We start from the raw sequence: 60948 nt of genomic DNA, 5'->3' as shown, positions 1-60948 counted from the left end.
ATATCAGCCAACAACAAGACAAAATAGGAAAATGACAAGCACTAAAAGACAAAACACAATAATCAAAATGATGTTTTTACATGAAAATTGATGTTTTTATGTGAAAAATGACATTTTTTTTATATTTTAAAAATGGCGTTTTCATGTCTCTAAATGCCGCCTCACCGAGCTCGTCAAGAATGCATATGAGGTAAGGAGAATTTCGGTTCGAGTACGTTGATCGGAGTAGTAGGTCGTGACCACCAAACTTTGAGGACGGCGAGTAAGGTACACATCCAAACCTGGAAACGTACAACACAAAACACCTTCCCTTTATTCTCTCACTCACTCGCTCTTTCTCTCTCCATTTTTCATTTCAATTTCAAAATCAAAAACTTCAAAAATAAATATAAATAAAAATAAATCAGATTAAATTACACGCTCCTATCTCTTTTACTCTTTTCTCCATTAATTTTATTTTTTTAAATAATTTTTGTTCTTATTTTCTCTCTCTTCTTCTACTCATTCTCTCTCCTCGCGGCGATAAAATTTGAAATTCCGAAAATTTCGAGGAGTTTTTTCTCATATCTTTCTTGCTCCATTGCTCAAATTCAAATCGAGGTTCTGCAAATTTTGTGCCCTAGCAAAATTATTTAATTTTTTTGGGTAAAAAATGTCGACAGAAGACGAGAAGTTGTTGAAGGAAGCGAAGAAACTTCCATGGGAAGATCGACTAGCTCACAAGAATTGGAAGGTTAGAAATGATGCAAACATCGACCTTGTTGCATTGTTCGACTCCATTTCCGATCCTAAGGACCCTCGTCTTCGCGAATTTGGTATATTTTTAGGGTTTTTGATTATTTTTTGAATTGGTTAGATCTGATGAATAAGGGAGTTTCTTCATGATGCATTTCGAATTTTGGATTTGGATCTTGTTGGCAGTAATGGGGATTTTTGAAAATTTTGTTGGGATTTTTTTGCAGGGCATTATTTTAAGAAAACAGTGTCAGATTCTAATGCGCCGGTGCAAGAGAAGGCACTTGATGCTTTGATTGCTTATTTAAAAGCTGCTGATGCGGATGTTGGAAGGTGGGTGGGTGTTTGGGGAGTGGAATAGTCGTTTTTGTTGTTGTCATTGTTATTTTGGTATTCATGGGTGTTAATCATCTAGGTACGGGAAAGAAGTATGTGATGCAGTGGTTGCGAAATGTCTTACTGGGAGGCCTAAGACAGTGGAGAAGGCACAAATGGTGTTTATGCTTTGGGTGGAGTTGGAGGCAGTTGAAGCTTTCCTGGTAAGAAACTTTCCTTTTTAGTTTCTACAATGCAATTGTTTTTTTGTATTGCATTTGATTGGGATACTGGAAGGAGTGAGTTCGAAGAGGTTTAGCTTATTGCACCATGTCCTTGCAGTTGAAGTTGAATGAAGTGATTCTTCTTAGGAATGGTTTTTATTACAAGTGTTTTTCTGTGTTACTTTTGGAAGGGACATAGAGACAGTTTCTGCCTCCTTTTATCCAGGAGTATTAGATAATGCCACAATGGTTTGAGCTTCTTAGCTAATATTTTCATGGCCAAATTTTCTAGTTAACGTGTGGCTGTTTATTGAAGTAGTGGTAACTTACGGGCTCCATTACTATGTAAAGGACCAAACAGACCTGAAGCCAAAGTTCAGGCTCTCACGGTGTAGTTCTGCTAAAACAATTACTCTATGTAACGTGTGGGGAGAACAAAGTTAGTAGAATATTATGCCGTTGAAGTGTCATGGCATTGAGATTGAAGAGTGGAATGGAGTCTTTCAGTCGCTTTTGTTCTTTCTTTTTTTTGTTATTTTTGAGCAAGTGAGAACTGGTTTGTCTCGTGAAGCTGTGTTAACTCCATTTATTATGATCTCCTTCCGCACATCTTCTCATGTGAGTCTTGGTTTTAATAAATGCCTTTTAGTATCAGTCTCTTTGATAGTGCTACCATTGGCCGTACTATTTACAGATGCAGTTGCTTGCCTACTCAACCATTCATCTAATTTTAGTTTCCCCAATGGTCTCCTCTAGGTTAACTTTGAGGTTATTTTGTTGGTTATCAATAAATGGACTAGTTATTACGGAGTACTTATTTGTAGTCACATGCTCATCTTTTGTTCACCCGAGTCCTCATCAAGTACCAAAGACTAAGATTACAAGCCTATTTTTTATCAAACCAAGTTTTGGTTAATTTATTCTCTCATTTCCCTGTTTATGCCTATAAATAAAGACTTCCATGTTACGGACATGGTCACCTTAATCTCGTGGAACCTAGCATATCTATGCCATTAACGTGAGTTGTATAAGGAGATCATGTGTTCCATAACCCATATAGATTTTTTAAAATTTGATCTCACCATAGAAAAAGTTAGGGTTGTACACAATATTACTAATCGCAAAACTTGAACAGTACTTACTTGATTCAAATTGATAACCAATTTGATAGACTTAGGTGACATAGCTTGTAAATTTTATGTTCGTTTACAAAGAAAACCAGGAAATCGATGTCTTAGCGAAATGTTAAAAGTAAAGATAGTTGGAATTAACTTGGAGAGTATCTTCGAGGAACAAGTTAGGATATGCAATTATGCATGTACCAGTTATTAAGACCTATGTCATTATTATTGCTCAATGAGATGCTTGTGTAAAATTTGGAATATCCATGTTCACAAATGACTTATTACAGTAAAATCGAGGAACTTGAAAATCAACTTCCTAGTTGTGATGTTTTGATGCTAACCTTTAAAGAAAAAATTAAAATCAGAAAGGGAAACAGATGATCTCAGTTATAGGACAAACAATCACTTTGAAGGTCTGAATCAACACAGATCTATCTTCTAAGATTAGGTTTCTTTCTTCAACCAAGTCTGAAATTCTTATGGTTAATGTTAAATGTTTTAGCTCTTTATTTTAATTTTAATTCACCAAAATGATATTTAGTAGTGATCCATGTAGTTGTCATTTTAATTAGTGTATAAGTAATAAATTCTTTTTAAGTCTAGGACAAGTCTTAAAACATCTTTGTAATTGTATTCATAGGGTTTGTGCTTGTCTAACCACCCTAAGCAGGAGCCTTAGTAGATTAAAAACTACTGTGTGTAATTGTGGTAAGGTATGGTTCACTTGTGCTAACTTTAAGAGATGCCCACTACAGATGTTTGGACTTTTGGCCTTAACGTTTACTTAACTTATGGGTACTTTATGTTTGAAATCATTGCTATTGAATGTTGATACACACTGTTTATTTCTGAACACTCGAAGTAGCTGTTGCCATCCTGAAATAAACTACAAGGACAGAAAGGAATATTTTTTGCGGCATCTGATGGAGAAAAACTAGAAAGATTTGTTACAAAGCCACGGCCTTAACGCGTGTGTGGAAACCACTTAGTTTTTCATAGGTCAATTTAGGCCATATTTTTTGTATGAAATTGAATGAAGATATATTGTGAAGTTGCTCTCTTTTTATTGGAAGAGAGGTTATTTTTCGCATATCATAGTCAATGCTCCCTCGATCAGTAAGGATTTATGTAGTCTTAGTGGTGCATTCATACACGAGGTACACTTGTTAATACCAAGGTTAGGATTGGACGTAAATAATTTATCGAGTAACACTTCATATATAATTTATCAAGTAACACTTTAGTGAAATCATCTTGTGCCTCGTCAACTAATAATTTACGCACCTAAGTAATTGGATTATTTAATTTAGTTAAAAAGCTATTGGCACAAAGCCACAAAGTCGAAGGTCAAGTGCTAAGACCTTTGTTTCTATCTCTCTCGCTGTTGCATTTTTTTCCTGTTCTTTTGTGATTGACGACTTGGTAGCTTTGGATAAGAATGAGACATTTTGTTTTCAGTTAGCTGAAGGACCAGATAGATATTTATGGTGGGTAAGAAAGAGAATTCAGAAAATGGGGTTAAAGCAACACTATAATACAATGTATGGAGAAAGGCAGGATATGATAACAAGACATATTTATGAGGTAGTGGAGCGGAATTTTGTGAAACAGATGAAACTTAGGAGTTGTTATTTAAAAAACTAGGATGAAAGAGAGATTCAAAGACAATGGGATTATGGTAGAGATTTCCTTGACAGACAAACAAAAGGACTGGAATACAACTACAAGACCTTGGTATAATTCGGCCCAGGTTTGTAAAATAGCCACATTTAATATATTTTTTTAAAGTAAGGCGTATTCTTTGAAGAAGAAACACTAAAATTCTCAAATTAGATTCAAAGAGGAAGTGTAAAATAATAGGTATTACTAAGGTAAATGAAATTTCATACTAGGTATTTACTACTAATTTGATTTTTTTTTCTAATAAATGGTAACCCAAGTATTCAACCCATAATAAAGAAATAGCGTCATGTGGGGAGTGAGGCCTCCGTGTCTCCAGTGCCTTATGAAAGCTACTCATCTAGTTTCTTAAAGTGATTTCCAACTTTTCTAACACACTGTAATACTGTATGTACGAGATTATGTTAGATATGGTGAAATAGTTTGAGGACACTCTAAATGATTTTAAAAATATATTTTCTGGATAACAAATTGTTACTTTTTGATGTGAATAACAAATTGTGCTTTATCCCATACGTGCACTTTTTAGAACTTCTGTATGGGCCAAACTGCCATCCCAGGTTCCTCTGTTTTGGGTTCTTCTGACTGATATTCACAGGAACTTTCAGCTCTTGTAGTTCTCTGTTTCTTTTGAGGAGACTCTGTCCTTCGATATACTCCCTCAGTTCCTATATGTTCTACAGTGAACTTTGTTTTTAGAAAAGTTGGAGAAGAGTGAGTGGGTGTAAGAAAAAGGTGAAAAAGTTAGGAAGAGAGTGCCAAAGGCGGGTGGGTTTAAGAAAAAGGTGAATAAAGTAAGGGGGAGTGAGTGGAATAGTGCAAGTATTATGGGGAAAGGGGATGTGATGGTAAAAGGTGACTGCTGAAAATAGAATACAGTAGAAGTGAGTAGACTTTATGAAACACTCCAAAGAGGTAAGTGCTATCTTCTCAACCTATGTTTATTACAAAATTCATCTCTTAATAAAAAAGCACAAGAACCATCTTGGGCTTTTGAGGAGCCTGCTTGCGTTAATCATTGTATAAAAATTTCTGTCATGCGGAAAAAGGCTGAGCCGCTGAAGTCTTTTAAACTTTAATTTATTGTGATTTGCGTGGTTTGGTTGATTTGGCTTTTTCTTTTCATGTGCCTATGAATAGGTGTAAACATAAGAGGGAATGGAATAATACTGAGCTTGCTTGACTAATTGTGTGTCATAATTTTTCTCTGGCGTGCTATGTTAAAAAAACAAATTTTGTCACATACATTCTGATGATGGTTGAGATGTTGAAGTCCGCGGACTTTAGTTGTATGATTTGAACTGTTTGGCCTTTTGTATTTCATTTGAATACAAGTTTAGCTAACCATCACTGAGCTTAGTTTCTGAAATGTAGGATGTGTTTAACTTATTTAACAATAACTTATTAAAGACTTATCCAACAATGATGCAGCTTTTGCTTTTCTCTGTCGTCATTTTATTTTTCACTGTATACATGCAGTTGTTGGTTTATGTAAGCAGAAAATTCTTGTAGCTTCGTGCTTCAAAAATAGATGACCTTGAAACTGATGCATGTCTTCTCTCTATTTTATGAATCTTCAACCTTTCGGTGCTAGGATGCTATGGAGAAGGGTATTAAAGCCAAAGTGGCTAAAGCAGTTGTGCCTGCCATTGACGTCATGTTTCAAGCGTTAAGGTTTGTTATACCCCGCTTGTGTTGATTTGTGTGTGTGGCGATGTTAATATTATGGACTTCCTATGTTGTTTACTTAGTTATATGTTTTCTCTTTTGTTTTCCTTTGTCTTTTCTTTGGGGTGTTAAATAGTGAATTTGGGGCCAAAGTTGTACCTCCGAAAAGAATTCTTAAGATGTTACCGGAGCTTTTTGATCATCAAGACCAAAATGTTCGTGCCTGCTCTAAAGGGTTGACCCTAGAATTATGTCGCTGGATTGGAAAGGACCCAGTTAAATCCATCTTGTTGGAGAAGATGAGGGATACAATGGTAACACTATTTTTTTCTTCAATTTTTTGCTGTATACTTTTACCTTCAATATGTTGGAAAAATATGGAATTATGATTTTTACTTATTTATTATTTCTTTGTTTTTAGAAAAAAGAGCTGGAGGCAGAGCTTGTTAATGTTACAGGGACAGCGAAGCCCACACGGAAGATAAGGTAATACCAGTTTGTACTTTGATTTTCCGTATTCTGAAGGTAGCCAGGTGTGTAGTGTCAAAAGTGAGTCATTACTTTTATTATGAAGCTGAGAACATTAAATTAAAGAGTCAAAGATACAAAGTTCAGTTCAGGGAGGCTTATCCTCCATCAATACATCCGAAACAAACCCCATGGGTTGCCCAAAAACAGACAATTCGTAGTTAGCTAATACATTAATTCTACACCTTCCTATTCTATCAGCAACTTTGTTAGTAGTCCGTGGTTTGAACTCAAGCTTAATTCCAGGCATTTTTAAAACTAGCTCCTGCAATGTTTGACACTAACAAAATTAGCATCCTAAACCGAATAGTCTTGCATTATCCTATTAATAGCTTGCTGGGAATCACATTTCCCCATCTTCTCTCGGCAATGATTTTGCAGCCCTTGTAGAATAACTTGTAATTCCCCCATTAGAGCTGATTGCATACATCATTTTTGTTGGAAACCAAGAATCCAATTACCTAAATGATAATGGAAAACCCCTGCTGCAATGCTAGCATCAGCTTCCCTTTTCAATAAAGAAGTATCACGGTTGAGCTTAATCCAATTGCATGGAGAAGGTTTCCATGTGCGAGTGTTAACAGGAGGGTGTTGGGAGGTAGATGAGCCGATGGGATGCAATGTCTGGAAGTATGATGTTCCTAAGCGAGAGCTTGAGCTTCCATAATGCACTTATCCAATGAGGTATGGATTTGGTTAAAGATGAAGTTGTTTCTTCTTTCCCAAATGGACCATATAACCGAAGGGAAGAGTGATTTCCATGGTAGGGTAATTTGATTAGTAGGATGGATGGTTTTGTGAGTGAGGTTTTATTGTAACCAAAACTAACCAGTAGGGATGAAAAAGAATCATCCATTAATCACTTAATTCTTTCCTAGACACTTGTACATCTCCAATAGTTTCTCTAATCAGCAGCAGAAATCTCCTCCGCTCATCCTGCTGTGTATTCTCCTTATGGGGCTAATAGTCGTAGTTTTAAAGATCTTCTAGAGGTGATGCCTTCTTCATCTCAATAGCCTTAGTAGTAGCACTATGCAACAGGTTCGCCTAGAGGAATGGCTTATTTGTCTCTACACCCCAGGCTTGCACTGTTACTATTCAAGGTGGAGATGGGGGGGGGGGGTAAGCCGCTATGTTATTTTTGTTCGTTTGTTAACATTGGCATATGGTTAACTGGAATAAGAGGGAAGACAGATTTTTAGCGATAAGTGGGTTCAATTACTCGGAAATCGTATTTATTTTAGTACTTTTTGAATAAATTTACCTGATATATGCCTAAGGCTTTACATCAAATCAAACCAAATCATTTGGGACTAAACGTCCAGTTTTGTCTTTAAGTTGGCTTTTTTTTAGTTTTTTGCATATCCCACCTTTCTAGATCTATTATCTAACTACATAACCTTTTATACCCCCAGGACTTAACCCAATTGTAAGTAGTATACTTTGTATAGTTATAATTTTGTAGCCAATGATCAAATACTTCGTAAAGCTAATTTTGACGTAAGTTAATTTTTTCATCGAATAAGAAAATGAGTCTCTTTTCCTTATCTTTTACCTAAAAAATTATGAGTTTCTTTTTACTTCACTGTTTTCCTGTTAATAAAGCTACCCACTGTAGCCAGGTATTATTTTTACTCTATCTAATACTTCGACGCCCTAAACTTTTTTCCTACTTCAACTCTTTCCCAAGTGCTCCCAACACAAAGGTACATTCTTGGCTCCTCCAATGATCACCTCCATGCTCCTCATGTTCTAGGATTCTTTGTTTCTGATCTCTCAGCGCCTTGCTTTTTCAAAACTTAAGTCAGCCTTATTGAGGGGGGATTAGTATATGCAATGATTTACCATTGTCAGGAACTTGATTGCTCGCTTGTTCATGAAGTGCCATGTGTCAAGGCACATTTATCTAGTGTTATTGAAAATTGTGATTAGGTTACTAATATTTTCATACATATTTGTGTTAAACCTTATTTTTTCTTCTGCTGAAGTTATTGCTTGAGGTTGGTATTGGATATTCCTCCCCCAGATTGAGCTGCATGTTTTTTTACCGCGAATATCCTGAACATGAATGTATCTTTTCCTGATGTCCTAAGGGGTGAGAATTTTTCAAGCAAGATCCATATGCTTTTCTTTGGGTCTTCTTTGTTCTGGAGTTTGTTTTAGCGTTAAAAATATTATTTTTCCGTCACGAGCTTCCTCCCCATTGCTCCTTTGACATTTTCCCTTTTAGTTTGTATCAGAATTTGAATCTGGGCCATCAAAACATTTGTGCTCGTATTGGAATTTGGTAGCTTATTTGACTTATAAAGTTTTGGGATGTCCTGTGGTCCTACACAGCTAGTTGTGTTTGCATCTTGTTTCCATAGAATGTTTTGTTTGGGAGATGAGTATTGGATTCACAGCTTTCAGTATAAATATTCCGTCACAAGTATTTTGCAGTTACCTGACCACCCGTGGATTTAGTACGAGTATAAGTTTTGAGTCCAGAAGATATTATTCTTCCGTTGAAAGTCAGATTAATCACCCTTGAATCCATCACGAATATGAATTATGTGTTCGTTGAATATTTCTTGCCCAACTAAAATGGCAATCCATATTAGTTTTGAAACATCCATTTTTTATTTATTTATTCAGATCTGAACAAGACAAAGAGCCAGAACCAGAGGTTGTTGCTGAAGTGGAAAACACTGGGCCTTCAGAAGAATCTACTTCTGATGGTATGCAATTTATCTTTGTTGACTCTTACTGTCCTTTATCATACGGAGTATACAATATCCTAATTTAATAATGTGGAGTCGATGTTATGAGCGAAAAAGGACACAAAGCATGGGTGCTGACGGGTGGATGATATTGTCTCCTGTACTTCCATTTGGTGCTAAACTTCGGCTAATAGTCTTGGAAACCTGGAAATTTTTCCGGAAAGATAATTGAAATGTATGTCATGTACCTTTTTATATTTTTATGTTGGAATTGATTGCGGTACTTTGGTTGCAGCTCCACAGGAAATAGATGAATATGAGCTAGTTGATCCAGTGGACATATTAACGCCACTAGAGAAGTCAGGATTTTGGGATGGAGTGGTCAGTTCTCTTATACCAGATTGTTTGCTTTGAAATTGTTGATTTTATATTCTATAATTTTAGGGTTATATTGTCAGTGGTTAATTGACACTAGAATTTATTTTTGTTAAAATGTTTGTTTCATTATTGGCATGGCCCCGTTTTCTTTGGGATGGACGTGGGAGACTCATTGTCACTTCTGTTTGGTATGATAGAAAGCTACCAAGTGGTCAGAGCGAAAGGAGGCTGTTGGGGAACTGACAAAACTTGCTTCCACAAAGAGGATTGCACCAGGTGATTTCACTGAAGTCTGCAGAACGCTCAAAAAGGTAGTTTAAACACTGCTTTCTTTCCCTTTTCTAGTTCTTTTTTTATTATTTTTTTATTGTGCCATACTTTTTTTTGCTGCTTAACATGTTTGAGTATCAAATGTCTCCGCAGTTAGTCACAGATGTTAACATAGCTGTCGCAGCTGAAGTCATACAGGCCATTGGAAACCTTGCAAGAGGCTTAAGAGCACACTTTGCTGGGAGCTCCCGCTTTTTGCTTCCTGTTTTACTTGTAAGATACCATAATTCTCTAGGGAAAGTTAATGTTTGTGTGGCTTCTTTCTTTGTTTATTTTTGGTGCTACATTTGCTTCCCGTCTGAGTTTGGCATTGTTATAATGGACCTACATTCTCATCCATGTTGACATAACATAGGTTTCTAAGTTGTATACATGTTCATCACTACTTTACCTGGTGTTCCTTTTTTCATTTATGTGTACTGTTTTCTTCTATTTGCAAGTTGCAACCTCGTGTAATGTGACTGGCTTTAGGACTTAACTTTGTCTTGTCTGACAGGAAAAACTGAAGGAGAAAAAGCCTACTATTACAGATGCTTTAACTCAAACATTACAAGCCATTTACAAGTCTGGGTGTCTAAATCTTGTCGATATAGTTGAAGGTATACTTGCATTTCTTACTTTTTACTGTTACCCTACAAGTGTACAGGTGAATATGGAATTCAGTAGACTACATGTACAGTTTCATGTATTGAGATACTTCGGACCAGCAAAATTGATGCATTACGTTGTCCATGGCATTTAAGCAAACAAATTATTTTCGTTTAAGGCCAATTGCACTGTGAGCAGTGCACAAAATTCAACATAATGATTAAGCTGTAGTATTAATTGTTGTCCAACTGTTCCTTGTGAATAATTTCGGTAGGTTTTCTTTATTGACTGTTACCAAAACATTGATATATAGGATTTCGGAGTTAAACACAAGGATGTAAGCAATGATAATGAGTTTAGCTAAGTGGCTTTTGATTTGCTTCTTGGAAAGAAAAGAATCTAGAAAGGGAAAGTAATATAGATTTGTTTTTCTTTCTCCTCCATGTTTGGAATTGCTTTTGATTATTTTGGGCGGTCGAAGGGGTCCGCGTTGATGGTGGAAAGAATACATATTTCTATGCTGTTTATGGTATGACCATATTGGAAATCAGAGATGTAGTCGGTAGGGGATTTAGTGGATTTAAATGGGGAAAGGGTTGGTAACTACAAAAGTGGTGGTGTAGGTGGTGAAGGGCATGACCGTGGATTCTTGGATATGGGCAGTGATGATGTGATTATGGTGATTGGTGGCCGTTGTCGTGGTAGTGACAATGGATTGTGTCATGTTGGTGTGTCCCCAAAATCCATTGTGAGGCAATTGATATATGCCCGGCCTTGGGTGTTTTGGGGTTGATGATAATAAGGAAGTTTGTGAATAGGAAAAGATAATTAAATAGCAATAAACACAAAGTGGAGGCCCTGGCATCCTCTTTTCCTTTACTTTCTTCACAAACCAAGTGCAAATAGTCTCAAATCCCTTTGCTAGTGATGGGCTATCTCCATTTCTACTTTCTATGTGTACTTCCGTCAAGGGGTAGCTTACTTGTTTGTCTTTGAACTTATGCCAGCAGGTATCAGTAATAGATGCATACGAAGTTTTTAGTCTGAGATTAGCTAGGTTACATGCGGACTGTAAAAGTGTTTTCGCCATACTTATTACCAACATGCTTAGTTTTAAAAAGTGCGAAGCGCAAAAGGGCCTGGAGCTTAAGCGCAGAGCGAAAGCGCACGCTTTTCGTAGGCGAAGCGCACTCGGAAGAAATAACAAATTTCAAAGGTTCAGAAAATATGGAGAAAATATGGAAAGAAAAGATGAAAAAAAAAGAGAAATCAAAACGATGAAAGAAAAATTCAGAATCTGACGGGAGAAATCCGGCGACGAGAGAAAATTGCACTAGGGTTTTCAAAAACTTCCCAAATATTCGCTTTTCAAAAGAAAGAAATCACGTGTTACTTTGAAAAAGAAGATTAGAGTCACGTGGCTTTATTTTTTATAATAAAGAAGAGTCTGATGTGTCCAGACTACAAGAAGCGCAAAAGCGCTGGGATTCGCAGAAGCGCTAGGAAGCGCGCGCTTCTTGTATGTAGCTAGGCTTCGGCTGGCGGAAGCGTTTTGCTGTGCTGTGAGTGTGAGCTTCTGAGCTTCCAAGCTTTAAGCGCAATAAAGCGCGCTTTTTAAAACTAAGCCAACATGGCAACTTGATCTTATAAAAAACCAACACGGTCTATTCTAAAAGGTCATGTATGCACCATATTAGGAGAGGGGCATTTTAGGGAGTTGCATTACTTTTCTGTTTTTAGTGGCTTGAAGAATAAGCTAACTAATTAGCTCTACAAATAGAGAGCATATTGGAGAGAGAGAGTCATGTTGGGAATTGGGAAAAGTAGTCAGTTAGTTATAATTGGGAGCGTGTGATTCCTCTCAAAAGATTGGCTTAGTCTGTACTTGGTGCATCTTACCTTGATTAACATTAATGCAGTCATATAGTTACTTGTTCTTCCCTAGTTCTTTTTCTTCCCTTAATCTCTATTTTCTTCCATCAATTTTACTGTTTTAGTTTACTAAGCTATTCACAGTAGTTACACTCTTGTGTTAGTACAACGGACTTGATTGATGTCGTGTTCTTTTCCATGGACCATCATCTTTTTTCTTTTGAGTGGATTCTTGCATTTGTGGAACACAATTCTACAATTCTTAGTCTCTCTCCTCCCCTTTTCCCCCGTCTCTTCCCATCTTACTAAGGCAACTTGCGCTAACTGATTCTATCCCGATTTTTAAAGTTTTTGAGAACACTTCCAAATTTTCATTCTGTAGATAGCCTAAATGGAAGCCAAATTTCTTTTAGTCGTATGTAAAACCATTTATGGACCGCAAATCTAATGTTGATTGGGTGAAAGGTAAAGTAGTTGTGAGAGTTGAATGCTGTTTCCTATTCACCCTTAACATGACAAATGTTTGAATGGAGGAAGTATGGTTTTTCTTCGTGACATAATTTTTTTTGTTTGTGAAGTCCCCACTCCCCAGCAAGTGTTTTTTTTTGCGACAGTAGATACTGTCTAGCAGTCATTATCCCTTGTGTGCTTGTTTCTGATTTCTGAAATATTTCTTCAGATGTTAAAACGGCGGTGAAAAATAAAGTGCCTCTTGTCAGATCGCTGACTCTAAATTGGCTCACATTTTGCATCGAGACAAGTAACAAGACTGTCATTCAAAAAGCTCACAAGGATTATGTCCCAATTTGTATGGAGGTCAGTGATTTGTATTTGACAAGTATTTTAGTTGCTTGTTTTGTAAATTGTTCGAGTATCTGCTCAAAGTTTTCTTCATCATACCACATGCTTAAATTCGGAGATGCTATAAATATTTTATTAATTCTAACCTAGTGAGGATTTGATTGTGCCATGTGCAGTGCCTTAATGATGGTACTCCAGATGTAAGAGATGCAGCCTTTTCTGTTTTGACGGCCATAGCCAAGGTAAGTATCTAAATCTCTTAAGTCTGCTGGTTAACTGGTTGCGAAGTAGAAACTGAAATGTTAACCTACTTTTCATGTTTTAGTCGGTAGGTATGAGACCTTTGGAAAGGTCACTAGAGAAGCTCGACGATGTCAGGAGAAAAAAACTTAATGAAATGATTGGTGGTATGGGAAGTGGCCCACCTGCTGGTGGAAGCTCAGGTTGGTCTTTCATCTTAAATATGTATTCCTTTGATATTAGATGTCCATGCCTATTAACCTCAGATTTTGATAATCACATTTCAGTTAACGTGCAAACCTCAAGTGGAGTTGCATCAGAGGTGCGTATTGTTATCTTTTGCTGTCCATCTCTGTTGTATTAGTTTGTGCCATAAAACCACAGTAGTACCCTGCCGCGCAAATTCTCTGTAATTCTCTTCCAAAGCGGTTTGTGTATCTTATCTTTGATGGTTGAATACATGATTCTTTTTTGTTGTTAGCTGTCTCATATTACAATTTGCAGTACATGTTTCTTTATTCCATTGCATTTTTTAGGTGCTACCTAATATTTTTTCTCTTTATATTTGGTATTATTCTGATGTATCTTTTCTGCAAAGATTTTTTTAGCCTTCTTTCAATTTCTTGAAGCATTGAAAGCATGAATTTCGCTGTGTGACGGATTTGATTTGAGGATCCCCTTTTCTCTGTATTTTGGGCTCATCATATACGTTTTTCTTCATAAAATTGTGTGATTACCTTTTAGAGTGGCAGTAGTTGATAATAGTGACATTGCCTTCTTGTATATTCTTTCTTCTGTACTATAAACTCTTTACTAAAGTGATTTTGGATGATCAATGTTGTATTTCATCGTCTCTTTGGGGGTATATTACTTGTTAATGCACAAGATTTCCCCCCCTTTCGGTGACTATTTATGGTGAGGTTAAGCAATAGATGTGTAGTCAATTTCATCTGGTTTCTTGTCTGGGTAGCGGTGATTGAGGAAATTCTAAAAATTGGTATTTTCTTTTTGTATACAAGACCATGCTAGACACTCATCCCTCGTGTAGATTTCTGAAACTAAATAATATTTTTTGCATAAACAATTAACTTTATTCTCAGTTTACTTTTTTTTAATTGGCGTGTCTGTAACAATTTTACTCTGTTTCTGTTGTCGATAGGCCTCAGGGAGCTCATTTGTAAAGAAGTCAGCAGCGAGTATGTTGAGTGGTAAAAGGCCTGTTCAGGCTGCTGTGAGTACCTTTTTTTTCAAAAATTAATTAGTAGTTTAAGTGATATTTATGTGGCTTATATCTGCTCTGGGTTTGACCTAAACTCATCTTGCTTGCATGTATTTTCTGTTAGCCTGGCGGTAAGAAAGTTGCTTCATCGAAATCAGCTGCTGGTAAAAAAGCCGAAGCAGGGGGCCAGCAGAAAACCGTGAAAGCTGTTGAACCGGAAGATGTTGAGGTAATTTGGACCTTTCTCTTGATTAAATTGCCTGGCACTTTGTCTCAAAAAGGTTGTTTACCTGTGGTTATCGTGGTGAACAGCCATCCGAGATGAGTCTTGAGGAAATTGAGAGCAGACTTGGCTCCCTTATACAAGCGGAAACTATTTCTCAATTGAAGAGTACTGTATGGAAAGAACGACTTGAAGGTTCTAATTGACTTTAACCTTTTTTCCGCTGTCATTTGTTAGTTCGGCATCAAGCGGTCTTTGACTTTCTTTCTTGTTGCCTTTTATTTTCATCTGTTCCATGTTTTATCTGTTTTCAGTTCCTCTACTCGAATATTTTGTTTTTCTGTTTCTTTGTCATTGATGATATTAATTTTTCACCAAAAAATGTCTTACGCGAACCCTATGTCCAATACACGAGGTAACTTTTACTCAGTTTTTTGGTAACTTTTAACATGTTTTGATTAACTTTTTATATTATGTAGTAATTTTTTTATGGATAAACTTTCTTACCTTTATACATTATGAATTTATGAGGGATTTTGAAGGGATACTTTCTATTATAACTACAATTATATCACTAAAAGATAAATTAACCTTTTCATTATATCAGGGTAACTTTACATCCGTGTTACAATATTTATTGTACACCTGGTGTAGTTAAGAGTTTGTTATTTGGCACTGCTATTTAGCTGGAACAGATGGTCATTTTCTCATTTATTTTGGACATTTTCATGCAGCAATTACCTCTTTGAAAGAGCAAGTGGAGGGTGTTCAGGAACTTGATCCGTCAGTGGAAATTTTGATACGTTTGTTAAGTGCTGTCCCTGGATGGAGTGAGAAAAATGTTCAGGTACATAAACACTTTCTCGTATTAAATAGCTACCTGGTAGGTTGTGTTCCAAACGTATTTTTGTACTGAAATCGAATTTGTTTGCTCTCTCCAACCCAGCTTTTCTAAAAAAAAATAATTATAAAAGAAGTTTTTATTAACAAGAGATGCAAAATACATGAACTCACCCGTTGGTCCTGTTTAGATAGAATCATTGTTTTCTGGCCACAAAATACGCTGATTTCTAAAACGACCTCATCCTCTGATCCTTTCCAGATCTAAGGTAATTTCCTGCAAGGGCAATAGAAATATAACTCTCTAAATCTGCTTGACTTCCATGAATAATGACATTAAATTTTGGAAATCAGTAAATACCTCAAACCATAAATGGACACCTCAACTTACCAATGTGCAGACACTAAGCACATGCTCCGGTGACACTCTGGTTGTCATTAGTGTTGAGCTTTTGTAAACACGCTATCTTTTGGGCCTTGTATTCTGTGTACAAGTTGCTAATGGAAAGGGACATGAATCATGATTACGTAGTGTTATTGTGTATAGGCTAGGTGAATTTCCCATTTATACCGTTTTTTGGCAAATACAGTCGTTCAGATACCTGCATTTCTCCGGGATCCCCAACAAGCTAATCAACCTGCTTAGTTTTTATACTTTAGAGAATGTATCCTCAAATTTGAGATTTTGACAACAGTAAGGGAGAAAAGTGGTTAAGAATTGATTCAATTAAAGAATTTTTTGATAAATGGGTTTTATTCTGGAGCATCCTCTCAATTATTATTAATTTTTTTTAATAAAAGTTTTACATCATCAGGGCAAAGAAAGGCGAAGATCATTGAGAGACAATTTCCATTGACTGAATATGTCTCCAGAATCCTTGAGTGCGTCTTAATCATTGGCTAACTCCATTACCTGCTCCTCCTAAACTCTTCCATAAGTTATTAGGATTTAGAGGGAACTCCAATCATTGCTTCTCCTTCAGGGAGATTTTATTTTCAAGTCAATCTCCCAAGAAATTAGTGTCTCCTATTTCGCAGAACTCCTTTGGAGATGCTTAAGAGGTAATACTGTATGGGGGTATGTTCTATAAACAAGGATTTCAATTTCTTGCCATGTCCTGTAGATTATTGGTTGAACACTGGATCTAAATCAAGGGATTGCTTTTTGGAGTACCTCCTAATGGATTTCTGAGACTAAGCTAGGGAGTGGTTACAAACCCAACAAGAGAGATGAAGCCAAGGAAGTATTCTCTCACCCTAGGCATCCCAAGTTAGTCTACAACATAGAGTAGAGCAACCTGAAGTTGGGAAGTTAAAGTTATGCAAGTTGTTATTAAGTACAATAAAATAGTATCATTAGCAATCTACAAATGGGCAACCAAGACATCATTACCCCCATCATAGTACCTTCAACAAGGGCCCAAGGAGACTGTGATAACTAGAAGACAGCTCGACAGCAACAGCCAAAATGAGGAGTCAACTCCTAGAATTTGTGTTTGCCAGAAGCTGCCGTCACCTATAATTTCTTAGTATTTAGAGTTGTTATTGTTTATTGAAATAGACATTTTAATAAATTAATCTGGCAATGCCACTTTTTTTCTTCCTGAAATTGATGAATCAAGATGAGTTGAGAGTTTTAAGGATATTCGCTGATGAGAGGGTATGCCTTTGATGAAATGATTTATGATATTCAATTAACTTTTTTCTCTAAGATCCCTTTGCGTTAATTTATTAAGCATGTTAATGAATTTTACTAGTTTTTAGCCCGTGCCATGCACGGATCTCTCTTACTTTAAAAAAGGTCATATTTGTCTATGTAATTAAGGAGAGGAGGAATGTGAAACGAAAATTGAAACAATGGTTCATGATAAGTATGGAGTTTAATGCAAATTGTTCAATTGAAATTGTAATGTGAAACTAGTAAAACCAAGAATGAAAAGACATGATGGTTTTATAAAAATGAAAATACAAGGTGAGAGGAAAGGGTATGATGGTTAAATGTTAATTATAAGGGGAGGGGGAACGTGGCATCATTTATGCAAAATTTTCTGTTTTAAAATATTAGAAGATTTAGAATAGATGACTAATGAAGTCGCTGTTTTGGAGTTCAGTGTTTTGGTATCCGTTGTTACTCGCACCACTGTAATTTCCAGTGACCATTCTTTTGAATATTACAGGTCCAGCAGCAAACTATTGAAGTTATTTCTTACGTGGCATCAACTGCAACTAGATTTCCCAAAAAGTGTGTTGTTCTGTGTCTCCATGGTAGGTTTCTTGTTTGATTTCTTTGGCTTGCGTATTTAGCAACACATTTCTACACTAGTTAGACAACACAAGGTTTTTTTTCTTCTTTTTCCTGTGTTTGTTTTTCATTGATTTTCTATTTCACAGGCCTAAGTGAAAGGGTGGCTGATATTAAGACCAGAGGCCAAGCAATGAAATGCCTGACTACATTTTCAGAAGCAGTTGGTCCTGGATTCATTTTCGAAAGAGTAAGTAGTCACCGTCTTCTGCATGCTTTCTCCTTCCTCAGTCCCTCCCTAGACAAGTTCACTCATTCTCATGGTTTTGCTCGTGAAGGATTCCTCAATGAATTAGCTGATCCGTGTTTCTATTTCGTGTAAATACTGTAACTGTGTGTGATTTCGACCCCACCCTCTCTTTATGTCCACAGTCCATTGCTTCTTTATTCAAGAATTTAATTTGGTGCAGCTGTATAAGATAATGAAAGAGCACAAGAATCCTAAGGTGCAAAGCGAAGGCATATTATGGATGGTCTCTGCCATTGAGGATTTTGGTGTTTCTCTTTTGAAGTTGAAGGTGATTCTCTTTCTTTATAAACATCCTAGCCGAGATTAGGTTTACGTTATGCCATAAAAATTTTAGGTATGATCTTGTTTTCTTTGTGGAAATGTATTTTAATGTAAGTGCTTTTTTTTTTCTTTTCTGTGAAGGACTTAATTGACTTCTGCAAGGAGACAGGACTACAATCGAGTACTGCTGCAACTAGAAATGCAACTATTAAGTTGATTGGTGTCTTGCATAAATTTGTTGGCCCAGGTGATAATAACTTCTTTCCGCGGCTGAGTGTTTTATTCTTGTCAAGTAGTGGAAGGGTGCTAATCCATCTTCTTGCAGATATCAAGGGGTTCCTTACAGATGTTAAACCTGCCCTTCTTAGTGCACTTGATGCTGAATATGAGAAAAACCCTTATGAGGTACTTGAATTTCGCTATAGTCATCTTGTCGTGCTCAGTTGACAAGTACTTATACTGGTGTTATGTGGACAGGGACCTTCTGCTGCTCCAAAGAAAACTGTAAAAACAACTGATTCGTCATCTGTACCTGTTGGTGGCTCAGACGGCTTGCCACGAGAAGATATTAGTGCTAAGATAACACCATCCTTGCTGAAAAATTTTGAAAGCCCTGATTGGAAGGTATTCTCTTAATTCCACATTTCAATTTATATGTAGTGTCATTCACTATTTAGTTAGCGTTGTGCTTGTGCATCAGCATTTCTCTCCTAGATTTATTGAAAGAGCCATCTTTTCTGTGTTTCTACGTTATCCAGATACGCTTGGAATCCATCGAAGCTGTGAATAAAATTTTAGAGGAGGCCAATAAGCGTATTCTACCAATTGGAACTGGTATAATGTTATGTTCATGGCATTAACCATGTTTAAAGTTTCTGTTCAAATTTAGTTGGCGGTGTCAGTTGTGGTTTGTTACCCCCATTAGTTATTTATTAGTATTGTTTTGACTATCAGGGGAACTGTTTGGTGCTCTTAGAGGGCGTTTGAATGACAGCAATAAAAAGCTTGTGATGGAAGCATCATGTACCATCGGTGGTGTTGCATCTGCCATGGGTCTACCAGTTGAGAAAGCGAGCAAGGTTTTTTTTTTTCTTTAAATCCTTGCTGAAGTTAATCCTGTCCTTTTCCTGATTCTAAATTTTGTTAAGCATTATATCGTACTGTTTTACATAAATATATTAACTTTGAAGATTTGCTCTTTCAGGGTATTCTTTCAGATGTATTGAAAGGCCTCGGTGACAACAAAAAGAATATGAGAGAATGTGTTTTGACAACTTTGGACTTGTGGCTTGGTGCTGTCCATCTTGATAAAATGGTTTGGCCTTGTTCATGATTTTTGTTGTTTTTCTTAGTAAATTAAATGAAAAGCAGGAATTTAGAGGAAATAAAATTGTCTTTCTGCTGTTCTGTGCATGTAGGTTCCCTATATCACAGCAGCTCTTTTGGAAGCAAAACTTGGGGCTGAGGGGCGTAAGGATCTTTTTGAATGGTTATCTAGGCAACTTTCCTTGATGAATGACTTTCCTGACGCTGTTCAGTTACTGAAGCCAGCTTCTGCTGCCATGACGGTATTATTTCTCTACTTTTAGTTTTTGCTATTTTTTTTGAAGTCGTTAAATAAAATCGTACAGGCAAGATTTTTTTGGGGGTCCTTTTATCCTTTGGATTCAATTTCAGGATAAGTCAGCAGATGTTCGTAAAGCAGCTGATGCATGTCTTTCAGAGATTCTGAAAACTTGCGGTCCAGAACTGGTGCTTTCCTAAGCTCTGTTCTAATGATTTTGTCGCCAAGAAAGATCATTAATATTAAATGTATTTGTTGCCTAACAAACATCACATTATGTGCTTTCCAGGTGACCAAGAATTTGAGAGATATTCAAGGCCAGGCTCTTACCCATGTCGTGGAGAAACTCAAATCTTATGGGGCTGTTCCAGGTGTGCCATTGTGAATTTTACCTCATCTCAGAAAGTTGTTTGCTTATGATTTACCAAAACTAGTTTTGTTGCCATCAGATTTTCAGGACTCTGCTCCAGTAACTTCTACTGCATCACACCCCAAGAGCAATACCAGAGTTGGAAAGGCTGGCTCAAATACTGCTGGGGACCGTGCACCTAAGCACGGAACAAAATCAGCGTCGTCGGTGTGTTATTTGTTCTTTTGTATTATCTCCCATCCTAGTTTTTACAGAAAACTCTCTAAATATGTCAACTTTTGATTGTTCAACAGAGAACTGCTCCAGTGAGGAGCTCAAGAGCAGATTCCATCATGTCTGTTAATGATATTGCTATCCAATCTCAGCCATTATTAAATATCAAGGATTCGAACAAGGTATTTCACTATGGAGGTCATTTTTATATTCTGTTGTAGCCTCTGTTACTATTTTGATGTGATGGTTTATGTTGTTCTGAGTACTTTTTGCAGGAAGATAGGGAGAGGATGGTTGTCCGCCGTTTTAAATTTGAAGAACCTCGTTTGGAACAAATTCAGGATCTTGAGGTTCGTATTATAATCTTGTATTAAATTAAGTGATAGGCTAATATGTTGTACTATATGTAAATTCCTTAATTTGTTGCAGAGTGGACTTGGGAAATATTTTAGGGAAGATCTGAATAGAAGACTTCTAAGTGCAGACTTTAAGAAGCACGTAGATGGCATTGAAATGCTACACAGGGTGATCTTCTTTCTTCCAAAATTTATTGCGTGCCGTATTCTTGGGGATGCCGTTCTTATATTAGATGTCTCTAACAGGCTCTTCCATCGGTCGTAAAGGATCTTATTGAAGTTATGGATATAGTTTTAAGGTGGTTTGTTTTGCGGTTTTGTGAATCCAATACAACATGCTTATTGAAGGTGTGGTACTTACTCAGTTACTCCTCTTGTTAAATCTGTACCTTTCAGGCTTTTTTTAAGTTCCGTATAAAATTCAAAATTCCGGCTCCTGGAATGTGTATATAATATCAGATGTCTCTAACAGGCAATTCCCTTTCATTACAGGTTTTGGAATTTCTTCCGGAATTTTTTGAGGCATTGAGGGTTGAGGGGTATGCATTAACTGAACCAGAGGCAGCCATATTTCTTCCATGTTTGGTAGAAAAGGTTTAGCTTTTCTTCTTTACAGTAGAGATTTTATTGTCGTTCTTGATTTATCTAGCTTGCTGTTGTGTAATTGCAGAAGTATTTAGGCATTATTGCGTTTTTGTCTCATTGCAGCTGTCTTCAAATATGAGTAAACGATTTGGGTCTGGTATTTTAAGATTTCAGTGATTAGATCATCTTGGTGCTATACATTTTTTTTATAGTTCAGGCTGCTATCAGTTTCATCTATGTGATTGTTATGGAGTCTTTTTTTTGTTGTATTTAAAGGTGTTATATTGGATGAGAAAACCTAATATGGCTTATTTTTGTTTTTGTAGTCTGGACATAACATTGAGAAACTACGTGAGAAAATCCATGAGCTCACTAAACAAATTGTTAGCATATATTCAGCAGCAAAACTTTTTCCTTACATCGTGGAGGGTCTGCGCTCAAAAAATAACCGAACACGTATAGAGTGTGCAGATCTTGTTGGTTTCCTTCTCGACAATCATGGAGCTGAGGCAAGTTTGGACTAATTCAAATGTCTTTTAGGATCTGCATTTTGATCAATGGTGAAACTGAGCATCTGCTTGTCATATTTTTTCACAGATTACTGGACAGTTAAAAAGCTTGCAGATGGTTGCGAGTTTAACGGCTGAAAGAGATGGTGAAACTAGAAAAGCTGCTCTGAACGCACTAGCAACTGGTTACAAAATTCTAGGTATCAACTCAATGCTTTGTAATCGTTTGGTTTGCAGCCCCATATTACTTTGTTATATTATTACAACGTTTTCCTGAATTTGTTGTACTTTAGGGGTATGGGTCATTTGGGATTTCTTGTATTTAACTTCCTGATAACCTTTAATTCTTATCAAGCTTTTGTCCTACCCCTATCCCTTTCCTGCTGTCCGTTCTTCCAGAGTTTTTAACTCTCCATCCCAACAAAAAGGATTTATTTCAACGTTGGAGGTCATAGTTCCAAAGCATAAACAGCGGTTTGTTGAAGAATATACTAATTTATATACTTCAGAATATATTGTACTGATTTATGTAGTGACTAAAAATAATTGTCAAAGTATGACCATGACTCGAAAACTGGAAGATTGTCAAAAGTCCAAAAGGCATTTTTTGTTGGAAAGGAGAGCGTCCTCTCTGAAAAATAGCATCGCCCATAATTTTTCGGACACATGGAGTTGCATGTTATTTGTTCCCAAGATCACTTGTGCTGCTGCAATCATCACTCTTAAATTACCCGTACTGTTTTATCATTGAAAAATTGAATGTGATTGCCAATAATGTGTAAGATGCAACATAGAATAACACGATATTGTCAGCTTTTCCCATTCCATGTGTGGTCAAGGTTCTTATGTGGACCAGTTCTATACTCCTTATTTAATGCAACAGTTTTATCTAATGGAGAAGCATGTGAATGGACAATTTGAGATGCTCTTTATGTTTTTTGTTTTATGACACTGGCTTTTCATTATAGGTGAGGACATCTGGAGATATTTAGGGAAATTGACAGATGCTCAAAGAAGTATGATAGATGAAAAATTTAAGACAAAGGTATTTTATTTCTCCTCTCTTTTATTTTTGTTTCTGCCTGTTTGTTTCAGCTGATTACATATAGCCTTTCTTTAGGCTCGTGACATGGACAAGAGGAGGGAAGGGAAGCCTGGAGATGCAAGGGCTGCTTTGAGACGTTCAGTCAGGGATAATGGGTGAGGGTGTCTTTTTATTTAACTTTGCTGCTTTTCGTTTTTTAGTTTATGTGATGTACTATTTTTCACTACAAGCGTGTTAATTAACCACTCCATTTGCCTCTGGGTCGGATTATCGACCCTTTTGTTTGGACAAGCTTTTCCTCTTTATTCAAATTTTCCATCTAGTAAAAATTGCTTTATGGGGCATTCTTGAGATGGGGGTAATGTATTAAGGGGGTAATAAAAGTCAAACTAAAGAAAATTAAGATAAATATAAATAGGTGTAGGGAGAGCTGAGGTAGTGATGATGTGATGCTTAGGAAGAATGAGGTATTAAAGGGTGTGATAGGGGAATAATTACCCTTATTTTGGGGGTAGTAGTTACCCTAGGGCGGGGCGGCTAACTATTTCCCTCATAATGAGGGTAATCCCCCTATTAATATTTATTCCTCTTAGGGCTCATACGACCACTAGCTTATTTCCGTTATCACCACCTCATCCTCTATAATATCATCTTCATTCACATTCTTTTTTCTAAGTTTGACTTTTATTACGCCATTAATACATTACCCTCTTTCCAAGCATGCCCTGAATGTGATTCCTTATCTTTGGTTGAGGACTTACATGAAAGTAAAATCTGGATGTTTGGACAGTGCATGTGCCAATATATAATGTCTGTAACATTTTTCTAATATTGTTTTTGGTGTGTGTGTGGGGGGGGGGGGGGGGGGATTTATTTCATCCTTTTGCCTGTTTATAATCGTTAATGATATGGACAATCCCTCCTCTTAACTGTGCTGCCCGTTTACTGAAAGTTATCATTTGATGCATATCTGTGGTTCTATTTCTTGCATGTTCTTCCTTTTCTGTCTCATTTCCGTTGTTTTTTTACTGGTTGTCTCTTCAGCTTTAATGGATACCCTAGTTTACCTAGCAGGTCATTATTTTCACTTTATTCTCCTCATGGCATTACTTTAATTATTTAATTGCAGAATCAATGTTTGAATAATGTCAATTCTCTGAGAGTTTTCTTCTTATAAAATGAAAATTTTTGTAGGGCTGATATAGCTGAACAGAGTGGAGAAGTTTCAAGATCAGTTGCTGCCCCAGTATTTGCTAGGTATCTCCTGCTTTTCTCCCTTAGGGCTTCTTTAAATCTTGTGTTGTCGTTCTTACATCAGTTTGAATTGCATGCTTCAGGGAACATTACATTCATCCTGAACTTCACATTGAGAGAAATTCATTGCCTCGAGTACATGCTGGTGTTAGTGGTCCAACAGACTGGAATGAAGCACTTGATATTATCGCACATGGTGCTCCAGAGCAGGTAATAATGTTAAAAATGCTTGTTTTGGAAAACCCCTTGATTATTTAGTGCTTGATACACAATGCAGAAGGCCTATATCTTTAGTAATGCTAAAAATGATGGTATCTGTTTGGATAATTCTATAGTAGTGATGTGCACCATATTTTCAGTATTGTATCCAGATTCTTTCTTGTTTGTGCATTTAACTTCTCTTTCCTGAATTGTATATTTCTGTGCAGTCTGTGGAAGGAATGAAAGTAGTTTGCCATGAGTTGGCACAAGCCACAAATGATCCTGAAGGAAGTACAATGGATGACATTGTCAAGGATGCTGACCGACTTGTCTCAGTCTTAGCCAATAAGGTATGGACTTGACTTTACATTTCCCTTTAACTTCTATTGTTTTTTTTCTTTTCTTTTTTTGCAGTGCAACATTCTAAATTGTTTGTTAATTGAAACAGGTTGCAAAGACATTTGACTTTAGTCTAACTGGGGCTTCTTCGAGGTCCTGTAAATATGTTCTAAACACACTTATGCAGGTGGGTTTCTTTTCGTTGATAGTTTTCTTGTTGCAGCTTACTATAATTCATTCCTTTACCTTTACTGCTGTTCTGATGTCGTTTTTTATGCTACAGACATTTCAAAATAAGACACTAGCTCATTCAGTTAAGGAGAGCACGCTTGATAATCTTATTACTGAACTTCTGCTTTGGCTTTTGGATGAACGGGTTCCCCGAATGGATGATGGTGGCCAGCTTCTGAAAGCTTTGAATGTTTTGATGCTTAAGATCTTGGTATATATTTAAACTGGCCTTAGTTACTATTGTTTCGTCATCTTCACAATGACCTATCTAAAAGTAATGTCATTATATATAGGATAATGCCGACCGGACCTCGTCATTTGTGGTGCTCATTAGATTATTAAGTCCGTTGAGCCCCTCAAGATGGCCAGCACCCGCGTTAAATGAAGCCCTTAATGTCAGAAATCAGAAGTTTTCTGATCTTGTTGTCAAATGTCTGATCAAACTAACAAAGGTAATTTTCTTATATTCTGACATGTTTTATGTTCAGCTTGTATATTTTTGTTCTTTTATTCATGGTGCCTTTAGAAAGTAATTGAATTTGTTCATGAAAAAGTTTGAGCAAATTCTGTTTCGTACCCAATATCAAATTCAGCAGGTGTCCTTCACTAACTAAACCAACTGCTGTTAAGTGAAGACCATTGCCTTCCTTGCCAACCCTGAAATTCGAAGATGAATTTGTTTGAAGACTGTCATTGACAATTTCAGCTGGATGGATATCTGTCTTGACGTGTGAAAAAAATGGTTAAATACTGTGATGACAGCTTAGGGTGCTTTTTGATTTACCCACCCAAGGCTCCTATTTGATTCACCTGCTTGAGGCATAGCCACAGCAGCAGGGTACTTTGGACAATTTAGATCAAAGATTGTTATGCAAGCATGTGAGATTGTTGAGTAAGATTGCGTGACGTAAGCATGCAGTTGGTGGAGAGAGATTGTAATCTTATTGTTATAAATAGGATAGTAGTAAGAGAGAGGGTTATCGTAGTGCGATTTTGTTCCCTTTGGTTGTCGTTGAAGAGCCCAGCTTCTTCAAGTGTTGCGTAGTTTGTTACATTTTCAGTATAATTGATGTACTCGTCATCATCAACCTTCCCCTATCTTCATCTTCTCTTTCTGATTTTGTACATACTTCTCTCTCAATCTGAAAGCATCTCAGTACATTACACTTTCTTTGGATATACATAGGAAAATGGTATAATAGGAAGGGATTTTATTTAACACTATGCTCTAGTTTTTTTTCTAGTTCATCTGGAGTTTGAAAGATATCTCCTTTTTTTTTTTTTTTTTGCCTTTTCTCTTACTGCAGGTTCTTCAAAGCACTATTTATGATGTGGACCTAGACCGCATTCTTCAAAGCATCCATGTGTACCTTCAAGAACTTGGAATGGAAGAAATCAGGAGAAGGTACTTATCTCCTCATTGACTGTATTTGGTTCTGTTTATTTATTTATTTTTATTTGAGAAATATACTGACCCCAACGTTTTTGTTCTGTCTCTTTTCAATACATTTCTGTCAATTTGAAGAGCTGGAGCTGATGACAAACCTTTGCGTATGGTTAAAACTGTTTTGCATGAACTTGTAAAACTCCGGGGGACTGCTATTAAAGGTCATCTCTCCATGGTTCCTATAGATATGGAGCCTCAACCTATTATTCTTGCATACATTGATTTGAATCTCCAGGTATTGGAATTTTTTGGTCATGTATACAGCATGTGCTCAGTTTTACTGCCTTTTCATATCCCTACCTGTTCCTATTTAATTTTACTTTCCTTTTGTAATAGACATTGGCAGCAGCGAGGATGCTTACCCCCACTGGACCCGTAGGCCAAACTCATTGGGGTGACTCGACTGCTAATAATCCATCTTCTGCCACTCACTCTGCAGATGCTCAATTGAAGGTGATATTAGATTGTCAATTATGATTACTGGCTTTCTTTGCACATTTTATTTGGCTATGACTAATTATGACATCTTGGTCGTATGCATCTTACAGCAAGAACTGGCTGCAATTTTCAAGAAAATTGGAGATAAGCAGACATGCAGTATCGGCCTATATGAATTGTATCGTATCACACAACTATACCCCAAGGTAATTTCAAGTAATAGCTGGAAAAAATTATCCCCTTTCCTCCACATGTTTGCCCTTTATTGTCAAGTGGGTGATGGGCAAAGCCCCGTGAATTGATTGGTTTTGGAAAGGTATTTTCCTTCAAGCAGCTTTGTGCTCACTGTTCTACTGTTATTTGCAGGTTGATATCTTTTCGCAGCTCCAAAACGCCAGTGAAGCATTCCGGACTTATATACGAGATGGATTGGCACAGGTTTGCAGCTAAATTGTTTTCACCTGCATTAAGTATAATTGTGGTGTTTCCCTTCTCAGTTCTTTTTCTGCAGATGGAGAAAAATGCAGCTGCCGGGAAGACTCCTTCTAGTGTCCCATTAGCAACTCCTCCTCCATCCTCGCTAAATCTTTCTTCGCCAAAATTGGCTCCTCTGTCACCTGTGCATACAAACTCACTAAATCCTAGAGTTGAGCCAACCAATTTTACTTTACCCTCATCATTCAGTGATGATGAGAGGTCTAGAGGTCCAAATTTTGATCACCAACAGCTTCTGGGGGACCAAAGAAGTGACAGACTGGTAACTGGAGGTAATTTATTTTATGTTCTTTTATTTCTTGCCCTGCTTTCTTTTCCTGTTGGGAAGGTTATTTTGATTTTGTTACTTGCTGTTTCCTTGGACAGTAACCACTGGGACACTAGATGCTATTAGAGAAAGGATGAAGAGCATGCAGTTAGCTGCAGCAGGTGTGAATCCAGATTCTGAAAATAGGCCCTTAATGTCAATGAATGGTAACGTTACTCATAATCAAGCTCAACATGAGTTAGATGATATAACTGCTGAGAACCCGGTTCACAGTGGAGTTCTTCCTATGGACGAGAAAGCGTTATCTGGCCTGCAAGCTCGGATGCAAAGGCTAAAGAGTGGGTCATTTGATCATGTATAGAAAAGGAAATTGAGGTCCACGATATAGAAAGCTGCTTGGAGCATCTCACATAGTGCAGATCCCCTTTCGGGGTGAACCTCTTGGATTTTGTAAATAAGAATGAGGCCAGTTTTGATGGGAAACTTTGCTCGATTTCCATACAAGGTGTAGAGGGTCATTTTGATGGGTTTTCCTGAAAAGCTCGTATGAATGGCTCACGGTTTACAGTTAGCTGTATCGTATTCAGCTGTAAAAAGCCCAGAGTTTGTGCTTTGGTGATTGGAGAGGCTGGCTTGCTGGGGATTAGTAAAAAATTCTTTCTCTAACCCATTGTGTGCAATGATTCTTGTAAACCTTACAGCTATTTGTATATGATAGTTGACATATTATCATTTTGTCACTGATGTATCTTTTGATGTAAGTTAATGATTCTTTTTGTTTTGATTATATACCCAACAATCAGTTTTTGCAGCTTTTGGAATGTTAAACCTTGACTGTGTTTCAATTAAGGTTGAACATATAAACCGACTCGATATTGATTCAAAGGTTGCGTCTCCTCATTCGGCTGATAGGCTCTTTTTTTCACTTTTTTGCTCGTTTAATGGCCTACTTACTATCGGCCCGACCCGTCCCGTCCATTAATCAGTCTTAACCAAGAACCTGTCTTCAATTCTAATAATAGTCTGAGTTCCAATTCATTCTGATTCCGATTTGCCTATTATCCTTTGATTTCGATTTGGATCCACATTCTTTTTCTTGAATAATACTATTTTTCATTTTATGTTTAATTGTTTTTCAATTTTCTTGTTTTTTTCCTTAATTGAGGTTTTTACTAAAGTTATATAAATAGAACCATTTACTTTTATAAGTTGGACTCGGATTGAGACGGAGTTACGGATGTATTCGACTGCCTTATGACCCTATTGACCTCATACTTACGGCTTATATGATAGCCGGCCATAAATTGTGTCAAATGGGAATGGATTTGTAAGTAAAATTAATATTCATCCTGTTACGGGTTCGGAATCGGGGAGACGTCTTGGGTGAAGATCTTGTCCTGTCAAGCAGAACAAACGTAAGCTAACCTCGGGGATTTAACCGAGGAAACCCCCTCTGATGCCTAAGTCAGCAAATAAACTGGTATTCTTAGAGAGAGAAAGTAGAGAGGGTTAAGAATTGTACTTATATTGAACGTGTCCCCAAATGAATGGGGAGAGAAGTATTTATAGGCGTACTATTCAGTACTTTGGCCTATTCAGATGCCGCCGCGTGTACGTTGGCGATGTACTTGGTGCTTTTGTCCTTTTGCTTAATGACATTCTTTCGTTGTGGTCTAGCAGAACTTTCCACGCAGTCCCTTTGTCCTGCGTGGTTCACCGCGCACCATATTACCTTTGTCAACTCATTCTTGGTTATCTTGCTAGTGGATCTGCTTGCTCTTGTAGTCTCGGACTCTACTCTGTACACATACCCATGGTAAATTGGTAATGGCAGTTCACTCAAAATTATCATTTTATCATAAATTTTCATTACTATCCATTACCATTTGGGGAGTGATACTGGGGTGAGAATGCAAGAAAAACACAAAATTTGAGATAAAATTTTATTAACATGGATATTATTATGTAATTTTCTTGTCAAATAACTCTTAGATTATTCTCATTTTCACCATTTATTATCGGCTACCAAACAAACTATTAGAGTGGGGTAGATTTTTTTTGAATTCGATATTTTGCTTGGATCGGGACTCAAGGGTCGAAGATGGGCTGGATTTCCATCCCAAGGGCCAAGGGTAAAGCGCCACTAATCGTCATGGGATTGGTTAATACGTAAACAGTATATTGAAGAAAGCTCTTCAATATTGAGGGAAGCAAGTTCTTTACCGTTCTCCTCTTCAAGGGATGCAAAATGTTGAGTTGCAAGGAGAAATGACTCTCAAACAAGGATCCAATTATCCAAAGGTGTAATTTTCCCTTCAAGGCCTTTGGATATCTTCGTTAGCTAACAATTGACTGTAATATCTTGTTTAAAGATGGTTTTAACTTAGCAACAACTTTCATCGACGTGGTATTCTTTTTTTCCCAAGGCTCTTAAGTTACATTGAATTACTTTTTTTATCCCAATCCAGCGCGTCTCCTGTGAGACCAGTCACACCATCAACTTGATGGTGTGACGAGCGCGAAACCAATAGCGTACCTCCCCTAAACCTATATAAAAAAAAAATAACAGATCTAAACTATAGAAATAACATACCTAAACTAAAAAAGTACCTCCTCTAAAATTAAAAAAAAAAAAAAAAAGGTAACATGTCTAAACTATAGAAATAACATACCTAAACTAAAAAAAGTACCTCCTCTAAAATTATAAAAAAAGATAACATGTCTAAACTATAAAAGTAACATACCTAAATTCGCAAATGTGAACTGGTCTCACCATCAGTTGATAGTGAGAACAGTCTCATATAAAAATTTGGGATCCCAATCTCGTTTTTCTTATGATGGCAGCATCGAGTATAACTGATTAACTGTGTAATTGTTTAATAGACAAGTGGGTTCTAATAGGGTTAGTGTCGCAAGTATCATATCAAATTGGATTGCTCTCCATCGACATTATACATTATACATTATCTTGTGTAGTCAATGCATGTACAAAGTAATAGCGTGTGGCTCGATGCATTTTTGTTTCTTGGGTTGTAATGTTGTTCTTCTTTATTGAATTAACTTCGTAATAAGAGATAAGTATATAACCAACAGGGTCAACCCAACTTGTAATACCCCGAACTTTTAAAACTCGATTAATTATGCCTAATTATTTTTATTTAGCTTAAAATCGTTTTAAATCCTAAACTCGAACTTTATTTTAATTAATGAAGTTTTATTTTCGCTTGAATTTTTAATATTGCTACACGATTTATTTATTTTTAGTTTATAATTTAATTTCGTTAACGACCTTTTTAAATTTTAATTATTTTCGGATTTCTAAATTTATTTATTATATTCGGAAACTAAATTAATTATTTAACGTTCTTATTTTATTCGGAAACTAAATTTATTTTTCGTTAACGATATTTTTATAAAGAATTAATTTAGTTAAACATTTCTATTTTTAGTAGTTTCCTAAAATAGCAACAAAATTTATGAATTTTAGTCCAACCATGTGAAATTACTAAAATACCCTCAAGGAACCAAAATTCCCTTTTCTCCTCTTCCCTTGCTCTCCACGTACAACCAGGAAGCAATTCCTTCCTTCCCTCCTCCCCTCAATTCTGTCCAAGTTCACTCCTTGGACCCCAAGCAATGCTCCTTCTTCTTCACTCTACTTCACCTTATTATCAGACACAAATTTTCACCCATTTCCTCAACCAAAATCAATTACCAAAAATAGAAATTGAAAATCTCACCACCACCTTTTATCACCACCACCACCCACGAACACCATATTTCACCACCATAACCACCACTGCTAAACCACCACCGCCGCAGCCACCCAACACCCCCAGCACCACCGAACACCACCCCCTCACCGCATCTCCCTCCTCTGCTTTCCCTTTTCACGCATCCCCTGCCTCCCCCTTCCCCGCCTCGCAACACCACACCCGCCACCACCAACTCAACCACCTTCATCACCTTGCCAATCAACCACCGCCCCCAAAAAAACTCGGCGAGCCGCCCTACCGCCGCCCAAAACGCCGAGAAACACCCCCCCCCCCCGAACCTCCCCTGCTCGCACCCCTTTTCCCCTCCCTCGCTGTACCGCCGCCGCAAACCAACCACCTATCACCACCGTCGCCTTCACCGGCACATCACCTTGTCACCGAGCCACCCAGCCAACCACCACCCCCTCTCCTCCCTGCGTGCTTCCCCTGTTTCGCTCCTCTCCCCTTCCCCCTGCCGTGTTCTATTTCCAGGAAAAAAAAAAGGGGGAGAACCAAAATACCTTGTTTCTTTTTTTTATTCTCATCAAAACCCCCTCACAAATTGGGCCACATAACCATTTGGGCTTGGGTAAGAACAATCTAAAATTTTCAGAATTTCCATAGTATTTGCGTTTTAATAAATAGTTTTTATAATCTAATTAATTACTAATAAATTGTTTCTTATTTTCAGGTTTTAATATCGATTTTATAAAAATAAGATTCTAGTTTTATTTATCAAAATGGAATTTAAAATATTATTTACATGAAAATCGATTTATAAAATATATATATATATCGATTAAAAATTCGATTAATAATAATATTTTTCGTTAGATTTCGAAATTATACTATTTATTAAAATTCGTTACTTATAAAATTTATGATTTATAAAATATTGATTTCAAATTATTTATCGATTTAGTACTAATTCCATAATTTATTATTTTGGAAGAAATTGGACTCGGAGCTCAGGACGAACGAACCACCGAAAATCCTTAGCAAAATCGTGGAAGTTAGGTATCGGCTATTGCTAGTACCCGCAATCCCCTTATAAATGTATTATGAAATTATGACGTTATGATTGAATTTATGAATTAAATGTTTTGACATGTTTTATGGATTGTGGGAATGAATTATGATTTGTTTGAATTATTCGTTATAATATGATCTGATTGAGTTTTCTCATAAAATGATGTTCTTATGATGCCACGAATGAAAAGATGTTTTATGGATCCCAGGATCCAAATGATGCTTTATGATCTACAAAGAGTTATGTTGTTTCAACTGAAATACAAGCCAAGGCTTGGTAAAAATACATAAAACATGATAAATGAAAGTGAAAGACCTGGTTTGTCTGGCGGTATATAAACTACCATCTTCCTATCTACCGGTCATGCATGCACCACGGACACCTGTCCACCCATGGATTACGAGCCCAGGCTCCCATGGTTTATGAGCCCAGGCTCAGGGCCCATGTTACGATGAGCCCAGGCTCTTATGGGCCCAGGCCCAGTGGAGAATTCCTTCACGGTTCGTACTTGCCGACAACTAGCATGTTAAATTGCAAAGTTTATGAATGACGTTTTCATTGAAAAGTTTATGAATGAATTTATTATGATGTTTTATTAAACGTGTTACTGATTCTATTCTCCCTGTGTTGTTAAATAAAATGAGTTGAAATGAATTTACGTTGCTAGGGTAGTCGTTACTGAGTCTTCGGCTCACCGTTTTGTTTTCCATTTTAGGTACTGCGGGGATCGAAGGAAACGAGTAGAGGCGAGGAATTTCACTTTAATAATATTCACCTAGTTTATGCTTAAAGTTATAATAGTTTAATTAAAGACTTTTAGTAAGTTATGTACTTTTATTTTGAGAATATAAAGGATTATTATATTAATTGGAGGTTTTTATGGCTTATGTATGATGTTGCCTTGTAATTTCCAAGACGGAATTACGGCAGGTAATGTCCCGACCAAATTAGGTTAATTCCGCTGTTAATTATGCTTTAATAAGTGATTTATAGGTCGGGGCGTTACAGTTTGGTATTCAGAGCAAAGGTTCTGGACCATAAGTGCTAAACCTTACGGGTTTTTGCGCATAGTAGAATTCAATAGGCTTTAAGCAAAGAGTTTTAAGGAATAAGTTAAAAAGGATATGTTAAAATCAAGTCAAGTTAAAATGAAATGAGTGTGAGCGTAGGAACGCACGGGATAAAAGGGATTCATTTCTTATGTTATTGATGTTTTCTTGATTGAATATGTTATGCGAAATATCGATTATCGAACTTACCAACGATGCCACGAACGAAGCTCACATCAAAGCGCAACAACGACGTCATCCACAATGATGTTTTCCATGATGATTCCGATGACGACCAATCTATACAAAACCACAAGGAGATGATGGAACGATTAGGAACGGAAAGTACGATGTCAACTGAATTAGTCAAACATTCTCGAAAAAAAGAAAGTCACTAATTAATGCGAACGAAAATGCGTCACTATTTAAGAAGTTTTTACCTCCGACTCCACCAATCTATGATCGCAAGCCGATTCGATGGAATTTGAAGACTAGATTAATCATATGGATCAACTACTCGAGACTTTCGAAATTCTCTAACGAATGGAAGCGAATATCGTGCTAAAACGAAAACTTGTTATAGATGTCGAGGAAAAGATCATTTCGTTAAAGATTGTCCTAAACCACCTCCAACAAATGCCGGAACATCAACCTCGACCAATCATGAACGAAACAATAACAAATGCTAAATTCATCACGCCTGTCAACATACGTAAGAGATTACATGATAAAGGACAAAGATGACGTCAACGCTGATATTATTCTGATTTGCTCTCTCTCGCTTTAGAATCAAACTTCCCTTGATTTCATGTTTATTGTCACATGTCATGTTATGAGTTTTCTACCCTAGATAGACTAGGCAAGGTTTAAGAATTTCCTTGGAAGAAGTTAAGTTAAACACGGTGCGAACTCAAAGATTTTGTGGATATGAATGGTTTTGAGGAATTTTGATGGTTGCGAAATCTTTAAGGATAGTATAAACGTTAGGAGTACGAAACGAGCATAAGGTTGTGGTTGATCACTAATTATGTTAAGGTTATTCGAATTTTAAAGTGTTAAAGTCATGAATAAAAGTGATTCTTGGGTTACATTTCCGATGAATACTTTGATGTTTATAAGTACTAAAGTCTATTATCTAGAATGATTGAGTAAGGAAGCTAAGAAGTTATACAGAAAAGTTATAAACCCAACATGAGTTATGATAAGAGACCCAGTTGAGTTGACCCATGAATAAGATCTTGAGGATTTTACCAAAATAAGCTATCAAGAATTAGTCTATCGATAAGTTAATGATAGGATACCGAAAGAACATAAGTTTGTATTTTAAGTGGCGAGTCACCGATTAAATCAAGGTTATTCAAGGTTTAAAGCGTGCGAGTGTAATTGATTTTTGAGTTACTATTCCGCACCCTTTATAATAATTGTTCTATGGTTGTGAGTACCTAAGTGTGTATTCAGATATGATAAGGAAACTAAGCTAGGACTTTTAAAAGTTATGCAAGAATATTATTTATGGTGAAAAGATAAAATTGAATTTACACATGAAGTTCTGAGGATTATACCAAAACAAGTAATAAGGAATTAGTATGTCAGTTAGGTTGATGGTATTCTTGGTTTACCTTTCTGCGTCTTTAATAGGGATTATTTTTGTGTATTTATCTAAAAGGGATGCTTGATAATATCCATAAAGGAAGTTGAACTAGGGAATGTAAGGTTTTGCAAAAATGTTGTGAGGAAAAGTACGATTTATGGCGAGGACATGAAATTGAGGTTGCATATAAAGCATTGAAATAAGTTATCAAGAATTCTGTCTATCAGGTTGATGATATTAATGAATGTTATGAAATTCGAAAAGAGTTATGAATGATTGAGGAATGAAATGGAGTTGAGAATAGAAATTGACAAAATGACATGTCTGTAAAATCAGGTAGTATGAACTAAGTTTTCTAGAAGCTAGATTGTTTATGATAAAGGCATGCTTGATGGCTTAGCATTCTTCGCAAAATATGAGATTTTTCGACCTTAGGATAAGTAACCAAGTCGTATGTCTAACGATATATTCCTAGTCACGTGATTGAATTCGAACCCCTACAACGAACGCAGTTAACGAAGTCACTCAACATAGACGAAAGACCGGAGATCGAAATAAAAAAGAATCGAATAATGAAAGTTAACGACAAAGATTTCTGCAGCAAAGGAGCCAATAGCAAATGAAAGTGAAATGTCTCTAATTATTCGCCCATGAACAATATGATGTATGAATGACTATGTTTTCTATGAATGATTATGTTATTGTCAACCATGCTCGTGTGTTAGATCAAATGATTATGAATGTTATGCTTATATTGAATTTGAAATTTTCAATTTATGAACTATGTCTCTATGATATGGATTATGTTTATGCTGACATGATTGTACTGGTAATCTAATGGTTATACGCGAATGCCGTCTTCGATGGAAGTTCTCCTGAGCTCAGAGTACGAGAATGTGTTAATAAATAACTTTTACAAACTATTTGAGTATTGCAACTGATAGATAAATATTTATTTTCATTATATATAAATATATTTTCAGAATTATAATTTTGCATTAAAAACTACTATTTTTGGTGGAAAATATTTTCAAACAGGATCTCACAGAGTTAAATGGGAGCCTATTCTATGCTAACAAGTTTGCCCCTTTTACGTTCTTTGCTCCTCGATCCTGTTTTGTGGAGTAAAGTGGAGATATGAAAGACGACGGCGGAATGTGATTGACCTTAATGACGATTAAGGATCAATTAATTTTGCCCCTTTTGTATTCTTTACTCTTCGATTCTAGGTCTTGAGTTGGAGCGGAGTCCTAAAAGATGATGGCGGAATGAAAGCTAGACATCGTCAGAATTGAAATTTTGAGATCTTGGTTTTAAAATGAAACATCATACTTTTATTCGAGCGTTTTCAATTTTCAACAAACATTTTATAAATCTAATTTTCATGTTTCGAGGACGAAACTTTTTCTAAGGGGGTAAGAATGTAATACCCCGAACTTTTAAAACTCGATTAATTATGCCAAATTATTTTTATTTAGCTTAAAATCGTTTTAAATCCTAAACTCGAACTTTATTTTAATTAATGAAGTTTTATTTTCGCTTGAATTTTTAATATTGCTACACAATTTATTTATTTTTAGTTTATAATTTAATTTCGTTAACGACCTTTTTAAATTTTAATTATTTTCGGATTTCTAAATTTATTTATTATATTCGGAAACTAAATTAATTATTTAACGTTCTTATTTTATTCGGAAACTAAATTTATTTTTCGTTAACGATATTTTTATAAAGAATTAATTTAGTTAAACATTTCTATTTTTAGTAATTTCCTAAAATAGCAACAAAATTTCTGAATTTTAGTCCAACCATGTGAAATTACTAAAATACCCTCAAGGAACCAAAATTCCCTTTTCTCCTCTTCCCTTGCTCTCCACGTACAACCAGGAAGCAATTCCTTCCTTCCCTCCTTCCCTCAATTCTGTCCAAGTTCACTCCTTGGACCCCAAGCAATGCTCCTTCTTCTTCACTCTACTTCACCTTATTATCAGACACAAATTTTCACCCATTTCCTCAACCAAAATCAATTACCAAAAATAGAAATTGAAAATCTCACCACCACCTTTTATCACCACCACCACCCACGAACACCATATTTCACCACCATAACCACCACTGCTAAACCACCACCGCCGCAGCCACCCAACACCCCCAGCACCACCGAACACCACCCCCTCACCGCATCTCCCTCCTCTGCTTTCCCTTTTCACGCATCCCCTGCCTCCCCCTTCCCCGCCTCGCAACACCACACCCGCCACCACCAACTCAACCACCTTCATCACCTTGCCAATCAACCACCGCCCCCAAAAAAACTCGGCGAGCCGCCCTACCGCCGCCCAAAACGCCGAGAAACACCCCCCCCCCGAACCTCCCCTGCTCGCACCCCTTTTCCCCTCCCTCGCTGTACCGCCGCCGCAAACCAACCACCTATCACCACCGTCGCCTTCACCGGCACATCACCTTGTCACCGAGCCACCCAGCCAACCACCACCCCCTCTCCTCCCTGCGTGCTTCCCCTGTTTCGCTCCTCTCCCCTTCCCCCTGCCGTGTTCTATTTCCAGGAAAAAAAAAGGGGGAGAACCAAAATACCTTGTTTCTTTTTTTTATTCTCATCAAAACCCCCTCACAAATTGGGCCACATAACCATTTGGGCTTGGGTAAGAACAATCTAAAATTTTCAGAATTTCCATAGTATTTGCGTTTTAATAAATAGTTTTTATAATCTAATTAATTACTAATAAATTGTTTCTTATTTTCAGGTTTTAATATCGATTTTATAAAAATAAGATTCTAGTTTTATTTATCAAAATGGAATTTAAAATATTATTTACATGAAAATCGATTTATAATATATATATATATATATATATATATATATATATATATATATATATATATATATATATATATATATATATATATATATATATTTCGATTAAAAATTCGATTAATAATAATATTTTTCGTTAGATTTCGAAATTATACTTTTTATTAAAATTCGTTATTTATAAATTCGTTACTTATAAAATTTATGATTTATAAAATATTGATTTCAAATTATTTATCGATTTAGTACTAATTCCATAATTTATTATTTTGGAAGAAATTGGACTCGGAGCTCAGGACTAACGAACCACCGAAAATCCTTAGCAAAATCGTGGAAGTTAGGTAACGGCTATTGCTAGTACCCGCAATCCCCTTATAAATGTATTATGAAATTATGACGTTATGATTGAATTTATGAATTAAATGTTTTGACATGTTTTATGGATTGTGGGAATGAATTATGATTTGTTTGAATGATTCGTTATAATATGATTTGATTGAGTTTTCTCATAAAATGATGTTCTTATGATGCCACGAATGAAAAGATGTTTTATGGATCCCAGGATCCAAATGATGCTTTATGATCTACAAAGAGTTATGTTGTTTCAACTGAAATACAAGCCAAGGCTTGGTAAAAATACATAAAACATGATAAATGAAAGTGAAAGACCTGGTTTGTCTGGCAGTATATAAACTACCATCTTCCTATCTACCGGTCATGCATGCACCACGGACACCTGTCCACCCATGGATTACGAGCCCAGGCTCCCATGGTTTATGAGCCCAGGCTCAGGGCCCATGTTACGATGAGCCCAGGCTCTTATGGGCCCAGGCCCAGTGGAGAATTCCTTCACGGTTCGTACTTGCCGACAACTAGCATGTTAAATTGCAAAGTTTATGAATGACGTTTTCATTGAAAAGTTTATGAATGAATTTATTATGATGTTTTATTAAACGTGTTACTGATTCTATTCTCCCTGTGTTGTTAAATAAAATGAGTTGAAATGAATTTACGTTGCTAGGGTAGTCGTTACTGAGTCTTCGGCTCACCGTTTTGTTTTCCATTTTAGGTACTGCGGGGATCGATGGAAACGAGTAGAGGCGAGGAATTTCACTTTAATAATATTCACCTAGTTTATGCTTAAAGTTATAATAGTTTAATTAAAGACTTTTAGTAAGTTATGTACTTTTATTTTGAGAATATAAAGGATTATTATATTAATTGGAGGTTTTTATGGCTTATGTATGATGTTGCCTTGTAATTTCCAAGACGGAATTACGGCAGGTAATGTCCCGACCAAATTAGGTTAATTCCGCTGCTAATTATGCTTTAATAAGTGATTTAGAGGTCGGGGCGTTACACAACTGGTTTCAAAAAAGTGTCTCATATTTGGCAAAATGTAGGGAAAGGGTGGAATTTGTTTAGTAAGCTAACATCTTGGTGCATTGGGGATGGGACTCATATAACCCTTTGGCATGACAATTGGACAGGGAAGGGAAGTCTTAGATCCATAACCCATGGGCCCTTAAATAAAGGTGAAGAGACCAAAATGTTAGACTCTATCATGAGAAATGGTAACTGGAGTTTAAATGAATTGTCCTTCATACTTCCCACCAATATTTTCAACTGGATTAAGGCCATACCCATTCCCTTGTTTGGGGAAGATGCCCCCTACTGCAGCCTCTCCAATGGCCTCAAATTCAACCTTCAAAGTGCTTACCTACCCCTAGTGAGAAATGAAGTTGTGTCTGGAAAGCAAGATGTCCCCCAAAAATTCAATTCTTTCTCTGGTTAACTCTTTGGAATAGACTTCCTACTGCCTCCCACTTAGCAAGTAGACAAATAATCCCAAATGGAAAGTGCCAATTCTGCCCCCATGACCAGGAAGATATTGGCCATCTGTTCCTCCACTGCCCTAGAGCTACTGAATTTTGGAACCAACTGGAGTTTACTGACAAGTTCAAGCATCTGCAAAATGATTTTGAAAACTGGTTTTTGGAAAATCTTAAATGCACAGAACCTTCAACCATGAATGTACCCAATCAAACTGTTTTTGCCTTTTCTCTATGGAGATTGTGGAACAGAAGGAACCTATGGACTTTTCAAAAGAAAAATAAAAGCATTGGACCTTGGTGTAAACAAACAATATGGCTGGCAAATGAATTTGAAACCACAGAAAAGGACACCATAAAACAGAACAAACCAATGCATATAGAACCTCCAATCCAGAACAAGTTTATTGTTAAGTGTGATGCCTCCTTTTGTATAAACAGTTTGCTTGCCTCCTATGCTATTGTATGTAGAGATGAAGATCACAAGTTCATTGCTGGCATAGCTGGAACTTTTAGCACTATCACACCCACAGCTGCAGAAACGCAAACCATCTTAATGGCCATCTCATAGACCATAGCCAAGAGCTGGCAGAGTACCACCATAATTTCAGATTGTAAAGAAGCTGTAGAGAACATCACAAGTCACCAAGCACCAGTTTCCCTTCTTACAAATTTATTTGGCAAATGTAGGGAATTGCTAAAACACCAAGGAAGCCTATATTTGAAGTTCAGAAGAAGAGAGCAACTGATGGAGGTGGATCACATAGCAAGAAGGGCGCGGAACCAGCTGAGTCTGTTGGATCAGTGCATTGACATCGCCCCCCCCCCATGCCTTTTAGATGATATCTCATAAAACAATCAAACTAATTTTTTGGAAGCGTGTTCGCTTCGTCACTTTTGGGCCATCTGTGGCTGTAGTCTTATCCCCAATGAGAGTAGTTAAACTATGATTTGGTTTTTGCTGTACTGGATTATGTTGTTTTGCTCGTTAAGTTTTTAATCTAAGTCACTCTTTATTACCAAAAAAAAAAACTTCGTAAATAAGAAAAATAAAAAAACAGAACTCTATTACCACAAGAAGATATTATTTTAATAATAAAAATATTTGATTGTACAAAAGTCATTACTCACATACGGAGTAATTTATATAACAACTCGGGTTGTATGCATAAGGTACATAGTGATACTTCCTACGTCCCTTTTTATTCTTTATACTTCATCCGTCCCAGATTAGTTGTTACACTTTCCTTTTTTCGTCCGTCCCAGATTAGTTGTTACATTTCTAAATTAGGAATGACCCCACAATTATTATATTGTCTCTCTTCCCACTAATTTTTTTTATCCCCACACCCTCTCTCATTCAATTAAAAAAATACCCACTAACTCCTATCACATCTACTTTTTAAATAAAATAACAATTGATAACCACACTATTACTTATCGCATTAAATTGTGGGCCCAGGAAAGTGTAACAACTATTCTGGAACGGAGGGAGTGTGTTTTTAATTTTAGGTGTCCCATTTTAATTATCTATATATGTTTGGAATGTTTACCTTTTACATTGTAATATAAATACCTCTGATATTCTATTAAAAATTGTGCCAATTGATTATTCTAATCAATTAAATTTATAGGCGTATTTAATCTCTCTTACTTTCCTATTGGAGTTAAATCTTTCACTCTTTTCCAATGCCAGATTTTGGATTAAAGTAAAAATATTATAATACGTAATTTGTATTGTTTAATAACAAAAAAAATCTCAATCTACATTAATTAATCGTTAAATCACTTACATTATACCAAATATAAAGAATAAAAATGAAACGGAAAAATAGTACCGGAGTGTTCCATTCGCATTAATGATGACTCCAAAATTGACAACTTAATACATCAAAATTCCAACTTAAACCACAAAATAGACGCATGTCAAATTTTTATGTACTTCATGTTCATTGAATTTGAAATGACTAACATTTTGTTAGAACAAGAATTACAAATCTACTCCCTTCATCATTTTTGTTTGTTCCATTTATCATTTTAGTGTCTCTTAAAATATTGCTTTATTAATTTTATTGTTACATAAAATACATTTGGTCTCACCATTTTTATCTTTTCTCAATTTTACTTAGGCCCTGTTTAATTCACCTTATTTCTCCTGATATGATCTGATCTGATCTGGTCTGATCTGATCTGATCTGATCTGGTCTGAACTTATTTTTTCTGATCTGATCTGATCTGAACTTATTTTTTTTCTGATCTGCTTTGATCTGATCTGGTCTGATCTTATCTGATTTGATCTGATCTGATCTGATATGATCTGATCTGATTCTTCATAATTAAGTTTAAACAAAAATCTATATTTATTAATATTAAACGACTTACGTTTAAAATAAATGCTACACAAATTTATAATACTGTTATTATTTATTTGACTTTGCTCAAGATTTAACTATTCCTTATATCAGATAGACCTAGACATGATCTAGATAGATCGGTTATGATCTAGACATATAAGTTTTGATCTGGATATGATCTGTACAAATCGGTTCTGATCTGGACATCATTTGTACAGATCTGTTCTGTTTGGACATGACTAGTTATGATCTAGACATGATCTGTACAGACCAGTTCTGATCTAGACATGATTTGTATAGTTCAGTTCTGATCTGGACATGATCTGTATAGTTCAGTTCTAATCTGGACATGATCTGTACAGACCACATCTGATCTGGACATGATTTGTATAGTTCAGTTCTGATCTGGACATGATCTGTGCAGTTCAGTTCTAATCTGGACATGATATGTACAGTTCAGTTCTGATCTGGACATGATATGTACATATCAGTTCTGATCTGGACAGACCAATTCTGCTCTAAACATGATTTGTATAGATCATTTCTGATCTGGACATCATCTGTACATACCAGTTCTGATCTGGTCATGATCTGTACAGACCAGTTCTGATCTGGTCATGATCAGTATAAATCAATTCTGATATGGACATGATCTTTGCAGATCAATTATGATCTGAACATAATCTGTACAAAGTCGATATCTAGACAAGTTATAATCTGGACATATCGATTCTGATCTGGACATGATCTGTACAAATCGGTTTTGATCTGAACATATTGGTTATGTAAGGATCGGTTCTGATGTAGACAAGATCTTTGAAGATTTGAACATGATTTGAACATGATCTGTATAGATCAGTTATGATCTGGATATTATCTGATCCTATCAGTTCTGGTCTAGATATATAATGGTTTTGATCTGTAAAAATCAGTTTTGATATGGACATGACCTAATCATATCGTTTATGATCTAGACTTAATGGTTTTAATTTGGACATGATGAATTTGAATGTTTTGTTAATGTTTTTTTGACTTAAGTTATAAATTTTAATTGCACCGACAACAACATTCTTTTTAATTAAAGCAATAATAGTAATAAATACTTTCTCCGTCTTTTAATACTCGTAACGTTTGGACTTTTGCCACTATTCACATAATCTACTTTGCCTATTCTTGGTGCTTTTTTATATAAGATAAAACATAGTCATGTGGGATCTTGTTAGATTCGTCTCAATGTGTATTTTCAAAATATCAATTTTTTATAATTTTTGCATAAAGAGAATTAAAGATATAAATGATCAAAGTTGTGCATTGGCATGCGTGAAACTAACAAACGTTGTGAGTATTAAAAGACGGAGGAAGTATTAAATATAATAACAATGATATAAATATATAATAATAATCATCATCATAATAATCTGCTCTGATCTGGTCTGATCTGATCTGATCTAGTCTGATCTGATCTGATCTGAACTTATTTTTTATGATCTGATCTGATCTGAACTTATTTTTTCTGATCTGATCTGATATGGTCTGGTCTGATCTGATCTGAACTTATTTTTTCTGATCTGATCTGATCTGAACTTATTTTTTCTGATCTGATCTGATATGGTCTGGTCTGATCTGATCTGATTAAATCTGAAATAATTAATAACGTGCTGAAATAAGGTGAACTAAACAGGGCCTTAGTCAACTCTTAATACTTTGTACTTTGTACTTCGTACTAACACTTTGAGTGCATGAGCCATTAGGTAAACTACGATTCCCCGAGTATTCACTTAATTTTGAAATTTATATAGTATATTGTTTAAGAACTAAAACTGGTTAACGAACTTTTTGATCGAGCAATTTACTTGATTTATATAATTTATTTTATTTTTATTTTACTTAAACGTAGTACGGTAGTACAATACCTTATAAAAAGTTTCTTAAATTACAAATTGTACGTACTTTGTGTACAAACCTTTTCCGGAGACTATATATACCAGACAGCTAAAAAGTACTCCCTTCATTTCTAAATGATCTTCCTATTTGGTGTTTGTGGTGGAAAATAAGAAAATTGAATCTTGTAATGATTGGGTGTAAGAGTAATGATTGGGTGTAAGAGAAAATAATTAATAAATGAAGAAAAGTAATAAAGAAATGAATGAGAGAGAAGATATTTTTATTAAAGTAATAAAAAATCATAAAAGTAGGGTTGGGTGGGTGAATGGAGAAATGTGAATGAATTAAATAAGGGATGGTGGGGAAATTTATGGTAAAAAATCATGTCCCAAAATAGAAACAGGAAGATCAAATAGGAACGACATTTATAAAAACAGGAAGATCAAAAAGGAATGGAGGGAGTACAATGTTTTTTTTTTCTTCTTATTTTCCATTATATATTTTTAACTACATGACTTGAATAGCTTAAAAAAAAAACACAAGGATTTGGATATATGAAGAAAAATAAAATAAAATTTTGTTATCATAAATGGTTACTCAATTATTGGGCATTAAAGTGTTAACATTGATCGCACATACGGAGTAATACTTAATTCTCTTTGTATTTTAAAATCATAAGTTAATAAATTAAAATGTTGATTAAAACTTTACGTTTAAAGCAAGAATATAAATTCGAGCATTTATAAAGTAACAGAGTTTAGGGATGAAGTAATATTCTGGACACACACGCTTTCCATTTAAAAGTAATACTACCAGAAAAGAGGACACATATCAACATTCTCACATTGACTTGCAAACTTTTACAGATTATATAATTACACAAAATTTAAACTAAAAGTTATGTTTAACTTTAATCACAGTAATTAATTTAATCACAATAATTAATTAAGTCATATTTCCCAAAAAAAAAGTTGAGTAATCTTTCCCTGTCTTCGGTTGCTTTTATCTTCACTCTTTCAGACAACTTTGAACTTCTCCTTTACGCCTCTTTCTTTTCTTCCTCTCTCTCTTTCTCTCTCTAATTAGCAACTCTCTCTTTCTCTATCTAATTAGCAACGCAAAAGGGTTAAATTCCATGGCTTCAACTCTGCTATTAGTGATTGTATTTGTGCTTAATTTAATAGCTTTTGCTCTTGCTGTTGCTGCTGAACAGAGAAGAAGCACTGTAAGCTTTCAACTTTTCCTATTTTGGCTGGATTTAGATATGTGTGAGTGTAATTGTTGTTTTTCCCTCTTTTTATTGTAATCTTCTTAAGGTGATATTTATGTTGGGGTTTTGTTGTTCAATTTGTTTATGATTTCCTGAGAAATTGGGTTTCATATTTGGATTTTTTTTGTGGGATTTTCTGTTCTGAGCTGTTTTTCACAAACACCGTTTATCAAAAAGATGAAAAAAATTGTACGGTGCTTTATTTGTCGGGTTTCTGAATAGGGTTTCTTCACCGCGGGAGATAAATTCGTGGTTCATGCAGCCGACACCGTCCTTTCGGGATTCAGGCTTTGGTGTTGGTGTCGGTGTTGGTGTTGTTGTTGTTGTTGCTGGTGGTGTGTCATTGTTGGTGGTGGTGTTGTTGGTGGTGTTGGTTTTAGGTGTCATTGTTGGTGGTGTTGTCGGTGGTGGTGGTTTTGCATGGTACTCCTATTGTTTTTAGTTTTTGCATGGTACTCCTAATGGTATAGACTTTGGTGTTGGTGTCATGGTTGGTGGTGTTGTTGGTGTTGGTGTAATGGTGTTGGTGTCATTGTTGGTGGTGTTGTTGGTGTTGGTGTTGGTGTAATGGTGTTGGTGTTGGGTGTCATTGTTGGTGGTGTTGTTGTTTTTGGTGGTGGTGGTGGTGGTGGTGTTGTTGGTGGTGGTGGTTTTGCATGGTACTCCTATTGTTTTTAGTTTTTGTCAGCATAAATTTGCCAAGGTGGTCATGTGGTTGTGTGTGCTTTTACTTATGATTTGTGAGTAATATGCAGAAGTAGCATCCAAGTTTTTAATGGAATACGAGATAGAATTGACTGTACAACATATACACGAATTCGAAAATTGTAATCTAAAAAATGGATTCGAATTAAGTTGGAGCTGGCTGACTTTTTAGTTTCTTAGATTACCTTAGAAGATTATCAAGTTCAGGTGGGATTGCTACCCCTCAATGGTCATACACTCATAGGTGAAGCTAATGCTGAATATGTTTTTACAAAATAGTGCTAACTTGACTAACAGTTTTAGCCTGAACTGATATTCTGATAAGAATAAACATGCTTGGATATATCACTTTTGAAACTGATGCGCAATGAGAGTTTTTTTTTAAACAAACATTATTTAGGAAAGTCGTTCACAAAACTATTACAGCAGAAGGTTATTTGTAGTGTTTGGTTGCAAAGTTGAAGCTTACATGCTAGTGGTAATAGTGTTGATCTTCTTCTGTGTTAGTCTCGTGCATTTTTTATGCATTATTGGAATTTTATTTTATTACCGTGTTAAATGTAATTGATGTTTGATGCATTTCTATTCGATTAGCTGATTGCTCGCTATCCCTCTCTCCTTTCTCAGCATATATACGCTAGTGTATTAGTATGTTGGTTTTAAGTTCATTATCAGTCAAGTTCCATCCTGTTTGCGCATTCTTGTTTTCACACGTTGGTAAATAGTAGAGTCATTCTAGTTTTGTTCTTTTTAAATTTCAGCATCTTGGCATAGTTAGTTTGAAATAAGTAAATAAGTTTAGAAGTATGTTACTGTAAGGGTTTCTAGAAGGCATAATACAACTGACATTTTCATTTCATTCATGTAGATTTGTTTAGAAATACAGTGTTTTGGAACATGAAATAAAAGATTACGAACCATTTCACAATAGGTTTCATGTTAAGAAGAACCTTCAAATGCAAATGCAACTGCAGAGCTTATCATTGCAGTCAACCAAATAACATTGCCATTTTTTTCAGCACATTAAGTTCTTCGTCTTTGATCGTGAAAATGTATTGGCCGAATACCAAAGTTGACTAGTGCTAATGTAAAAGAATCTTTTTCAAAAATCCTGGTCCATCCTAACATATGATTAACCACCATTCTATGATGCAATATCTTTTTCAAATATCCCGGTTTATTCAATCGGCTTTATCAGTGTAGTAGTTCAAATTACTAACTTTTCAGTGAATTAGCACAACACAACACCACAGAAATTCAATGGCCTGTTTTCCAAACTTCAAGTTCACAAAGAAACTAGTCAAACTACCATCGTTTAACCAATTACATACCGAAGAAGAACTTTTTTCTGAGGCAACTTATAAAGCTATTTGCTACGTTTCTATGGTGGCTTTTCATGTGATACTGTTTACTATTGGGAGTTAGGAGATTTGGGACTGCCAACTACGTTAGCTAAGTAAGATAACTGAAGGAAGTAATAATAAGGATAGAGAACTTTTTTATGTTATATAAATTACATATGACATGGACTTTTACGTCATGGATGGCTTTCTATCATCAGGACTCGGGAACTTATTTGTTTTTTCCTTTATGGACAGGCCACAATCGTCTCCAATGAAGGGACTCAATCCTACTGCAAATACGACTCAGATGTATCGACAGGCTTAGGTATCGGGGCTTTTGTACTCCTTCTGGCTAGTCAACTTCTTATAATGTTGACCAGCCGATGCCTATGCTGTGGTAGAGGTCTGAGACCTGGTGGTTCCAGGACATGGGCTATCGTACTGTTCATTAGCAGTTGGTATGTACCTAATTTCTCAGGGTGACGAAATTTGATAGCTAGCTTGCATATAGTACATATTTTGCTACTAACTAAATTGTTTGACCAGCTATAAACTTGTTATCCCACCTTAATTCCAATCTTTGTGCCCACATCCCCTCCTAGCCTCCCCGGAGAAAAGAAAAATTTCCTTTGGTCTTTGCATGTTAATTTATTGAGAGTAACCCACGTGTGAGTTGGGACAAATTGCCCCACATGGGAAAGAAGAGGGAAGATGATTAACATATTAGACTGGTGGACTACTTCACCTATCACCAATTGGTTTTAGGATATAACACCATCAGACTTGTATGTGGTCAGACTCTCCTCCGATATTGGGGCCTAGTGGAGTTCATCATAATTCCTTGTCATTGATCAATTTTGTGTTGCCAATGATTCAGGGTGCTTTTCTTTATCGCTGAGGTATGTCTGCTTGCGGGTTCAGTACAAAATGCCTACCACACCAGATACAGGAGTATCGTAAATCACCCCCCTTCTTGCCAGACTCTTAGGAAGGGTGTTTTCGCAGCTGGTGCCGCATTCACAGTCTTCACTGGCATAATCTCTGAGCTTTACTACGTCAGCTACTCCAAGGCCAGCGTAGACATCGCTCCTAATCGTGGTGGAGACACAGGCTTGCGCATGGGTAACCTTTGAACATTTCTTGCTGATGTATTTTCTGTAAGTTTTTGTAGTCTGATCTGATGGTGTAGTAGCTGCTTAAGAAGTATTCATAAACAACGTTTGTCATTAGTTTTACATAATTAGGCTTGAGATTAACCTTGTTGTCCCACTCTAGAGTTCAAATATTGGGTGTATATTCCTGTGATTTGAGGACATTCTTGTTGTTGTAATAGTTTTAAAATTGTGACCTAGCCTTTGAGTTGCCATTGGCAAGAGAAGCTGTAGGAATGATTGTACTCCCTCCGTCCCGAAATACTTGACCTGTTTTCCTTATCGGGCCGTCCCTTAATACTTGACCTGTTTCTAAAAATGGAAATATTCTAACAATATTATATTATTTCTCACTCCACCCCTATTAACCCACCTACCCCCTACTCCATACAAAAAATAATTAAAAATTCAACCCCTACTCTCCCCCAACCCCACCCCTTTACACATTTCCCACTAACTATATTAAAATAATACCCCACTATCAACTACTACCTATTAAATTAAATAAGTCAATTCAAGTCCCTTAAATTCTGTGCCGGTCAAACCGGGTCGAGTATTCCGGGACGGAGGGAGTAATCTCTTTGAGAGAATACGTATGTATCCTGGTTAGATGCTCTAAAATTCCAATTCACGGTGACCATTTTGTTCTGATTGAAATGTCCAATTAGTTTATGGCATGTTTGGTATCGCCACTGGTTTTGATTGCTAGATTTGAGTTTATGTCTCATGCAAATGCCCAATTTTCATGGAAATCCCCCATTTTCATGTTAACCCCTCAATTGAGTGATTCAACTTTGATGCTAACCCCTTAACTAAAAGATACATAAAATGTAAATTCCCAATTTTCATGTTAACCCCTCAATGGAATGATTCGACCTTTGATCTGGTAAATTATTAATGGGGAAATATATTGTTGTGTTGTACGTAGTATGTGTTTCCATTATTCGTGGGGCGTACGCCTCTATTTATAATGCAAATTAGATCTCATACTCTTCGTAAGTTTTCTAATTTATATAGACTTCTATCTTATATCATATAGCTAAGTTATAACACAACTCTACTACTTCTATCTTATACTTCATCGGTTTCACAATAGATGCATTGTTTCTCATTTGCGCACTATTCATCAATTAACTTTGACAATCATTTGTTCACTGTTGTGTAAGAAAAACATAGTCAAGTGAGATCTTGTTAAATTCGTATTAATGCAAAGATTCCAAATATCAACTTTTTATAATTTTTACTTATACGCATTTAGAGCTATTAATGTTCAAAGAAGCGTGTTGGCATGCGTGCAAATAGAAATGATGCATCATTTGCGGAACGGAGGAAGTATCACATAGCTCAGTTATAACACAATTCTACTACATATGATATTCTATCATATAGGATAACTATGTTATCCTCAATATAACCTGCTAACACTTCGACATGACATGCACCCAAATATATAGTGGCCTTGTATGAAATTTAATTTATTACATCTAGAGTGCCAGAGGAGTATCGATCCTCCAATCCCTTATCAAACAAGACATCCCAATAAGAAACTGAGCAACATAGAATAAATGTTTTCGATACAAGATCTTAAATATATGACCTTTGAATTAAGAAAGATTCTTATCAAACTATTAAATCGATCATTGGTTAATACTTCAGGATGATATTGATCAAGCACACTCACTTTTGAAGGGTTTATTGATTAATACTATTGATCAAACACACTCACTTTTGAGTCGATTTTAGTGGGGGTCGAGGGAGGATGATAAAAGATACATTGATAACGTAGGTAGAAATTATGCCTTCCTAAAGCTATGGGAGGCCTTGGTTTTCGTGATCTAAAATATTTTAACCAAATTCTTCTTGAAAAACGGTATGGAGATTACAAAACGATCAAGGATATTTGCTAAAATTGTGTCATTTAAGTCAAATATTTCAAGCATGATACTCCCTCCGTCCCGGAATATTCGATCCGATTTGATCGGCACAGAGTTTAAGGGACTTGAATTGACTTATTTAATTTAATAGGTAGTACTCCCTCCATTTCTTTTTGATGTATCCATTTGGAATCTGGTGTGATTTTTAAGAAAATTGAAATATTAGTTTGTATGGGTATAAGTGTAATGATTGGGTGTAAGAGAAATAATTGGGTGTAAGAGAATATAATAAATAAAAGAGTGAAAAAATAATAAAGAAATAAGGTAAGAGATAGGAGTGATAATGATGGGTGATAAAGGAGGTGAGAGAGTGGGTATATGGGGAAGGGAAAAGAATTAAATATTATGGGTGGGGAAAATTAGGTGGGAATATGGGTAGAATCTTTAGATATTTTGGTAATTAGATAGAAATGTAAGGGTATTTTAGGATAAAATGTATGTCCAAAAATAGAATAGATTCTAAATGGATACAACAATATGAAACGCTTAAAATGGAAACGGATACAACAAAAAGAAACGGAGGGAGTAATTGATAGTGAGGTGTATTTTAATGTAGTTAGTGGGAAATGTGTAAAGGGGTGGGGTTGGGGAGAGTAGGGGTTGAATTTTTAATTATTTTTTGTATGGAGTAGGGGTAAGTGGGATAATAGGATTGGAATGAGAAATAATATAATATTGTTAGAATATTTCTATTTTTAGAAACAGGTCAAGTATTAAGGGACGACCCGATAAGGAAAACAGGTCAAGTATTCCGGGACGGAGGGAGTACTGTGTTAGAGGCTCTTCGTGGTATACTGGTATGACCCAAGCTACTCTTGGCGTAGTAGGGGGGGGGGGGGGGTGTTTGAAATCTTTGCTCCGAGATAGTCTTGTGTGGAGGTAGGAAAATTATTTATCCCATGGCCATGATACAAGGGCACGAAGATTTACTCGTCGCGGATTTGCTTGACCCCCTTTACTGGAGAATGGAATTTGAGTGTTATTATTGATAGTATGTTTTTGATCGAAGCAAAAAGGAAATTGTTAATGCCGCCCTTCAGGGCCGTCTCTGGAAATTTGAAGGCCCTGTTTATTATTTATTTATATTTTAATGTGGTGGCTCTTTACTTAATAAAATGATTAGTAACACTAAAAATCAAAAAAAAATGTAGTCGATCTTACAACCTATGAAATATTAAGAGAAGGTTGTACCATTGATCCATCAATCAATTAAATATCTTCTATTTGCACGATTTACTATATAACCAATAATTGAGCATGTAAGTTGTCAATAATTTTTTTTAGGCCCCAAATATGTGCTAGATGTCCTATTAGATCTCCTATAGACGGCCCTGCCGGCGGCGCCCCTATATCTTCATTGATAATGATACGTGCCTGCTACGTGCCCGGTATGTGGTGTAGCAAGTGAGTCCATTGTCCATGCACCATTCGAACGCGAAGCTGCCGTAAGCATATGACAACATTGTGAGGTTAGTACATGTCTTATTGCTGCTCGTACCTCTTTTTTTGTGGCTCATTGGTTGTGGCTTGCTAGAAAATGTAGTAGGAAGGAATTGCATATAGGGGCTGCTCTAATGTGGGCCTCGTGGAGGTGCCGTAATCTGATATTCTTTGAAAATGAGCGGCCAAATTTTGTGATACTTGTAGGGGGTTATGTTCGCATGGTCAAGGAGTACATTTCCTATGCTACGAACGTGTTTAACAATCGAATGGGTGCTGCTTGTACTCTTGACAGATTTGTGTGTCATGGAGTCCCCATTACAAGGTTGTATCAAGATCAAGAGCAAGACGAAGGGATTTCCCCCCATCCATTTAATTTGTGAAGGTATAAAGCAAGATAGTATATTTTTTGATTCCGTTTGTTTTTCTCTGAGAAAAGGGCATGTAATACAGTTGCACATTTGGGCCCACTATTTTAACCCAAAATCCAATAAAACACACTCTAACCCAATATCACTTACAAGGCCTCAAAGGCCCAACAAGGCACTATATATACCCCTCAAAGGGCAAGGTAAAAGGGGCCATTTCTCTAACCCTAGAGAAGCCACCCTACTCTCTCTCTCTCCCCTAAACACCTCATTTTATACATCAATTGTACCGACTTGAGCGTCGGAGGCTCCGCCTCGGGGACCCCCCCTTGGCCCGGAGTTTATCTTGCAGGCACCGTACGTGACCGGAACTCAAGAGATCGAGGACGCTCCTACCATCGTTTCAACCCCGAAACAATTTGGCGCCGTCTGTGGGGAGAGAATACAATAACCCATGAAGATCCACTCTTCCATGGCTACCGGGTTCAACCAGAAAACGGGCACATTAATTGTGTCGAGATCCAATTTTCTCGACGGTATAACACCTCAAATATTGGATGGGTTGCGGTAATCAGATAAGCACTCAAAGTAGAGAAGTAGATCTGATTACTTTGATAAATGAAAACAAGTAGCTAATAAATAAATAATTATTGGGTGACATCATTTGTCCCAAATAATCAAAGGAGCAGCTACTGGAGCCACAAATTAATGCATGGCTGCATGCTACATTTTGGCTGTCCAATGAGCCGACTTCTTAAGCACAGTGGTCTACTTTGCTTAAAAAGATAAGGCTACAAAGATTTGTGGAGTTACTACCAGTATATCCCCATCGTCGGAAAGGGCTCCAAGCAGAGATATTGTCTGCCGAACAAAATAAGCTGCCGAAAGAGTAGAAACAGATCTAGTCATTTCTGTATCCTACATCGGAGCCGAGGAAGTCAGAGTACCCATTTGATGGAATATCTTCAAAGTATAATTTGGAGCCGATTCAGCCTCATCTCCCGAGCAATGCCGAAGCTCATTGTTGAAGCTCATAGCCAAAGCTCATCACGGAAGCTAAGATACGAATCTAAGATCCGAAGCAGCTTCCAGAGCCAAACTCTCGAAGCTCATCTCCCAAGGTTATCAGCTCCCGAGCCGAGCTTAATGCCGAAGTTCCGTGTAGTGCCGAGTTCAGCATGGGTAATATATCAAAGGATCCAAAAAGCTCTCCGAGCAGTGCCGAGCGCAGCAGTTCTGAAGCTCAAAGCCGAGGTACTAGCAGCTTCCCGAAGCTAGTCTCCCGTCGAGTTTAACTCTGCCACACTAAACTATCACCGCCGAAGTCGATCCGCCAAGGTGGAACCGCCAAAGTTGCCGCCGAGGCTGACCCAAAGTCGACCACCCAGGGTCCGAATCAAAGCTCCCGAAATTGATTTGCCGAGGTTGACCCATCCGAAGAGATCGGAGTCGATCAAGTTCCACCTCCATTTCTCATCGGGTCCGAAGTAATTGGCGAGTGAAAATGATGACGGTGTGCCGTGTGTGTGGTAAACCACAAAAATGGAAAGCTCAAAGATTGAACAACAATAATGGGATATAAAAAGGAACTCTCATCCTTAATTGGTTAGATGATGACAATCAAATAAATTTGCCTCCAAGTTGCAGTAAATGTCGAACATCAGGGAGCAAAATAGATATTTGTGGACAAAACCTTTAGTGGGCTAACTCTAGAGGCTGCTTAGCCAATATCTCTAGTGGGCCAACTAACAAAAAGGAAAGGAGCTCATTTTAATATGATGGGCCAGCTGGTATCAACAAAATGGGAAGTAAATTTTGGCTAAACAAAACGAACTGAGCAGTGCAGAAGCCCAACGCCTTGTCCTAATCCTCGGAGCTCGGACCAGTCAATATCACCCATCTTGTGGATTAAACAAGCAAGTTATGGAGCAATCTTCGGGTCACCATAACTTGGAGCGAGTCTTGGAAATTTTTTTTCGCAACAAAAGTCGCTCGAATACAGTTATAAAGGGTTCGGCTCAAATCCACGGATCCCCGAAGCTCATAACTAAGAGTCAGACTAGAGATTTCTTGCCCAGGTTTCCGAACCACAAGAAATCAGAAGAACAGAAACCAAGCAAATCCCTTAGCAGATCTACGGATCACAAGAAACTTGGATAAACAAGCAAGTTATGGAGCGATCTCCGGGTCACCATAACTTGGAGCAAGTCTTGGAAAATTCTGTTCGCAACAAGTCGCTCAAATTAAGGTATAAAACTTCGGCTCAGATCCATGGATCACCAAAGTCATAACTAAGAGTCAGACTAACGATTTCTTGCCCAGGTTTTCGAACCACAAGAAATCGGAAGAACAGAAACCAATCAAGTCCCTTGGATAAACAAGAAAGTTATGGAGCGATCTCCGGGTCACCATAACTTTGAGTAAGTCTTGGAAAATTTCGTTCGCAACAAAGTCTCTCAAATACAGTTATAAAGAGTTCGGCTTAGATCCACGGATCCCCGAAACTCATAACTAAGAGAGACTTGCGATTTCTTGCCCAGGTTTCCGAACCACAAGAACTCGGAAGAACGAAAGTAGACGTTAAAGAGCTCAAAAGCAGCCTCTGTTAACTCATAACTAAGAGAGACTTGCGATTTCTTGCCCAGGTTTCCGAACCACAAGAACTCGGAAGAACGGAAGTAGACGTTAAAGAGCTCAAAAGCAGCCTCTTAACAGATCCACGGATCTGAAGAGCTCAAAAGCAGACTCTAAACATGTCTACAAACGTTAAAGAGCTCAAAAGTAGACTCTTAACAGATCCACGGATCTGAAGAGCTCAAAAGCAGACTCTAAACATGTCCAACACTTTAAAGAGCTCAAAAGCAGCCTCTTAACAGATCCACGAACCAGAAGAGCTCAAAAGCAGACTCTAACCAAATCTACAGACCTTAAAGGTCCCAAAGCAAGAGGAGTCTCTTAGCAAAATCTACGGATTTAAAGAACTCAAAGCAAGACGAGTCTCTTAGCAAAATCTACGGATTTGAAGAAACTTGGACAAAAACAAATCCGAAGGTAAAATCCGAAGGTAAAATCCGAGGTTAAAAACCGAGCCGAGATTACAACTCGAACCGATGTTACAATCCGAGCCGAGGTTAAAATTCCAAGCTGAAATTATCTTTCATTACCAAGTGATCAAAATCAAAACCCAACCCATTTTTTAAATAGAATTGGGTCTGGGGGGCATTTGTTGGGGTGTTAAAATGGGCCCACCATTTTAACCCAAAAGCCAATAAAACACACTCTAGCCCAATATTACTTACAAGGCCTCAAAGGCCCAACAAGGCACTATATATACCTCTCAAAGGGCAAGGTAAAAGGGGCCATTTCTCTAACCCTAGAGAAGAACCCCTACTCTCTCTCTCCCCTAAACACCTCATTTTATACATCAATTGTACTGACTTGAGTGTCGGAGGCTCCGCCTCGGGGACCCCCCCTTGGCCCGGAGTTTATCTTGCAGGCACCGTACGTGACCGGAACTCAAGAGATCGAGGACGCTCCTACCATCGTTTCAACCCCGAAACAATTTATTTGTTGGGGTGTTAAAATGGGCCCACCACTTTAACCCAAAAGCCAATAAAACACACTCTAGCCCAATATCACTTACAAGGCCTCAAAGGCCCAACAAGGCACTATATATACCCCTCAAAGGGCAAGGTAAAAGGGGCCATTTCTCTAACCCTAGAGAAGCCACCCTACTCTCTCCCTCTCCCCTAAACACCTCATTTTATACATCAATTGTACCGACTTGAGCGTCGGAGGCTCCGCCTCGGGGACCCCCCCTTGGTCCGGAGTTTATCTTGCAGGCACCGTACGTGATCGGAACTCAAGAGATCGAGGACGCTCCTACCATCGTTTCAACCCCGAAACAATTTGGCGCCGTCTGTGGGGAGAGAATACAATAACCCATGAAGATCCACTCTTCCATGGCTACCGGGTTCAACCAGAAAACGGGCACATTAATTGTGTCGAGATCCAATTTTCTCGACGGTATAACACCTCAAATATTGGATGGGTTGCGGTAATCAGATAAGCACTCAAAGTAGAGAAGTAGATCTGATTACTTTGATAAATGAAAACAAGTAGCTAATAAATAAATAATTATTGGGTGACATCATTTGTCCCAAATAATCAAAGGAGCAGCTACTGGAGCCACAAATTAATGCATGGCTGCATGCTACATTTTGGCTGTCCAATGAGCCGACTTCTTAAGCACAGTGGTCTACTTTGCTTAAAAAGATAAGGCTACAAAGATTTGTGGAGTTACTACCAGTATATCCCCATCGTCGGAAAGGGCTCCAAGCAGAGATATTGTCTGCCGAACAAAATAAGCTGCCGAAAGAGTAGAAACAGATCTAGTCATTTCTGTATCCTACATCGGAGCCGAGGAAGTCAGAGTACCCATTTGATGGAATATCTTCACTAGTAGAAAAAACCCTTGTTGCAGCGGGCTTTTAGACCCCTGTTGCAGCGTACATCGTATGCTGCAACTGGGGGGCCTGCAACAAGTATTGACTTGTTGCAGCGTACATTTGCATGTACGCTGCAACAAGTCGCAAAATTGTGGCAAAAATATGGGTCTTTTGCAGCGTACAAATTCATGTACGCTGCAAAAGACCCCACTTGTTGCAGGGTACATCTATTTGTACGCTGCAACAAGTCTGAAATTTTGCAAAATTTTTCACCCTTGTTGCAGCGTACATATATATATGTATGCTGCAACAAAGCACTTTTGGCGGGAAAATTTTAGTTTTATTTTAGTTTTGTTTAGGGATACCTAGAGTGCCTTGCACCAAATATAGAAACCTGTCACAACAATAATAGAATATCGCAACCTGTATAACAAATATAAAAACAATAACTGGTGTTTTGTATATATATCCCAAAACCAAAGTGCACGTACCATATATATACATTTAAATAAATATATGTACGTTCTAATTTCAACGTAAGCATACATTTCAACATAAAAAATTGTTCTATAACATCTAAACCAACTCGTTCAAGCGCCCTCAGATCAATAATAAATACATGCTGGTATAAAACTTAGCCCATTGCTCATGAACCACGTCATTTTCCTCACTAGCATAAGGCGCAGTCTTCGGAGAATAGACCTTTACAAAAACAAAATTTTGATGGGATCATTAGATCGATTAAATGCAAATGAAATGTCACATTTTAACATTCAAGCAACTAATGACAATGTACTAATAGTTTAGAATACGAATCAATTAAGAGTAAGAAAAATTAATTGATTACCTATAACGACCCAAAGTTGGGAGCGGAAATGTCAATTTAGCTCTAAATATGACCTATAACGACCCAACGAGCCTTAAATGTGCATAAATAGGTTCGAATGAGTTTTAGAAAGTTAAAACTATGCATATTAGTCATGTAATAAGAATCAAATGTATCCTTAGGTTCTTTAGTTCAAAGTTGGGAGCGGAAATGTCATTTTAGCCTAAATATGACCTATAAGTCTATAACGACCCAATGATCTTTAAATGTGCATAAATAGATTCAAATAAGTTTTAGAAAGTTAAAACTATGCATATTAGTCATGTCATAAGAATCAAATGAGTCTTTATGTTCTTTAGTTCAAAGTTGGGAGCATAAATGTCATTTTAGCCTAAATATGACCTATAACGACCCAATGAGCCTTAAATGTGCATAAATAGATTCAAATGAGTTTTAGAAAGTTAAATCTATGCATTTTAGTCATGTAATAAGAATCAAATGTATCCTTAGGTTCTTTAGTTCAAAGTTGGGAGCGGAAATATCATTTTAGCTCTAAATATGACCTATAACGATCCAGTGAGTCTTAAATGTGCATAAATAGATTTCAATGAGTTTTAGAGAGTTAAAACTATGCATATTAGTCATGTCATAAGAATCAAATGAGTCTTTATGTTCTTTAGTTCAAAGTTGGGAGCATAAATGTCATTTTAGCCTAAATATGACCTATAACGACCCAATGAGCCTTAAATGTGCATAAATAGATTCAAATGAGTTTTAGAAAGTTAAATCTATGCATTTTAGTCATGTAATAAGAATCAAATGTATCCTTAGGTTCTTTAGTTCAAAGTTGGGAGCGGAAATATCATTTTAGCTCTAAATATGACCTATAACGATCCAGTGAGTCTTAAATGTGCATAAATAGATTTCAATGAGTTTTAGAGAGTTAAAACTATGCATATTAATCATGTAATAAGAATCAAATGAGTCCTTATGTTCTTTAGTTCAAAGTTGGGAGCGGAAATGTCATTTTAGCTCTAAATATGACCTATAACGACCCAATGACCCTTAAATGTGCATAAATAGATTCGAATTAGTTTTAGAAAGTTAAAACTATGCATATTAGTCATGTAATAAGAATCAAACGATTCCTTAGGTTCTTTAGTTCAAAGTTGGGAGCGGAAATGTCATTTTAGCCTAAATATGACCTATAACGACCCAATGATCTTGAAATGTGCATAAATAGATTCGAATAAGTTTTAGAAAGTTAAAACTATGCATATTAATCATGTAATAAGAATCAAATGAGTCCTTATGTTCTTTAGTTCAAAGTTGGGAGCGGAAATGTCATTTTAGCTCTAAATATGACCTGTAACGACCCAATGACCCTTAAATGTGCATAAATAGATTCGAATGAGTTATAGAAAGTTAAAACTATGTATATTAGTCATGTAATAAGAATCAAATGAGTCCTTAGGTTCTTTAGTTCAAAGTTGGGAGCAGAAATGTCATTTTAGCCTAAATATGACCTATAACGACCCAATGACCCTTAAATGTGAATAAATAGATTCGAATGAGTTTTAGAAAGTTCAAACTATGCATATTAGTCATGTAATAAGAATCAAATGAGTCCTTAGGTTTTTTAGTTCAAAGTTGGGAGCGGAAATGTCATTTAAGTCAATTAAGTTAGTGCCTAACAATTTACGTAGTATTCCATTAGTTTATTTTTTTATATATATATATATATATATATATATATATATATATATATATATATATATATATATATATATATATATATATATATTTTCTGAATTTCCGATGTTAGATTTTAAATTTGGGAGGAGCAGCCCTATATAATTAAATTACAACATATCAAAATGTACTAAATCTTACCAAATACAAGTTATACTAATATAACTAACATTAATATATCAACAATTATGTTGCAAAACATTGTGCAATAAGGTACAAAGTTGTACAGTACGTGCCAATCATTAATTCCAAATACACATGTCAATTAAGACATCACAAACAAATATTGCTAGCTCATTTCCATTCCATCAGTTCATATACTAATCACATTGATAAATTTATGCAATATTTAATATTATATTGATAAGACTTTTCTTCAATCAATTTCAAATTCGTTACATCTTAAATAAACAACTTGCATTCCCTTTTATTTCATCTTAAATAAGTGACCCTTAATTTGGTTTGCTAATCATACCGCGTAATCCAACCAACTTGCTAATAATACTCTATATCAATGCAGCAATCCAAAATGGGGTGAAATCCGTGAAAACAATAGCACATTAACACCATAAATGGTATAGAAATCCATATAGTCTTATACTCTATATCGATGTTTCTGATTCCTGATAATAAAAACAAAACAAATTCATCACCTACATTGAATCTACAGATGAAATAGAGGTTATAATAAAGTAATGGTTGGTACCTGAAGTTTACTGATAACTTCTTGTTGTTCTCTTGCTCGCCTCGAAGCAGCATCTGATGCTCGTTTTAATTCTTCTTCAGCCTCGGACTGAACCCTTTGTAGTGAAGCTTTCAGATCTGCAGCAGTCTTTTCTCGCTCTTCTCTTCTTTGGTCACGCTCTTCATCTAGCTGTGTTTTCAGTTCAGCTATAGATGCCTTCTGGCGCAACAAGCAAACCACAAAAAGGTTACTTTCTTTCTTGGACAATTACACATTTACAAAGAATTTCTTATCCCTGCTTTAGAGTACAATCAACAAATTCTTCTTGTAGAAGGAGAAAATAGGAAGAGAAAGAAAAGGAGATAAAAAGAAGTTTCCCCTTGTACCTTTTCTTTGTCAAGATCTTTCCTCATTCTTCTCGTTTCACTTTCAAGTTCTTCCATTCGCTAAATAAGAAGTGCAAAAGGGAAACTAGTCAGCTATGGAAAAGAAAATGTCATCAGCAATTAGCATTATATTGACAAATGAAGTTGGATATAGCACAAAAATACATACTGTTGTTTTGAGAGCAGAAGACTGTTGTTCGACTAATACTTGAGCCTCACGCTGGCGAACTCTGTTGTCAGAGAAGACCAAATTCTGTCTAGTGTCTTCCTGTTATGAGTCAAATTTTAAGTAACGGAAGATGTAACTGATGCAACCCAACCCCAGAACAAAAAAGGCCCAAAAGATAATAAAGCTTCCACTAGCAAATCCCTATTATGAAACATTTAGAATTCAAACAACCATATTGCACTGCCACCAATTATTGATCATTAATAAATGAGTCCAACCTTAACCGATGTACCTGATAAGCACTGTTAAAAAAGGGTAGCAATCCTTTTGATCTCATCAATTTCCTGATATTTTCCCAGTTTTGAATCTTTGGGTCCAGTTGGATTGTGAGCACACGCATGAAGCAGCAAAATAGCTCCTGAATCCTGATGGAGCTGAACCAAGGTCTTCTAAGAGGCCTGGTGTCCATTGACATTTCGACAGTTACGTACTTACGTACAAGTGCACAAATTGGGTAGGAAAAAACAGCAGTTCATCTATTAGGTTTTTCAGAGAGT

General features: G+C 36.5%; 2 protein-coding genes across 2 annotated transcripts; both read left to right on the top strand.

Annotated features, from left to right (window-relative positions):
• Positions 1-407: 407 nt before the first annotated feature.
• On the top strand, positions 408-28403 carry LOC110795671 (protein MOR1). The gene is made up of 54 exons (XM_022000689.2): positions 408-815; positions 963-1068; positions 1151-1274; positions 5673-5752; positions 5883-6060; positions 6168-6232; positions 8909-8991; positions 9269-9354; positions 9549-9662; positions 9775-9894; positions 10178-10280; positions 12821-12957; positions 13119-13184; positions 13268-13385; positions 13470-13504; positions 14342-14413; positions 14526-14630; positions 14714-14819; positions 15359-15471; positions 17642-17729; positions 17856-17956; positions 18177-18284; positions 18419-18524; positions 18603-18682; positions 18755-18901; positions 19036-19111; positions 19232-19356; positions 19482-19592; positions 19696-19845; positions 19955-20029; positions 20131-20212; positions 20291-20418; positions 20505-20606; positions 20700-20774; positions 20854-20949; positions 21027-21128; positions 21273-21374; positions 21692-21874; positions 21963-22074; positions 22843-22919; positions 22995-23074; positions 24114-24176; positions 24257-24383; positions 24602-24724; positions 24823-24900; positions 24997-25155; positions 25238-25396; positions 26252-26349; positions 26470-26626; positions 26728-26844; positions 26940-27035; positions 27196-27267; positions 27341-27596; positions 27691-28403. Exons 1-54 carry the CDS (start codon positions 653-655, stop codon positions 27951-27953), a joined length of 6048 nt encoding a protein of 2015 aa, XP_021856381.1. The 5' UTR covers positions 408-652; the 3' UTR covers positions 27954-28403.
• A 16505-nt stretch (positions 28404-44908) lies between these two features.
• Positions 44909-48583, top strand: LOC110779344 (uncharacterized). Its single transcript, XM_021983863.2, has 3 exons — positions 44909-45139; positions 47488-47690; positions 48110-48583. The coding sequence occupies exons 1-3, from the start codon at positions 45050-45052 to the stop codon at positions 48363-48365; spliced, it is 549 nt and encodes a 182-aa protein (XP_021839555.1). The 5' UTR covers positions 44909-45049; the 3' UTR covers positions 48366-48583.
• The last annotated feature ends 12365 nt before the right edge of the window (positions 48584-60948 follow it).

Source organism: Spinacia oleracea, chromosome 6 (genome assembly GCF_020520425.1).
Source record: "Spinacia oleracea cultivar Varoflay chromosome 6, BTI_SOV_V1, whole genome shotgun sequence".
Taxonomy (NCBI): Eukaryota; Viridiplantae; Streptophyta; class Magnoliopsida; order Caryophyllales; family Amaranthaceae; genus Spinacia; species Spinacia oleracea.
This window is presented reverse-complemented; position numbering and strand designations above follow the sequence as displayed.

Excerpts from the sequence above, each read along its gene's own strand:
- LOC110779344 (XM_021983863.2), top strand. The coding sequence starts at position 45,050 with ATGGCTTCAACTCTGCTATTAGTGATTGTATTTGTGCTTAATTTAATA. Across the intron at positions 45,140-47,487 it reads CTGAACAGAGAAGAAGCACT|GCCACAATCGTCTCCAATGA; the intron begins GTAAGCTTTCAA and ends CTTTATGGACAG. Across the intron at positions 47,691-48,109 it reads GTACTGTTCATTAGCAGTTG|GGTGCTTTTCTTTATCGCTG; the intron begins GTATGTACCTAA and ends CCAATGATTCAG.
- LOC110795671 (XM_022000689.2), top strand. The coding sequence starts at position 653 with ATGTCGACAGAAGACGAGAAGTTGTTGAAGGAAGCGAAGAAACTTCCA. Across the intron at positions 1,275-5,672 it reads AGGCAGTTGAAGCTTTCCTG|GATGCTATGGAGAAGGGTAT; the intron begins GTAAGAAACTTT and ends TTTCGGTGCTAG. Across the intron at positions 26,845-26,939 it reads CTGCAGATGCTCAATTGAAG|CAAGAACTGGCTGCAATTTT; the intron begins GTGATATTAGAT and ends TGCATCTTACAG.